Source organism: Balaenoptera ricei, chromosome 3 (assembly GCF_028023285.1).
Source record: "Balaenoptera ricei isolate mBalRic1 chromosome 3, mBalRic1.hap2, whole genome shotgun sequence".
NCBI classification, from domain to species: domain Eukaryota; kingdom Metazoa; phylum Chordata; class Mammalia; order Artiodactyla; family Balaenopteridae; genus Balaenoptera; species Balaenoptera ricei.
The window spans coordinates 83,210,688-83,282,776 of record NC_082641.1 but is presented as its reverse complement, the minus strand read 5'-3'; positions in this window follow the sequence as shown (position 1 = coordinate 83,282,776).

Genomic DNA, 72,089 nt, shown 5'->3' with positions numbered 1-72,089 from the left:
TTCATATGCTTTCATAATGTATTTGACCCAAGAACATGTTTCCACTTATTGAAAGTTCTTTATTTTGGAGAGGATATGGCAGAATATTGTCAGAGTGAAGAGTCTTCAGGATATTTGAGTTATCAGGTTTGGGGAAGAGGATTTGAATCAAGCAGCAATTATGTCCATATTGATCATATTGATTGATTGATTCATTCCTCCGTTAGACAGGTATTGTGCACTTTATGCCAGACAAATAATGGAGATAATGAAATAAACAGTCAATTGCAGCGCCCTGAGCAGTGAAAGCACGGGGTGCTGTGGAGCTCAGGAGGACCCTGAAAGGGCCATTGAATTCTCAGACTATGTGATGCTTGTTTTGGGTCTGGAAGAATGTGGAGGAAGTATTCTGGCAAAGAAAGAGGGAAGGGAAAAAGAACCAATAGCCTGTGGGCAAGATCCAAGAAAGAAAGCATGGTGCATTTGGAGAAAGGAAGTGGTTCCCTGTGAGCAGGGTTTGAGGGTTGACATTAAGGATTTGATGAGTCGAAAAAGGATGGTAGGAGCTAGAGATGGAAAACTTTGTGTGCCATGTTCTAGTTTGGCCTTGATCTGCAGACTTATGAGGAGCTTGGGAGCTACAGAGTTAAGATAGGCATTTTTAGAAAGTCAACCTGACTGCTGTACAGAGAATGAATTGTATGAGATCTAAAATCAAAAGAGAGAGGGCAGTTAAAGCTATTTAAAGAGTCTAGATGAGATACTGGAGGGGAGACCTAAGACAGAGACTCACTACGGTTAGTCTAAATGCCCCTTCCATGTAACCACAAAAGCAGAAGGCCTTTCCATTGTTAATTTTAAATATAAGTCCCATAAGCAGATTTCTTTCCTCCTTCCTTCCTTTCTTTCATTCATGAGTTAAATGTTTATGTGCTCTTGTCATGCATTATTCAAGCTGCGTAGTTATGGTGGGGAATGTAGCAGGTATATTGTCTACCCTTATTTCTGCCAGCCAGGGTTCTAGCAGGAAATGGTGACATACTCCAAATTGCATAATTCAAGAATGGGTTATTAAAGGGAATATTTTTTAAAGTAGTAGAAGATGGTAGCCTGGGGCCAGTAACAGCTGTTAGAACCCTTGACCTGAAGAAACAAGGGAAGGGAGTGGTTTTTCATAATCTGGAAGATGACAGCCTTGTGGAGAGGACCCACCTTGGGAGAAGCTGTGATCTTCAATTGGGGTGGAAGGTACTGCCAATCCAAGGTGACTTTCAAAGAGGGAGCTGGAGAACAGATACCCTGCCTATCCTTTTATCATCCTGCTCTATCCTTCCCTCCAGTATCCTGCTGGGCTTTCAGCTGGCCCAACCAAACAGAAGGGCAAAAGGCATGGGGGTCTATGATGTTTTCTATTTGGGTCCTCTTCATGGAGCAAAAAGGCAGTACAGAATTTTGGAGAATTAAGTGGGACGAGCAAACAAAAGGTATAGAGAACGTCAGGAAACTCCCATGCTTTCCTCTATCTGTGTGTGCATGTGTTTATCTTTTCAAGACTGTATGTGATGTTTCTTTCAACTTGGTCTCACCTTGCTCCGGCAAGGAGAATCCAAAAATAAAAGATTGTATTGCGTGCTTCAGGGAGTGTGAATTGAGCAGGGATGGATTTCAAGACTGCAGCCCACGTGTAATAGTCCATTCTGGACAATGTGAAAGGCCAGAGTCCTCACAGGACCTCCTAGGAACTCCACCTGTGCTGCACAAAAAGCCCACATACCTGCCGTACAGAGGGTTGTCGGAGGTTGGAGTGTGAGTCAGGAAGAGAGAAATGCAAATGTAAAATTTTACCCACTTTCTCTGAACTTCTCATGGGCTCTAGAAAAGCCAGAAAATAGCAGGGCTGAAGAGGTCAAGTGGGAAGTGAAAGAACAGATGTTCCCTTCCATCTGTAGATCCATGGTTCAGGCTTGTATTGGAGGAGGGAAAGCTCTGGGTTGAAATGGAGACGACAGTTTTGACTTAGAATGAAGCTTTTCAGTACCTGAAGGTGAATCTTACTTGCTGAACGTGGATTTTGATCCCTTAAAATGACTCCAAAGTCATGTGATATGCATAAAATGGGAGCAGAGATCAAGCAGAGTGTGTTTAAAGACAGTGTTTGTAGAAAAATAAAGCTACTCCCTGGTCTCTGTAAATCAGTTTTAATAGTATCATAGGATTTTCTGTGTGTTGAATTTGAAGCCACAGTAGCGTTAGTCAATACTACACTTTCTGAGTAATTTTATTTCTCTAACAGTATGGTGGAAAGGTTGAAATCATTTGGATTGAGCAAAATATATACAGTATTCATTGTTCAACCAGAGTAAACTGAGTCACTGAGTCTTGGTCTCCACAACTGCTACTTTTGCTTTCTGGTGCTTAGCTCTTTAACTTCTCGGGAAGTTTTCACTAAGACTGACTCAGCAATAATACAGGCAACACTTCATTCCAGTTTTAAACATCAGCATCTATTGAATAGACATGCGAAAGAGGCAGACCGTTGAGAATCTATGGAGTTGGGAGGAAAAAAAACAAAAGGAAAGCTTCATTCTGAAAAAGGAAGAACAAATGAAGAAGTCAGCAGTGGAAAGGAGTGTGGGTACATCTGGCAAAGAAAGATTAACTAAGTGGTTAATGATGAATTTACTGATAGACTGTAAAGAGGGTTTGAAATGTGGGAGAGTTTAGAAAAGATAATAGAGTTAGACAAAAAGAAGAGTTTTTCATCATGGGGAAGTTTATAATCGACAGAGAGAGAGAGAGAGAGAGAGAGAGAGAGAGAGAGAGAGAGATGGGTGGGCGGACTGAGGGGGAGAGAGAGAGAAACAGGATCAATAGGAACCAAAGTGGAAAAACAAACAAGAAAGGGCAAATCTCATAAATTCTGTATATGTAACTTAAGAGGGTAAAAAATGAAGTTCCATTTTTTTTTTGTGAGTTTGAATTTTGTGCATGGGTCTACATCATCCTGGATAAATTGCTTCATGATCCTAATCAGTCAAAATACTTTCTGTGCTGTTTATGTCATTTTAAGTTTCAAGTTCTTGGTGATTAGGCAGGATGCTTATTTTTCTCTCATGATGTTATCAAACAAGGGCTCCTGTGCCCACAGCACAGAAAGCCAAACTCTGTCAGCAGGTGTTTGCAGCAAAGTAAGGGTTTGTTTGCAGGGGTCAAGCAAGGGAATAAAGTTTTGGATAGAGAGATTAATCATAAACTCGGTAAGGAGATTCGGTTTCAGGGGGCTTGGTTTCAATGATTGAAACTGAAGACTTCCTCCAAAATACAGAGGTGTTCATAGTAAAGAGTTGTAAGCTCCTAGAATAGATCTGCTGAAAACCTTATTTTAAGCCAGAGGAATGTATTACACCAGGCTCTCACTGTAAGCAGGGCTTGAATCCCAGTCACCGCAGTGATGAATGATTCCAGGCACCGTTAGTGTTCCTTTCCCCATTGCATCCTCCACGCAGGAAGCCTGAGCGCTCACGCTACTCTTGATCTTTTCCATTCCCCCTATTCTGATGGTTCAGTCTTTCTCAGCAGGTTTTCCACTTGGCAGGTTAGTAGTTTACAGTTATCCTGTTCCTGGCCTGCTGTCCACAGACCATGTTATGTTGATGGTATCATTGGCTGCATTTTCGGTGTGATGATGCCATAATTTTGATGGTTCCTTTTGATTTCCTAAGGGGATTTTGACTTTTTTTTTTTTAATTTGTTTTTGGAGGGAGACATTATTTATTTCAGTAGTTGGCTTGGGCAAAGCCATAAAACTTATGCTTTTTGGTATGCAAAATACGAAAAGCACTCTGAGCTATTTGAAGAGAAAAATTCATAGGGTATTGGTATTTGTTCATTTAGAGTATGAAGAGAGCAGAGATGGGATTCCCAGACTATACTTTTCTCAGATTATGCTTGCAAAATGTTAATCTTTAATAACGCAGGGTAAAGGACAGGTAATCAGCAATTTCTTCCAACAGTAATTTACATTTGATATATATTCCTGTCCTCTTTACAAGCTTCATGTGGTCCCATAATTTTATATCTCATGCTCACTGGCATCTAATATAAAATGCCAGTATATAAATCAACTGTGAAATTGGCCTAAATTGTGTAATAAATTGTGTCATACTTTAGTGTTTTAGAAAATATTCATTAACCTCTTTGTAACTTTACTAATTAGAATAAAATGGAAACTTTCCTCTCTTCACTTTCAAATATATATGTACACAAATGCATACATAGTAAGTTTGGTTCATTATTTGAGGAATTTACTATTACTGAGTTTGTTTGTTTTTTAATTAATTAATTAATTAATTTTTGGCTGTGTTGGGTCTTCGTTTCTGTGCGAGGGCTTTCTCTAGTTGCGGCAGGCGGGGGCCACTCTTCATTGCGGTGCGCGGGCCTCTCACTATCGCGGCCTCTCTTGTTGCGGAGCACAGGCTCCAGACGCGCAGGCTCAGTAGTTGTGGCTCACGGGCCCAGTTGCTCCACGGCATGTGGGATCTTCCCAGACCAGGGCTCGAACCCGTGTCCCCCGCATTAGCAGGCAGACTCCCAACCACTCCGCCACCAGGGAAGCCCCAGTTACTGAGTTTTTAATACAAAACAATTTAAAAGATTATCCAGAGTTCTGCTTCTGCCTGGGATATAGAAAGTTGGAAAAAGTGTGTCACTCCCAAGCTAAGTACACTAAAAAATTATAACATGTTTTGTACCCACCAGAGAGCTGAAGTCACAGGACAAATAAAGTTACTTGATTTCTAATGAAAAACAAGTCCCTCTGAGGGTATAGGCCACAAGAAGAGTCTCAACTGTGCAGGGTACGGGAGGATGAGACACTGGCACCTTACAAGCATGTAAGAATCCAGTTAAAGTTTGTAACAAGTTCCCAGAGGCTGAGCATGGATTACAGTGAGAGGATAACCCCCATCTCCTGCCACAAACAGAAGGCACCCATTCCCGGGCTCTTCTCCTTGAACCTCCAAGGGGTCCTCACAAGAAAGGTGGTGGGAATGGTGGGAGAACAGGGAAGGCCCCACTGCATGATGGAGTTCGGAGGCGAGGGGTAGTCACACTGGTGGAGGGCTTTAGGGGCGCCACTCCCTTAGGAAATGAAAGCCTTAGTCTCAGAGAAAAGCAGCAAACCCTTTGGCCCCCGGGGCACAAGTGAAGATCCATTTTAGACACAAAACAAGAATGTGTTATCCCTGAGAAAGAAAGAAAAGAAATTGGATTTTATCAAAATTAAACGCATTTGTTCTGAAAAAGACTAACAACAGACTATGGGAAAATATTTTCAATCCATTTATCTGTTAAAGGATTCATAACCAGAATATATAAAGAACTCTTAAAACTCAAAAATAAGAAAATAACACAATTTAAAAAATGGGTAAAAGGTTTGAGCACACACTTCAAAGAAGAAATATGTATGGCAAATATGTACATTAAAAGATGCTAAACATTATAATTACAGAAATTCAAATTAAAACAGCAGTGAGAAACCATTATGCACTTACTTGTATGGCAAAACCCCAACATCTGACAATAATGACTGCTGGCAATGATGCAGAAAAACAAGAATAAGTAATTTTGTTTTTAATTGCTCTAAAAGGTAAGTAAAAACCAAAAAAACAAAAAAGTATCAATGCACTTTGGTTTTATAGTATATGTAAAAGTAATGACAGCAGTAGCACAATAGATGGGATATGGAAATAAGTAGATATAAACATATATATGTTAACATATATGCATATATATATATATATATGTTTTCACTTACATGTGTTCCCTAGCTCTCTCCCCTGAGAATAACTGGATGCAGCTTCACCACAATAGCAACATAGTGCCCTTGATCTCTGGACATTTCTTCAATAAAAGGAACCAGGGTTTCATGAAGAAATGCCAGGGCTGGGATAGGGAATGTACCAGATGAGCCTGGAACTTCTTTTTGGAACATAAAGTAAGGAAGTGTTCCCAAACAATGGGGATATGTTGAAAGTACATAGGAGCCAGCTATGATGGGGTTTCCAAGGGTCAAATCTGGAACCATTTGAAACTTGAATAATATTAGTAATGGATCATGACTCACTGAATAAAATAGGTATCCTTATGTTCTTATTGATATAAGCAAACCAATAAATTCAGTGTTTGATGAGGAATGGTATTTTTATAGAGTCTCAGAATAACTTCCAACAAAACACATATTCATTACAAAGGGGAAAAGGGTGACTTTTTAGTGATGAGTCCTGGCAAACACTACTTTAATCAAGAGATCAAAGTGAACATTATCAGTAATGGGACAAGTTTAAATCCTGAGACTCCTGATAGGATTCATAGTAAAGGACACAGCATCAGTAGTATATAAATACTAATTTCCTTATTTTCAGTTTTCATATTGGATTATGTAGAAGACTGTCTTCATTTGTAAGGAACACACTAAAGTATTTGGGGAAGAGTAGCATCATGTCAACAACTCACACCCATAATCAGTTTTTTGAGGTTTTCTTACAAATTTTCTGTTGAATTTGAGATTGTTTTTTCGAAACGAAATGGTTTTGAGAGTCTTAATTGCAATTTGCATTTCATATCTTGTTATTCTTGCTGTAGTAAAGAGATTGGTGTGTCCTATTAGGCCAATTAAATTCTTAATTTTGGTTAAAGACTTCTCAGAGATCATTTAAGGAGAAAAAAATAGATTTTACACACCAAACTGAGATTCAAGGTAGTAAGTTCCCAGAATTCATAACACACTACATTACATTCATATTACATTCTAGAGTAATTAAAATATTTTATGACAACAGTGAGACTATGGGAAATTGATTAAAAATTTGATTTGAATGTGTTTTTTTCATTTTAAGATTATTACTATAAATGACAAGTTTAGTTTTTGATTGAGGAATATCTTTATTTTTTAGGGTTTACTAAATACCAAAGGTATACCCATCTCCAACTGTTAGTAAAATTTAATCACAGAAGATTTGTGGTGAAATAAGGCAAACAAGATAGAAAGGTTATCTAATCCATTTAGGATCTTAATAGTACTCTTTCCAAGTTATTAAAAAACTGTCGCGTAGAGACTGAAATTACTTTGTTTTCCTAGATTACCTCTCCTATTTCCCTATGATCTTTTCAGAGGTTTCAGAAACTCGTGTGTTACAAGTAGCCTCAGGGATGACACATTTGTACTGCTTTGCCATTAGATAAGGGTACTCACTGAATCTGTGGGAGAAATGCCATATTTTGTCAATTTCTCTTTGAAGGCACCGTTTAAAACGTGGACATAACAGTCTATTAAGTGGTGTCAAGTGCTTAAGCTCTAGAAAATAAGCTATTTGCACCCTGGTTGCCCAGGGTTCATTAGAAGCTGTTTCTTCCAGGACCATGTCTATATATGTGTGCGTGCATGAGAGAAAGAGATGGAGGAGGGGAGAGAGGGAGAGAGTGAGTGGGATACCAAGTCGTTTCTGTTTATGGTGTCCATTGGGAGTTGGTAAGAGTTCTTTTTAAACAGTCTAAGATTCCTGGACTCAGAATTTAAGTGTGTAATATAAGATTGAATTATCAATATCTCAGACCAATTTGGGACCAAGGAACACTTTAAGGTGACATTCAGTTGCAAATATCCAGGCTTAGAGACTTGATTTGCACAGGTGATTCCTTAGGTACTCAACAAGCATGCCCCATAGGTAGTAGCTGAGTCTTTGTGATTGACATGAACAACTTTACACTCAGAGCCACTTTTATTTTACAGTTTAGAAAGTGCCTCACATTGGTGGCATTCAGAGCCATAGAGTATAGTCCCCAGTGGGCAATGAAAGGCGCAGCAGTTTTTGGATTTTGTGTAAAAGCTTTTCTAGAAACCGAGTAACCCTAGGAAGACTTACTTGATTTTTTGAGTAGATGATATACATTCTAACACTTTATCCTAAGTAGTATGTTGAGGTCAGTTAATATTTCAGTATCATACTTAGCAAAACAGCTCATGCCCTCCTACTCATCAAGAAAAAAATCATCTATTTTTCTTTAGGTTTCTCATGATGAAGTCCCATGATCTGAAGTCCACTGATCTCTGTTGATTCCATGATTCAGAACACGATTGAAAACCAGAGTAATGTAGTGTCTTTTTCCCTGAATGCTGGGTCTCCAAAAACTCCTTAAAATTTTGGAGTCCATAGAAATACCGAATGGTAGGACAGAGTTTGATCTCTTTGAACATCTGTGGTAGTAGCCTGAACAGTGGTTTATAAACTTTGGACACATTCACTTTTTCATAGACTTCTGTCAGGGAGAGTCAGGAGTTAATTTTGTAGGTAAGTTGACTACGATGCTGAAGTGCCTCATTCTCAGAGGCCAGGCAGGATCTTAAGCTTTAACATAACTATAGTTACTGTAAATGCAGAGTGTCAAGTGGTCTGGGATGCTTTGAATGGCATGATGTATTGAAATATAACCCAAACCTCTTGCAGCGCCATCAAAATTTTCACCATATCTGCATATCACCTGATATCTACATATCTCATGTTTACTCCATATTTTTTTTTTACAAAATAGACTTTAAAAAATATTTATTTAAAAGGGAGACTTTGTATCACTATTGCACAATGTCCGTCTCTTGCCCCCAAATAGAAAACAACCATAATATAAACTGGTAACAGATGATCTCATGTTTCACAGAGAAAAGAACATTGTCTTTGCTGTCAGTTAGGTCTGGATTAAATCTTTGCATCTTACATGTCTAATTCAAATACCTGATTGGTGATCTTGGGCAGTCTCTTATAACTTCAGTTTTCTAATTTGTAAAATGATATAATTTTACCTAACTTTTAGTGTTCTAAAAAAAATAAGTGTAATGAAATTATAGGACAAAAGCAAATAGCAATACTGGAACAAAGTAGGTAATCAGTAAGCAGCAACTCGTTTCAGTACAAGTTGTTCTGAAACAAGTTGTTTCAGAATAGATGTATTTTTAAGTGGTTTTCTGCAATTTTCTCATCTCCATCGATTGAAATCCTACTTCAAGACCTAAATTTAAAAATTACTTCTTCCTCCAAGATTTCCCTGCTGTAAATAAAAATTTGTTCTAACATCATTTTGAAATCATTTAAAAACATAAACATAAAAAGGAAAAATGGAAAATATAAACTTTTTTGTCTTTTATGTGATTTTTCTCTAGTTTTAAAAGAAGGGATAATTAGTATAAGTATTGGATGAGGTTTTTTTGGTTTGTTTTTTTCAGAGAATACCTGTTTTCATGAAACTGGTTTGTTTTTTAATTAACAGAAGAGAGATGATACATTAAATGTCACGATTTATTTTCAAGTTGTTATAACAATAACACGCACAAATTTCAGAAGAGAATTTTTTAAGAGACTACAGAGCCTAAGGAGGTTATTACTAGAGACCTTAATAATGATAATAAAAAGCTCCCATAAAGAACAAAATTGTGTTTATGCATATTTTTTAGCTTTACTTGAAATGGAGTGCAGAGCACACTAAAATTTGCTAGAGTAATGCGTCTCCCTTTAATGACCAGAGACGTAGTCTGTGTATGTACAGTCGGATACGTGCCTATCAGGACAGCAGAAGGCAATTAAACCTGAAGGATCAGAGTTTAGTGCAAACTAGAATAACGGTAAATGGCTAATAAATGTCTTCATGCATACCAAGTTCTGGCTGGTATCATTAGTGTATTTCAAATAACTTTATATAATTGGTTAGCAGCTGTTTAAGTTACTTTAAAAACTAACCTTGATGTTTCTGATTTTAAAACTTATTTTAAGGAAGAATGCTTCCAGTTTTTATACATCCAAACCTTGACAAATTTAAAAGACAATAGTAGCTGAACACCACTCTTCCAGGCAAGTTAAGTGAAAAATGGGTAGTATGAAATTCATTCTCCTGAACAACTGCGTTAAAGAGCAATAAATACACAGATCTAAATAGATGCACATAACACCCATTCTCACCTGGTAAGATTTTATCTTTAAAGGTAAACAAAAAAGGGAAGATTTTTCTCCCTATGATTACTGCTGGCAATGCTGTGAACTCAGAAGTTGTATCTTTTCCTTTAACACTCTGCATTATTTTTCTATTGCTGCTATAACAAATTAGCACAAACTTAGTGAGTGGCTTAAAGCAGCACTCATTTATTTTCTTAGAGTTCTGTAAGTTAGAAATCCAACATGAGTCTCAATGGGGAAAAATCAAGGCATTGGTAGGACTGCTTTCCTTCTGGAGGCTCTGGTGGAAAATTCCTTGCCTTTTCTGGCTTCTGGAGACCACCTGCTTTCCTTGGCTTGTGGTCCTCTTCTTCCATGTTCAGCTGCTTAATTACATTGGCAAACGTGAATGTGTACAGTAAAGTAGTCACAGTTTCCAGGAACTCTAGCACATGGGCATTTGTTGGTGGGGAAGGGTGAGGCGGGGCAGGGTTTCTGCCTCCCACACACTTTGAACTAACAAGGACACCATGCTTTTGCTTCAGGGATCCCCTGTTGCTACTGATTGCCACTGGTCTTGGCAAAGTAGTGAAAGAGAAATTTTCAGTCTAGTTAATAATGAAGCATTTAGAATGAATTACATATTAAAAAACCCAAAACTTACAAAATGTGAGTAATGAATCCAAAGGCATCCAATCCTTGGGGCTATTTCACATGAGGACAAGAAGGTATGGTGCTGAGATTTGAGCCCAGGCAGCCTTAGCTGTAGAAAGTCTCAACCCTTAACCACCGTTATATGCAGTCTCTTCGTGCAGTGGAGAAAATCTATACCTCAGTAAGTTGACAGGAAGTTTAAATAATAAAATGTATGCAAAAGACCCAGCACAGTGCTTAAACTAAGATCACCCCTCAAGACTGCTAGTTTTCCTACCTCTCCGCATATCAAGGATCCAATAGAATGACAGCAAGATGCTAAAAAAGAAGGTATTTCTTGGGAAGGAGAGAAAACAAGAGGGAGAGAAAAGGGCAGAAAAAAAAGGGAGGTGTCTTTCCTCATTTGGCAGGGGACCATACAGGGTACTGGTTAAGAGCAGAGGCCTTCTGGAGCAAGGCTGCCTGGCTTCAGATGTGAGCACAGCGTGCATCCATATGTGAATACTGGTTTGAAACCTGTATCCAACAATCCTCAAGATGTTAGGGTATATATCTTCCCTAAGTGCACACTTCCTTATGTAAATGACCATAGGTCTCTTTGAGGAAGGACAGGGGAAATTATTATCATACACATTTACCATAGTTTTGTTAGTCTCCTCCTCCCAAGGAACTGGCTACCTCTTTAGTCAATGGGTCTAAGTCTGAAAACTGACTCTGGTGTGGAAACTGGACAAGGTCTTTTATTGGAGTAACTACCTTCAGCCTCCTGACCATCATCTTTGATTTCTTTTCTTGATGCATATAGATTTGTACCCTTGTTGGTTCCCCATATATTTGTGGACATCAGACTCCATTACTTCTTTCCAGGTCCTTTCACTACTTCTGACCTTGCCACTCATTGTAAAATTGAATGCACCTGGCTTCCGAGGATTGAGAGGCACCATCTGGTCTCTATTATTTCAGGGTCCTCTCATCCCTATCATGTAGGTCTGTATCAACCTCTCCAACTCTGAGCCCTAGCCTACGGGAGAAAGTCACGAAACTGCCTGAGTACATATGTGAACTCTCCCTACTCTGCAACTTTCTGAAAATCTTAAATTATTAAAAAATAAAGGTTATTAAAAATGACGAGAACTTCCCTGGTGGTGCAGTGGTTAAGAATCTGCCTCCCAATGCAGGGGACATGGGTTCGATCCCTGGTCCAGGAAGATCCCACATGCTGCGGAGCAACTAAGCCCGTGCACCACAACTACTGAGCCTGTGCTCTAGAGCTCGCAAACCATAACTACTGAAGCCCCCACACCTAGAGCCTGTGCTCCACAACAAGAGAAGCCACTGCGATGAGAAGCCTGCGCACCACAACGAAGAGTAGCCCCCGCTCACTGCAACTAGAGAAAGCCAGCGTGCAGCCATGAAGACCCAACACAGCCAATAAATAAATAAATAAATTTATTTTAAAAAAATGAAATGCTAATCACTATTACAAAATTGTGATAGTTTTATTTACATTGATCTAAATGCCTTCAATAGACCAATATTCTTTAATACACACATTATCTTAAAATTATCTTGCATATAATATAATCTAGTAGAGTTATGTTACTTGCAGCATAATTATAAGAGTATTATTATTATTATTATTATTATTTTTTAAGAGTATTATTAATTAAAGCCATTATAGGCGTTGTGATCCAATACTGAGACACAGTTTAAAATTGTATAACGAATGTCTTCTTTCAACACTGTCAGTGGTTGTATCATTAAGGATCTGCCAAACTAAAAACATCTTGGTAAATTGGATCATACGAAGTCCCCAAGTCACTTTACCTCTTTGATTTTAACTGACTAAAAGGCACTCCAGAACACTACTTAGCTGCCATGGAAGAAAGGCACTGACACTAGCAGTGATGATCAAAATGAAAACTTTCCAACGATACTGCCACGTTAATGTAGACCGAGAAGCAGCAGATTAGCAACTAGGCCAAGAGAAAGCACAATAAGTAGGTCTGATAGTCTCGTCTATGTGTTTTGTTTTTTTTTAAACATCTTTATTGGAGTATAATTGCTTTACAATGGTGTGTTAGTTTCTGCTTTACAACAAAGTGAATCAGTTATACATATACATATGTCCCCATATCTCTTCCCTCTTGCGTCTCCCTCCCTCCCACCCTCCCTATCTCACCCCTCCAGGCGGTCACAAAGCACTGAGCTGATCTCCCTGTGCTATGCGGCTACTTCCCACTAGCTATCTATTTTATGTTTGGTAGTATATCTATGTCCATGCCACTGTCTCACTTTGTCCCAGCTTTCCCTTCCCCCTGCCCGTGTCCTCAAGTCCATTCTCTAGTAGGTCTGCGTCTTTATTCCTGTCTTGCCCTTAGGTTCTTCATGACCATTTTCTTTTTTTTTTTTAGATTCCATAAATATGTGTTAGCATACGGTATTTGTTTTTCTTTCTGACTTACTTCACTCTGTATGACAGACTCTAGGTCCATCCACCTCACTACAAATAACTCAATTTAGTTTCTTTTTATGGCTGAGTAATATGCCATTGTATATATGTGCCACATCTTCTTTATCCATTCATCTGTTGATGGACACTTAGGTTGCTCCCATGTCCTAGCTATTGTAAATAGAGCTGCAATGAACATTTTGGTACATGACTCTTTTTGAATTATGGTTTTCTCAGGGTATATGCCCAGTAGTGGGATTGCTGGGTCGTATGGTAGTTCTATTTTTAGTTTTTTTAATGAACCTCCATACTGTTCTCCATAGTGGCTGTATCAATTTACATTCCCACCAACAGTGGAAGAGGGTTCTCTTTTCTCCACACCCTCTCCAGCATTTATTGTTTGTAGATTTTTTGATGATGGCCATTCTGACCGGTGTGAGATGATATCACATTGAAGTTTTGATTTGCATTTCTCTAATGATTAATGATGTTGAGCATTCTTTCATGTGTTTGTTGGCAATCTGTATATCTTCTTTGGAGAAATGTCTGTTTAGGTCTTCTGCCCACTTTTGGATTGGGTTGGTTGTTTTTTTGATATTGAGCTGCATGAGCTGCTTGTAAATTTTGGAGATTAATCCTTTGCCAGTTGCTTCATTTGCGAATATTTTCTCCCATTCTGAGGGTTGTCATTTGGTTTTGTTTATGGTTTCCTTTGCTGTGCAAAAGGTTTTAAGTTTCATTAGGTCCCATTTGTTTATTTTTGATTTTATTTCCATTTCTCTAGGAGGTGGGTCAAAAAGGATCTTGCTGTGATTTATGTCAAAGAGTGTTCTTCCTATGTTTTCCTCTAAGAGTTTTATAGTGTCTGGTCATACATTTAGGTCTCGAATCCATTTTGAGTTTATTTTTGTGTATGGTGTTAGGGGGTGTTCTAATTTCATTCTTTTACATGTACCTGTCTAGTTTTCCCAGCACCACTTATTGAAGAGACTGTCTTTTCTCCACTGTATATTCTTGCCTCCTTTATCAAAGATATGGTGACTATATGTGTGTGTGGGTTTATCTCTGGGCTTTCTATCCTGTTCCATTGATCTATATTTCTGTTTTTGTGCCAGTACCATACTGTCTTGATTACTGTGGCTTTGTAGTATAGTCTGAAGTCCAGGAGCCTGATTCCTCCAGCTCCGATTTTCTTTCTCAAGATTGCTTTGGCTATTCGGGGTCTTTTGTGTTTCATTACAAATTGTGAAATTTTTTGTTCTAGTTCTGTGAAAAATGCCATTGGTAGTTTGATGGGGACTGCATTGAATCTGTAGATTGCTTTGGGTAGTAGAGTCATTTTCACAATGTTGATTCTTCCGATCCAAGAACATAGTATCTCTCTCCATCTATTTGTATCATCTTTAATTTCTTTCACCAGTGTCTTATAATTTTCTGCATACAGATCTTTTGTCTCCTTAGGTAGGTTTATTCCTAGATATTTTATTCTTTTTGTTGCAGTGGTAAATGGGAGTGTTTTCTTAATTTCACTTTCAGATTTTTCATCATTAGTGTATAGGAATACAAGAGATTTCTGTGCATTAATTTTGTATCCTGCTACTTTACCAATTTCATTGATTAGCTCTACTAGTTTCCTGGTAGCATCTTTAGGATTCTCTATGTATAGTATCATGTGATCTGCAATCAGTGACAGCTTTACTTCTTCTTTTCCGATTTGAATTCCTTTTATTTATTTTTCTTCTTTGATTGCTGTGGCTAAAACTTCCAGAACAGTGTTGAATAATAGTGGTGAGAGTGGGCAGCCTTGTCTTGTTCCTGATCTTAGTGGAAATGGTTTCAGTTTTTCACCATTGAGGATGATGTTGGCTGTGGGTTTGTCATATATGGCCTTTATTATGTTGAGGAAAGTTCCCTCTCTGCCTACTTTCTGGAGGGTTTTTATCATAAATGGTATTGAATTTTGTTGAAAGCTTTCTCTGCATCTATTGAGATGATCATATGGTTTTTCTCCTTCAATTTGTTAATATGGTGTATCACATTGATTGATTTGTGTATATTGAAGAATCCTTGCATTCCTGGGATAAACCCCACTTGATCATGGTGTATGATCCTTTTAATAGAGTTTTTTTTAAAATTATTTGCTTTATTTATTTATTATTATTTTAAAATTTTATTTATTTATTTATTTATCAATTTATGGCTGTGTTGGGTCTTCGTTTCTGTGCGAGGGCTTTCTCTAGTTGCGGCAAGTGGGGGCCACTCTTCATTGCGGTGCGTGGGCCTCTCATTATTGCGGTCTCTCTTGTTACGGAGCACAGGCTCCAGTCGCACAGACTCAGTAATTGTGGCTCACGGGCCTAGTTGCTCCGCGGCATGTGGGATCTTCCCAGACCAGGGCTCGAATCCGTGTCTCCTTCATTGGCAGGCAGATTCTCAACCACTGTGCCACCAGGGAAGCCCGGTGTACGATCCTTTTAATGTGCTGTTGGATTCTGTTTGCTAGTATTTTGTTGAGGATTTTTGCATATGTTCATCAGTGATATTGGCCTCTAGTTTTCTTTCTTTGTGACATCTTTGTCTGGCTTTGGTATCAGGGTGATGGTGGCCTCGTAGAATGAATTTGGGTGTGTTCCTCCCTCTGCTATATTTTGGAAGAGTTTGAGAAGGATAGGTGTTAGCTCTTCTCTAAATGTTTGATAGAATTCGCCTGTGAAGCCATCTGGTCCTGGGCTTTTGTTTGTTGGAAGATTTTTAATCACAGTTTCAATTTCAGTGCTTGTGATTGGTCTGTTCATATTTTCTATTTCTTCCTGGTTCAGTCTCGGAAGGTTGTGCATTTCTGTGAGTTTGTCCCTTTCTTCCAGGTTGTCCATCTTATTGGCATAGAGTTGCGTGTAGTAATCTCTCATAATCCTTTTTATTTCTGCAGTGTCAGTTGTTACTTCCCCTTTTTCATTTCTAATTCTATTGATCTGAGTCTTCTCCCTTTTTTTCTTGATGACTCTGCCTAATGGTTTATCAATTTTGTTTATCTTCTCAAAGAACCAGTTTTTAGTTTTATGGATCTTTGCTATCGTTGCCTTCATTTCTTTTTCATTTATTTCTGATCTGATCTTTATGATTCCTTTCCTTCTGTTAACTTTGGGTTTTTTTGGTTCTTCTTTCTCTAATTGCTTTAGGTGTAACGTTAGGTTGTTTATTTGAGATGTTTCTTGTTTCTTAAGGTTTGATTGTATTGCTATAAACTTCCTTCTTAGAACTGCTTTTACTGCATCCCATAGGTTTTGGGTCATCGTGTTTTCATTATCATTTGTTTCTGGGTATTTTTTGATTTCCACTTTGATTTCTTCAGTGATTTCTTGGTTATTAAGTAGTATATTGTTTAGCCTCCATGTGTTTGTACTTTTTACAGATTTTTTCCTGTAATTGATATCTAGTCTCATAGAGTTTTTTTTGGAAAAGATACTTGATACGATTTCAGTTTTCTTAAATTTACTAAGGCTTGATTTGTGACCCATGATATGATCTATCCTGGAGAATGTTCCATGAGCACTTGAGAAGAATGTGTATTCTGTTGTTTTTGGATGGAATGTCCCATAAATATCAATTAAGTCCATCTTGTTTAATGTATCATTTAAAGCTTGTGTTTCCTTATTTATTTTCATTTTGGATGATCTGTCCATTGGTGAAAGTGGGGTGTTAAAGTCCCCTACTATGCTTGTGTTACTGTTGATTTCCCCTCTTATGGCTGTTAGTATTTGTCTTATGTATTGAGGTGCTCCTATTTTGGGTGCATAAATATTTACAGTTGTTATATCTTCTTCTTGGATTGATCCTTTAATCATTATGTAGTGTCCTTCTTTGTCTCTTGTAATAGTCTTTGTTTTAAAACCTATTTTATCTGATATGAGAATTGCTGCTTCAGCTTTCTTTTGATTTCCATTTGCATGGAATATCTTTTTCCATCCTCTCACTTTCAGTCTGTATGTGTCCCTAGTTCTGAAGTGGGTCTCTTCTAGACAGCATATATACGGGTCTTGTTTTTGTATCCATTCAGCCAGTCTGTCTTTTGGTTGGAGCATTTAATCCATTTACATTTAAGGTAATTATCAATATGTATGTTCCTATTACTATTTTCTTAATTGTTTTGGGTTTGCTATTGTAGATATTTTCCTTCTCTTGTGTTTCCTGCCTAGAGAAGTTCCTTTGCCATTTGTTATAAAGCTGGTTTGGTGGTGCTGAATTCTCTTAGCTTTTGCTTGTCTGTAAAGGTTTTAATTTCTCCATCAAATCTGAATGAGATCCTTGCTGGGTAGAGTAATCTTGGTTGTAGGTTTTTCTCCTTCACCACTTTAAAGATGTCCTGCCACTCCCTTCTGGTTTGCAGAGTTTCTGCTGAAAGATCAGCTGTTAACCTTATGGGGAGTCCCTTGTGTGTTATTTGTTGTTTTTCCCTTGCTGCTTTTAATATGTTTTCTTTGTATTTAATTTTTGATAGTTTGATTAATATGTGTCTTGGTGTGTTTCTCCTTGGATTTATCCTGTATGGGACTCTCTGTGCTTCCTGGACTTGATTAACTATTTCCTTTCCCATATTAGGGAAGTTTTCAACTGTAACCTCTTCACATATTTTCTCAGTCCCTTTCTTTTTCTCTTCTTCTTCTGGGACCCCTATAATTCGAATGTTGGTGTGTTTAATGTTGTCCCAGAGGTCTCTGAGACTGTCGTGTATTCTTTGCATTCTTTTTTCTTTTTTCTGCTCTGCAGCAGTTATTTCCACTCTTTTATCTTCCAGGTTACTTATCCGTTCTTTTGCCTACAGTATTCTGCTATTGATCCCTTCTAGAGAATTTTTAATTTCATTTATTGTGTTGTTCCTCATTGTTTGTTTGCTCTTTAGTTCTTCTAGGTCCTTGTTAAATGTTTGTTGTGTTTTCTCCATTCTATTTCCAAGATTTTGGATCATCTTTAGTGTCATTATTCTTAATTCTTTTTCAGGTAGACTACCTTTTTCCTGTTCATTTGTTAGGTCTGGTTTGTTTTTGCTTTGCTCCTTCATCTGCTGTATGTTTCTCTGTCTTTTAATTTTGCTTAACTTACTGTGTTTGTGGTCTCCTTTTTGCAGGCTGCTGGTTCGTAGTTCCCGTTGTTTTGGTGTCTGTCCCCAGTGGCTAAGGTTGGTTCATTGGGTTGTGTAGGCTTCCTGGTGGAGGTGACTAGTGCCTGTGTTCTGGTGGATGAGGCTGGATCTTGTCTTTCTGGTGAGCAGGTCCACGTCTGGTGGTGTGTTTTGGGGTGTCTGTGGCCTTATTATGATTTTAGGCAGCCTCTCTGCTAATGCATGGGTTTGTGTTCCTGTCTTGCTAGTTGTTTGGCATAGGGTGTCCAGCATTGTAGCTTGCTGGTCGTTGAGTGGAGCTGGGTCTTGGTGTTGAGATGGAGATCTCTGGGAGATTTTCGCCATTTGATATTACGTGGAGCTGGGAGGTCTCTTGTGGACCAGTGTCCTGAACTTGGCTCTCCCACCTCAGAGGTGCAGCCATGACGCCTGGTTGGAGCAACAAGAGCCTGTCATCCACGCGGCTCAGAATAAAGGGAGAAAAAAAGGAAAGAAAGAAAGAAGAAGATAAAATAACATAAAGTAAAGTAAAATAAGTTATTAAAGTTAAAATTATTAAAAAATTTTTTTAAAGTAATAAAAAAAGAAGATAGCAACCAAACCAAAAAACAAATCCACCAATGATAACAAGTGCTAAAAACTATACTAAAAAAAAAAAAAAGGACAGACAGAACCTTAGGACAAATGGTAAAAGCAAAGCTATACAGACAAAATCACACACAGACGCATACACATACACACTCACAAAAAGAGAAAAAGGGAAAAAAATATATCGCTGCTCCCAAAGCCCACCTCCTCAATTTGGGATGATTCGTTGTCTATTCAGGTATTCCACAGATGCAGGGTACATCAAGTTGATTGTGGAGATTTAATCCACTGTTCCTGAGGCTGCTGGGAGAAATTTCCCTTTTTCTTCTTTGTTCGCACAGTTCCTGGGCTTCAGCTTTGGATTTGGACCCCCCTCTGCGTGTAGGTCACCTGAGGGTGTCTGTTCTTCGCTCAGACAGGACAGGGTTAAAGGAGCAGCTGATTCGGGGGCTGTGGATCACTCAGGCCGGGGGGAGGGAGGGGTACGGATGCGGGGCGAGCCTGCGGCGGCAGAGGCCGGCGTGACGTTGCACCAGCCTGAGGCGCGCCGTGCGTTCTCCCGGGGAAGTTGTCCCTGGATCACGGAACCCTGGCAGTGGCAGGCTGCACAGGCTCCCGGGAGGGGCGGTGAGGAGAGTGACCTGTGCTCGCTCACAAGTTTCTTGGTGGCTGCAGCAGCAGCCTTAACGTCTCATGCGCATCTCTGGGGCCCGCGCTGATAGCCGCGGCTTGAGCGCGTCTCTGGAGCTCCTGTAAGTGGCGCTCTGAATCCCCTCTCCTCGCGCACCAGGAAACAAAGAGGCAAGAAAAAGTCTCTTGCCTCTTTGGCACTTCCAGACTTTTTGCCGGACTCCCTCCCGGCCAGCTGTGGCGCACTAGCCCCTTCAGGCTGTGTTCACGCCGCCAACCCCAGTCCTCTCCCTGGGATCCGACCTCCGAAGCCTGGGCCTCAGCTCCCAGTCCCCGCCCGCCCTGGCGGCTGAGCAGACAAGCCTCTCGGGCTGGTGAGTGCTACTCAGCACCGATCCTCCGTGCAGGAATCTCTCCGCTTTGCCCTCCGCACCCCTGTGGCTGCGCTCTCCTCCATGGCTCCGAAGCTCCCCCCTCTGCCACCCGCATTCTTCACCCGCGAAGGGGCTTCCTAGTGTGTGGAAACCTTTCCTCCTTCACAGCTCCCTCCCACTGGTGCAGGTCCCGTCCCTATTCTTTTGTCTGTTTTTTTCTTTTTTCTTTTGCCCTACCCAGGTGCGTGGGGAGTTTCTTGCCTTTTGCAAGGTCTGAGGTCTTCTGCCAGTGTTCAGTAGGTGTTCTGTAGGAGTTGTTCCACATGTAGATGTATTTCTGATGTATTTGTGGGGAGGAAGGTGATCTCCTTGTCTTACTCTTCTGCCATCTTGAAGCTCGTCACTCATCTATGTGTTTGAAATTGTCTAGAAACTAGTAGAGAAAACAGATTGGCAATCGAGTGACTCATATAAAGATTGCAGTTACATCCAATAATCCTTCTAAGTTTATTTCTGTATAAGATATAGGATACTTGTACAGAAAGCAAAAAAAGGGGGGGGCACTGATAATGGGTAAGGTAGAAAACAAATTCAAATTACCATTTATCTGGAGAAGGAAAATGTTACTGGTATACTCTTAAAAGAAAAGTATGGCTACCAGGTGAGCTTCTTCAGTGAAGAAATATGAGAGACTTAGGAGAAGGTGTGCGTCCTTTTGTGACCCTTAAATCACTAAGCAGAGCCTGACGGTGTGACAGAAACAGACTGAAGTTGGTGAGGCAGAGATTTTCTAAATATAAGTTTGTGTGTAAATATGTGTGTGTGTATATATACATATATATATATATAAAATCAAACTTTGCTGTTGCATTTTTACCTGCCCACCATGCTTTCTCTTCTCTGAATAATAGAACCCTGTTTTTCATGGCAAACTCCTTTTTTTTCTGCTTTGATTACAGCTGGCTTCTACTCAGAACTCAAGTGCCCTACTACAGTGATTGACACTTTTAGATCTAGCAGTAAGAATACCTCACATTCTTTATCTAGAAGGATTGATTTAGGGATGGGCTCATGACCTAAACCAGGTGAATCAGAATCACTTTTGGAAACTTTTCTGGAGCTAATTTTCTGGCAACAGAAGGCCATATGGTGGTAGCTGTCTTTGTCACCAAAAGGGAAGAACACACTTAAAAAATGAAGATAATGTGGAGAGAAAAAGTGTTTCTTGACAGATGGAGCAAGAAACACTGCTAACCACATTGTTTGAATGCCTGGGTCCAGTCATGTCTGAAGTCAGTTCATCCCCCTGGAACTCCCAGTTAGCCAGTTTATCCTCTTTGGAAATTTATCTGTTTAATCTGAGTCCTGACTCTACTCAGCTCATGAACCTAATCTCCTACTATGTAATTAAAGTTGTAGCTTTCACTTGTCCTGTATGGTTGCTAATTCTAAAGTTTTAGGCTTTTGGTCACTTTGCTTCCCCAGTGTCTCAGACACTGATTCTCCCTCAAGTTACCCTAAGGGCCATTTGGGAAATCTCTTAAAACTAGCTGATGGAACAGGATATAGCCAAGCTTTGCTTATGACTGGTCGGCTGAATATATGAATGTAAATGAAAATCGAAGGTAGTTGCACTAATGCCCCACTTAGTGGTGACTTTGGTGGAGAGTGGAAATAAAGATGCAAAATCCTCCAAATGGGCAGAGCTTTAAGGATGCGCCTGGCCACCCACTTTGTGTAGAGAGTGTCTCAGGGTAAGAAAACACATGGACTAATGCCAGTGGCAAATGACTACTTCAGTTAGTCAAGGAAAAAGATTTAAAGATCAAGAATGAGAATATCTGGGGTAGAGGCATGTTCATAGATGTAACCAAGTGAGCATGAGGTGTAAAGATCTTTGCATCATGATAATGCCCACCAGAGTTAACTCAGCAGAAGCATTATAACCAAGTAGACTAACTAACTCAGCTGGCTTACATCAACCAGCACCTGTCATTGGCCATCCCACTCCTGGTGTCATAGGCATATGATTGTAGATTGTAGTGGTCGTGGTTACAAAATGGAGATTCTTTATGGACCCGGCACTGTGGGATCTTACTCACCAAGGCTGATCTAAGTACTCCTGCCACTGAATGTCTAACCTGCCGGCAACAGAAACCAAAGCTGATATCTAGTTGTGGAATCCTTATTTAATGGAATATCTCATTGGACTAATGTGCTTCCATACATATTTTGGGAAATGTAACTTTAGTCATAGTCATTACTATTCTTTCCTTAAGTTTCCAGTTTTCCAGTCTTTAACAGTTACTGTGTTTGCCTGGATCCCACAAATATGCTTGGGCAAATTTCTTCTCTTGAGCCCCTGTCCTAATAATCCAGCATCTTCACTCTTTCTTACTATGGATTAAAAGATCCTTTTTTTTTTTTTCACCAACCATGTCATAAGTAGTGTGCTGGAGTTGGCACTAACTTGTTCACTAGAGCCAATTGTTAAATTTCCAGGAATTTTGTGAGCCAGTTAGGACCATTATTAAAAATTAAATGATATAAACTGAAACATAATAACAACGTTAATAAATACTTAAACCACATCAATCATTTTGCTCCATTTTATTATCTGTGCTCTTTGAAGTTATTTACACCTATTATATTTGTATGGTGAAAATACCATGTAATAGTGTGATACTGCTTATCTCCTCCTAACTTCTCATTCAGGGAAGTCATGTTAGTGAGCCAGTTAGCCATGGTGGGAATATTCATTCCATGGAAATTGGCAAATAATACAAATCAGGGCTCCCTCCTTCCCCTTGAAGAGCTGGTTGGTAAACATTTTCTAGAGCATGACTGCATGTAACTCCGCATGAAGCCATCTTCCTTTAAGATGGGGAACTATTTTTGTCCTCTATTAAAGTAAATAAGCAGAATTTTTTGTTGTTATTGAATATAAACAATTTTTAGATGTGAAAAACAATATTGGGATAAGAAAGCATAGAATGAAGGCTTTCAAACACCTTGTTAGGTTGTTAGAATGAGCTATCTCACGGCATGTAAAAATGAAGAATTTAAGGTTTCCCAGAAATAAGTCTAGGCCACTGAATCTCCGTTAATCCTGGCCTCCTTTGTCATATCTTTAGAGTGTTTATTGTTTTTGCAAAAATTTCCCTTGATACACAATTGTTTAATAATACTCGGATTCTTAGCTGATAATAAGATTCTTTTGTATTCATTATTTTTAAAAGACATTTTAGATAGTAGGGCATATGCATGCCTAACTTGATATGCAATCAGGAAAATATAAAATTCAAGCTGGGGGTGCTTTTGATTTTCTGTGCAAGCTGTTAAGTACCTAAAAATATGGAAATGTAGAATAAGCAAAAATTACAAAAGAAAAAGACTCTACAAGATGTTTCCCCTGGGAATTCTTTGGAATTGCCAATGACCTTGGTGCTTGGTTGCCACACCTTCGGCTTTGCTAGAGGTAACATGCTCCTTTATGTTAGAAGTATAAACTGTTATTTTCAAACAAGAAATATTAAAAATAAATTATGGCATTCAGTTTCCATTACCAAGGGCTTACTTTTGCTAGTAGTTGCTTACATTAAATAGCCAGGTTTCTAAAATATACTAATAGGATAATAGCTAGTAAAATAAAACAAAAATGAAAATCAACCAACCAAATAAATAAAAAGTAAAAACAGAATGCTTGATGTCCCAACAAACAATTTGCAGAGGAATTCTGCAAAGTGAAGAGTTGGTGCTGAATCTTGCCATGTTAAATGACTTTGCACAGAAATTATATTGACACAATTTTGATGCGTTTTTCCATTAAGAAACCAATTTCCACATAAGTGGTGAAATCAAGTTCCAACTTGATTTTTACAGTGAGAAGGATTATGCTGTCAAGTCAGATGGATCCATGTGAAGGCAATATTTTGGTTAGACAAATACTAAAAGTTATTTGAGTGCAAGAGAGCAGCACAACAATAATGGCCTAATATAAAGTAAGCATTCAAGAAATGTGTCTCTCTTCTTCCTTAAAATGGAGTTTGCAATGGCTGGCTAAACCTATTCTAGAAAATACTATCCAACAAAATTTGATTTCTTATTGACTTAAAAAATTTCATTTTGATTGTATTGAATACCTGAATGGTATTTATTTCTATATTGGTTTGTGCTCTTCTTGTTAATATTATTTGTCTTTCTCTTCCAATATTGTAAGATTTTATCCTCACAGCCTTTAATTTGGTGTGATTCTTTTCTTATTTGAAGATCACTTTCTGAAATCGTTTATGGCTGATGGGACAGATCTGTATCCTTAGATTGTTTCAACAGACTTGGTTTGCCTCTCTGGCTTGTGACTTCCTGTGGTAATTCCTGGTTTTAGCTCTGGCCTTAGAGACAATACTCAACAAATATCTGCTTTATTTAGAAGAGACTGAATTAGCATCTTGCCCTAGAGAGGGTTGAAAAACTGTTAGGTTTATAAGCCATAGTTTTGGTGAGAATCTGCAGATGAGCTATAGTAATTTATTGAAGTTGAGTTTTTCATTGGCAAAGTAGGTGACTTGGTTATGCTGCTGGAAAGTAGTATAAGTGGATTTTTTTCTTTGAGTTCCTAGTTGATAACAATTCATTACTGTCAGTCTGAGAAGTTCATAGAACTCAGGAGATGTGAACTCAGAGCTCCTTAAAAACATGGGTTTCTAGTTAAAAGTCAGGGTCTTGACAATACATAGAGGCAGAAAGTCACATTAATAAACATGAGTCTTTGTGAGGTGGTCACTATTACCACGATGGCAAAAAAAAAAAAAAAAAAAAAAAAATCCAGTAAGATATTGAGTCCCCAGCTTGGGACAGGGGTCCTTTACACGTTCTCTGGAATCATCTGGAATCCCAGAGGCCCTGGCACACGTACATAAGGAGCTGTATTTATGCTTTTAAATCAGCAGTATGATCTTAGCTTTCGCAGCAGTAGACCAGTGAAGCCAGGAGCCTTAGTCTAATAAATATACCCTGGTGGCAAGCCTGTAGCGTCAGTGTTGGCATTCAGTGCACTGGTTTCAATCTATCTCTGTAATGAAGGGGAATAACATAGCAGAGGAGAGTTGAACAGTTTACCATCTCTAGTGATGGTTATTTGAACTCACCATTCTCCCTCCCTCCCTGCCTTTTTTTTCTTCTTTCCTGCATCTTAAGGCTATATTCTCAGAAATAGTACTGGTTGGGGGCTGGGAAAGAATTGTAAGGAGCTGGAAATTCCAGTTTTATTGATTTGGGCTCAACAAGAAATGTTGTCTTGTTTTTCTCTAGGAGGGGTTTACCTACACTCCTCTAACTCAAAAAAGCCTAGGAAACAGTTACTACAATCTTAAAAGGATCAAAATAAACTTTGTAGACATGAGTAGTTGTAGAAGGAGCTTCAGAGGAAAAAGTATATTATACTTTTTATGCAGTATATATATGCAGTATATTATAGCAAAAGTAGAGGACCAGGGATCAGGCCACTTCATTGTAGGTTCTGCGAATTGACCAGCGGCATGACTTTGAGGACTTGATTTATTCATCCGTACAACGAGGCACGTAGAATACTAAGGTCCTTTGCAGCCAAATATGGTATGATTCCACCATGGTCCTCAATAAAGGATTCAAATCTGAGCTGAACTCTGAGTTCTTAGCAGTGCACTTGCTTTAAAATATATTGTGCTACTTTAAAAAATGAGAAATAGTGTATGCATACCTTACTGTAGCCACTGGGCTTTATATCAACTTGCACTTGATAGTTTTATACCTAAAGGACAACATATATCAAGGGGATGATCCTCTCTGTAACTCTTGACATATTTTACATCATCATACCAATGCATTTTCAGCTGTTTGTGCCAATGCTACCATGGTAGTCAAGGTCTTAAAGTATGCTTGGTTGACTTAAGGGAAAGGCATTTTCTGGGCTTCTTAACACCTTGTATTAAAAAAAAAAAAAAAAATATATATATATATATATATATATATATATATATATATATATATATATATATATGTTATGGGGGGAACTGTGGGTAGATGGCTGAAGCCAATGATAGACCTTTCTACAGATCACAGAAATTGGTACTTAAATTTTGTCTGTATTGGTACAATGAAATGCTTCTGAAGATCACTGTTTTCCAATGGCAGAGGTAAACTAATGCTCCGTATTGCATTTGAGTAACACTGGTTTGTTATAATATAGAGTAGAAAATTACGTAGCCTGGCTGAATATTCTAAACTAAAGGATTTACTGAAGTCTGAATGTTTTCTAAACTTCAGTCTGAATTAAGCACTGTTGATGCCACTAAGTGGCCTGTTACTTCTGTGCTGAAGCTGTTTCTTCCAAAGCAATTGCTTTGCTTTGTAAGTATCCAGTTAGTCAGCTATAGATGTTTCTGGATCATTCAGAAAAAAGAATAATTTATGATCTTGCCAAAGAATTATTTATTGTTCTCTGAGTAACAACATGAAGTTTATTTTCTCTCCAATAAATCCAAAAAGCCAAACATTAAAACGTAACTGTGAAGGCAACAACTTGGACGAATTTCACAAACATGATGCTGAGCAAAAGAAACCAACCCCATACTAACCTGTGGTGATAGATGTAAGAAAGTGGTTTATTTTGGAGGAGATGGAGGGTGGGAGCTGGGGCCATGGGTTGCCTCAAGGCAGGGGGCATTAGGGAACTTTCCAGGGTGATGAGAGTGATTTATATCTTATTTTGTGTGGTGGTTACACAGGTATAATACAACTGTCAAAATTTATTATCCTGAACATTTAGATATGTGCATCTTATTGCATGGAAATGGTACGTCAATATAAAATGATCTAAAAAATATTCTGGATTCCGTACCCCTCCCTCCCCCCGGCCTGAGTGATCCACAGCCCCCGAATCAGCTGCTCCTTTAACCCCGTTCTGTCTGAGCGAAGAACAAATGCCCTCAGGCGACCTACATGCAGAGGTGGGGCCAAATCCAAAGCTGAACCCCAGGAGCTGTGCGAACAAAGAAGAGAAAGGGAAATTTCTCCCAGCAGCCTCAGAAGCAGCGGATTAAATCTCCACAATCAACTTGATGTACCCTGCATCTGTAGAATACCTGAATAGACAACGAATCATCCCAAATTGAGGAGGTGGACTTTGGGAGCAACGATATATATATATATTTTTCCCTTTTTCTCTTTTTGTGAGTGTGTATGTGTATGCTTCTGTGTGTGATTTTGTCTGTATACCTTTGCTTTTACCATTTGTCCTAGGGTTCTCTCTGTCTGTTTTGTTTGTTTGTTTCTTTCTTTAGTACAGCTTCTAGCACTTGTTATCATTGGTGGATTTGTTTTTTGGTTTGGTTGCTCTCTTCTTTCTTTCTTTTTCTTATTACTTAAAAAAATTCTTTTAATTATTTTTTATTTTAATAACTTTATTTTATTTTACTTTATTTTATTTTATCTTCTTCTTTCTTTCTTTTTTTGCTCCCTTTTATTCTGAGCTGTGTGGATGACAGGCTCTTGTTGCTCCAGCCAGGCATCAGGGCTGCACCTCTGAGGTGGGAGAGCCAAGATCAGGACACTGGTCCACAAGAGACCTCCCAGCTCCACGTAATATCAAATGGCAAAAATCTCCCAGAGATCTCCATCTCAACACCAAGACCAGCTCCACTCAACGACCAGAAAGCTACAGTGCTGGACACCCTATGCCAAACAATGAGCAAGACAGGAACACAAACCCATCCATTAGCAGACAGGCTGTCTAAAATCATAATAAGTACACAGACACCCCCAAAACACACCACCAGACGTGGACCTGCTCACCAGAAAGACAAGATCCAGCCTCATCCACCAGAACACAGGCACTAGTCCCATCCACCAGGAAGCCTACACAACCCACTGAACCAACCATAGCCACTGGGGACAGACACCAAAAACAACAGGAACTACGAACCAGCAGCCTGCAAAAAGGAGACCACAAACACAGTAAGTTAAGGAAAATGAGAAGACAGAGACACACAGCAGACAAAGGAGCAAGGCAAAAACCCACCAGACCTGAAGAATGAAGAGGAAACAGGCAGTCTACCTGAAAAAGAATTCAGAATAATGATACTAAAGATCATCCAAAATCTTGGAAATAAAATGGAGAAAATACAAAAAACGTTTAACAAGGACCTAGAAGAACTAAAGAGCAAACAAACAGTGATGAACAACACAATTCTCTAGAAGGGATCAATAGCAGAATAACTGAGGCAGAAGAGCGGATCAGTGACCTGGAAGATAAAATAGTGGAAATAACTACTGCAGAGCAGAATAAAGAAAAAAGAATGAAAAGAATTGAGGACAGTCTCAGAGACCTCTGGGACAACATTAAATGCACCAATATTCGAATTATAGGGGGTCCCAGGAGAAGAAGAGAAAAAGAAAGCGACTGAGAAAATATGTGAAGAGATTATAGTTGAAAACTTCCCTAATATGGGAAAGGAAATAGTTAATCAAGTCCAGGAAGCACAGAGAGTCCCATACAGGATAAATCCAAGGAGAAACACACCAAGACATATTAATCAAACTATCAAAAATTAAATACAAAGAAAAAATATTAAAAGCAGCAAGGGAAAAACAACAAATAACACACAAGGGAATCCCCATAACATTAACAGCTGATCTTTCAGCAGAAACTCTGCAAGCCAGAAGGGAGTGGCAGGACATCTTTAAAGTGATGAAGGAGAAAAACCTACCACCAAGATTACTCTACCCAGCAAGGATCTCATTCAGATTTGACGGAGAAATTAAAACCTTTACAGACAAGCAAAACCTAAGAGAATTCAGCACCACCAAACCAGCTTTATAACAAATGCTAAAGGAACTTCTCTAGGCAGGAAACACAAGAGAAAGAAAAGATCTACAATAACAAACCCAAAACCGTTAAGAAAATGGTAATAGGAACATACATATCAATAATTACCTTAAATGTAAATGGATTAAATACTCCAACCAAAAGACATAGACTGGCTGAATGGATACGAAAACGAGACCCGTATATATGCTGTCTACAAGAGACCCACTTCAGAACTAGGGACACATACAGACTGAAAGTGAGGGGATGGAAAAATATATTCCATGCAAATGGAAATCAAAAGAAAGCTGGAGCAGCAATTCTCATATCAGATAAAATAGACTTTAAAACAAAGACTATTACAAGAGAACAAAGAAGGACACTACATAATGATCAAGGGATCAATCCAAGAAGAAGATATAACAATTGTAAACATTTATGCACCCAACATAGGAACACCACAATACATAAGGCAAATACTAACAGGCATGAAAGGGGAAATCGTCAGTAACACAATCATAGTAGGGGACTTTAACACCCCACTTTCACCAATGGACAGATCATCCAAAATGAAAATAAATAAGGAAACACAAGCTTTAAATGATACATTAAAGAAGATGGACTTAATTGATATTTATAAGACATTCCATCCAAAAACAACAGAATACACATTCTTCTCAAGTGCTCATGGAACATTCTCCAGTATAGATCATATCATGGGTCACAAATCAAGCCTTAGTAAATTTAAGAAAACTGAAATCGTATCAAGTATCTTTTCCAATAAAAAGCTATGAGACTAGATATCAATTATAGGAAAAAATCTGTAAAAAATACAAACACATGGAGGCTAAACAATACACTACTTAATAACCAAGAAATCACTGAAGAAATCAAAGTGGAAATCAAAAAATACCTAGAAACAAATGATAATGAAAACACAACGACCCAAAACCTATGGGATGCAGCAAAAGCAGTTCTAAGAGGGAAGTTTATAGCAATACAATCCTACCTTAAGAAACAAGAAACATCTCAAATAAACAACCTAACGCTACACCTAAAGCAATTAGAGAAAGAAGAACCAAAAAAACCCAAAGTTAGCAGAAGGAAAGGAATCATAAAGATCAGATCAGAAATAAATGAAAAAGAAATGAAGGCAATGATAGCAAAGATCCATAAAACCAAAAGCTGGTTCTTTGAGAAGATAAACAAAATTGATAAACCATTAGGCAGAGTCATCAAGAAAAAAAGGGAGAAGACTCAGATCAATAGAATTAGAAATGAAAAAGGAGAAGTAACTACTGACACTGCAGAAATACAAAGGATCATGAGAGATTACTATATGCAACTCTATGCCAATAAAATGGACAACCTGGAAGAAATGGACAAATTCTTAGAAATGCACAACCTTCCGAGACTGAACCAGGAAGAAATAGAAAATATGAACAGACCAATCACAAGCACTGAAATTGAAACTGTGATTAAAAATCTTCCAACAAACAAAAGCCCAGGACCAGATGGCTTCACTGGCTAATTCTATCAAACATTTAGAGAAGAGCTAACACCTATCCTTCTCAGACTCTTCCAAAAATAGCAGAGGGAGGAACACTCCCCCACTCATTCTATGAGGCCACCATCACCCTGCTACCAAAACCAGAAAAAGATGTTACAAAGAAAGAAAACTAGAGGCCAATATCACTGATGAACATAGATGCAAAAATCCTTAACAAAATACTAGCAAACAGAATCCAACAGCACATTAAAAGGATCATACACCATGATCAAGTGGGGTTTATCCCAGGAATGCAAGGATTCTTTAATATACACAAATCAATCAATGTGATACACCATATTAACAAATTGAAGGAGAAAAACCATATGATCATCTCAATAGATGCAGAGAAAGCTTGCGACAAAATTCAACACCCATTTATGATAAAAACCCTCCAGAAAATAGGCATAGAGGGAACTTTCCTCAACATAATAAAGGCCATATATGACAAACCCACAGCCAACCTCATCCTCAGTGGTGAAAAACTGAAACCATTTCCACTATGATCAGGAACAAGACAAGGTTCCACACTCTCACCACTATTATTCAACATAGTTTTGGAAGTGTTAGCCACAGCAATCAGAGAAGAAAAATAAATAAAAGGAATCCAAATTGGAAAAGAAGAAGTAACGCTGTCACTGTTTTCAGATGACATGATACTATGCATAGAGAATCCTAAAGATGCTGCCAGAAAACTACTAGAGCTAATCAATGAATTTGGTAAAGTAGCAGGATGCAAAATTAATGCACAGAAGTCTCTTGTATTCCTATACACTAATGATGAAAAATCTGAAAGTGAAATTAAGAAAACACTTCCATTTACCATTACAAGAAAAGAATAAAATATCTAGGAATAAACCTACCTAAGGAGATGAAAGACCTGTATGCAGAAAATTATAAGACACTGATGAAAGAAATTAAAGATGATACAAATAGATGGAGAGATATACCATGTTCTTGGATTGGAAGAATCAACATTGTGAAAATGACTCTACTACCCAAAGCAATCTACAGATTCAATGCAATCCCTATCAAACTACCACTGGCATTTTTCACAGAACTAGAACAAAAAATATCACAATTTGTATGGAAACACAAAAGACCCCGAAGAGCCAAAGTAATCTTGAGAAAGAAAAGCGGAGCTGGAGGAATCAGGCTCCTGGACTTCAGACTATACTACAAAGCTATAGTAGTCAAGACAGTATGGTACTGGCACAAAAACAGAAATATAGATCAATGGAAAAGGATAGAAAGCCCAGAGATAAACCCACACACATATGGTCACCTTATCTTTGATAAAGGAGGCAAGCATATACAGTGGAGAAAAGACAGTCTCTTCAATAAGTGGTGCTGGGAAAACTGGACAGCTACATGTAAAAGAATAAAATTAGAACACTCCCTTACACCATACACAAATATAAACTCAAAATGGATTAAAGACCTAACTGTAAGGGCAGACACTATCAAACTCTTAGAGGAAAACATAGGAAGAACACTCTATGACATACATCACAGCAAGATCCTTTTGGAACCACCTCCTAGAGAATTGGAAATAAAAACAAAAATAGACAAATGGGACCTAATGAAACTTAAAAGCTTTTGCACAGCAAAGGAAACCATAAACAAGACAAAAACACAACCCTCAGAATGGGAGAAAATATTTGCACATGAAGCAACTGGCAAAGGATTAATCTCCAAAATTTACAAGCAGCTCATGCAGCTCAATATCAAAAAAACAACCAACCCAATCCAAAAGTGGGCAGAAGACCTAAATAGACATTTCTCCAAAGAAGATATACAGATTGCCAACAAACACATGAAAGAATGCTCAACATCATTAATCATTAGAGAAATGCAAATGAAAAATACAATGCGATATCATCTCACACCGGTCAGTCTGGCCATTATCAAAAAATCTACAGGGGCTTCCCTGGTGGCGCAGTGGTTGAGAATCTGCCTGCCAATGCTGGGGACACGGGTTCGAGCCCTGGTCTGGGAAGATCCCACATGCCACGGAGCAACTGGGCCCGTGAGCCACAATTACTGAGCCTGCGCGTCTGGAGCCTGTGCTCCGCAACAAGAGAGGCCACGATGGTGAGAGGCCCGTGCACCACGATGAAGAGTGGTCCCCACTTGCCACAACTAGAGAAAGCCCTCACACAGAAACGAAGACTCAACACAGTCATAAATAAATAAATAAAAGAACGTGAATTTCTTAAAAAAAAAAAAAAATCTACAAACAGTAAATGCTGGAGAGGGTGTGGAGAAAAGGGAACCCTCTTGCACTGTTGGTGGGAATGTAAATTGATACAGCCACTATGGAGAACAGTATAGAGGTTCCTTAAAAAACTAAAAATAGTACTACCTTATGACCCAGCAATCCCACTATTGGGCATATACCCTGAGAAAACCATAAATCTAAAAGAGTCATGTACCAAAATATTCATTGCCACTCTATTTACAATAGCCAGGACATGGAAGCAACCTACGTGTCCATCAACAGATGAATGGTTAAAGAAGATGTGGCACATATATACAATGGAATATTACTCAGCCATAAAAAGAAACGAAACTGAGTTATTTGTAGTGAGGTGGATGGACCTAGAGTCTGTCATACAGAGTGAAGTAAGTCAGAAAGAGAAAAACAAATACCATATGCTAACACACATGGAATTAAAAAAAAAAAAGTTCCGAAGAACCTAGGGGCAAGATGGGAATAAAGACACAGAACTACTGGAGAAAGGAGTTTTGAGGATACAGGGAAGGGTAAGCTGGGACAAAATGAGAGAGTGGCATGGACATAGATACACTACCAAATGTAAAATAGATAGCTAGTGGGAAGCAGCCGCATAGCACAGGGAGATCAGCTCGGTGCTTTTGACTGCCTGGAGGGGTGGGATATGGAGGGTGGGAGGGAGGGAGGGAGATGCAAGAGGGAAGAGATATGGGAACATATGTATATGTATAACTGATTCACTTTTTTATAAAGCAGAAACTAACACACCATTGTAAAGCAATTATACTCCAATAAAGATGTTAGAAAAAAAAAATTCAACATAACACAAACTCATAGTAAACGGAGAAGAGAATGGAGCCTCCCTAGGTAGTCTCGATTATCAGGAAGTGTTGGAAGCATCCTCTTTAAAATCAGGGATGAGACACTATCATCACTTCTTGTCAACCTTGTGGTGAAGGCGCCACTGATACCACAGGCCTAATGAAGCAAGTCTTCCTTGGTTCTGTGCTGAGCCTACCACTCGGTCGTTTTTGCTAACTCAGTGTCTTCCTGACACCCACAAGTGCTCCTTTCTTGGCATCTTCTCAGTGTGGGATGCGCAATGGAATCACCCAGTCTTTAAAAAAGATTAAATAAATAAATAAATAAAAATAAAAAATATTCTGAAAAATTGATCTTTCTATACAAGAATATATTAAAACTTTGAGTTAAAAAACGAGATGGGGACTGTGCTTTTTAGAATGGCAACTTAAGGAAGGAACTCTTTGGACCTTATTCCCAATGAAACAACCAAAACAGATAATACTTATATAAAACCTTAATCATTTGACGTTTCTAGAAGTTGTTCTAGGGCAACTACTGCCCTGTGTTTATAGATAGTCCAGTGTGATATCCTCAAGTAGGAATTTATACCCAGAAGGACCACAGCATCTACCAGCACTGCAGATTATGGCAGAGACTTCTTTAATGAGAAAAATTATGTACTTTATAAAAACAGACAACCCTTAATAAAATGTCCTCTTAAAACACTTTGTTACTGGATACTTTCTAAACAGAGGGTCTTGGGCTGTTCCAGCTCCAGTGTGGCGCTCCTTGCTTCAACTCCTTTAAGTCCCCTCCCGGTTTCCAGAAGCTCCTGAAGCTCTGATTGTCCTGTAGAAGGAAACTGGACTTTGGGATCAGAATGAACTAAGTTTTAATCTGTGTCTCATCATTTATTATGTGTTTTGATGGGAAACATCTTTAATCTGTCTAAGCTGTATCTGTAAAATGGGAATAATATCTTCCAGGTTTCAATGTGGTAATTCTAATATTTCAAGATTAAGTGTGATAATATATGACAATTTCTTTGTATAGAGAAGTCATTCACTAAAAGACTCTAATTTGAGTTAGCATTGTGGGTCCTGAAAGTGAGATTATACAGAGCCACGAACCATCTACAAATGCAGACAGGCAGGGAACCCCACCTACTGCTAGCATTCTGAGTTGCCCTAGTCAGTGATGGCAGGGAAGTTGCTATGGTAAGTTAAAAGACAAAGCCATTCAGGAGGTTGTCTTCATAAGAGAAATGCATATTACTGCCCAGAATCTTTTGTTCTCCCTGCAAGGTCTTAAAAATGACACCAAAGGGAAATGTCTGTTTCCATTTGTCTCCTTTCTGTCGTTGTTTTGTTTAAAATATGTAATATTTCACCATGATTGACAATATCGTATTTAAATTTTAGTCGTGAAATCCAGAAATCTAAACCCATAATCTTCTATTCAACTGTAAATATTATTTTAGAAATCTTTTATGTTAATGCACTATATACTCTGGGTATTTTTCAGCAGAGTGTAGACAATAGTATAACTTGTCTGGAAAGGAATAAAATAACTGAGAATCATTTGTTGCACCTCATGCTTCCATTAACATAGTGGGGAGTGCCCAGTGACATTTTGAAGTAGTTCAAAAGTATTTTCTGAAGTCATCTGCATCATTAGAAATGTCTTCTTTTTACCAGTTTCTCTGCCTTCATTTTTTTCACTTCTGCTATTTATCATCAGTGTATCTCTCTATCATCATCTGTACATCTATCTCTATCTTGAGATGATACCAGGAGTAGCTAGGGAAGAATTTAGAGGAGTGGAGGCAGGTAGGAGGATGTGTCAACTTTGGCAGTTAAATTTATTACCATAATTGCCTGGGATCCCAGTGAAAATTGTAATCATGAGGAGACTATCTGAAGGCATTTAACTGTGATATTGGTAATGGGCCCTTACCAAAATGGATGGAACTAGATATTTTTGGTGGGCACTAGCAGCTATTTTGGTAACACGGAATCAAACTGGTTGTGTTTATTTTATTTTATATTTATTTATTTATTTTTGGTTGCATTGGGTCTTCGTTGCTGCACGCGGACTTTCTCTAGTTGCATCGAGTGGGGGCTACTCTTCGCTGCGGTACATGAGCTTCTCATTGCCGTGGCTTCTCTTGTTGTGGAGCACGGATTCTAGGTGCGCGGACTTCAACAGTTGCGGCTCACGGGCTCTAGAGCACAGGCTCAGTAGTTGTGGAGCACGGGCTTAGTTGATCTGCGCGGCATGTGGGATCTTCCCGGACCGGGGCTCGAACCTGTGTCCCCTGCATTGGCAGGAGGATTCTTAACCACTGCACCACCAGGGAAGTCCTGGTTGTGTTTATTTTTAAACTGAGTTTTAATCCACGGATAATTTTCATTTGAGAAATACCAATGTGTCCTTTTCAAAGCTGAATATGTGAATCTTTATGGGAATTTTCCTTGAGAGGCAGCCATAAAGGCAGATGATTACTTTGTGGGTGGAAGGAACAGTAAGTAGGAACACACAGAGGTGTACCTTTAGAGGCCATCTGTGAATGAACTACAGAATGAACTATAAAATGTTAACTTAGATATGCTCCCAGCTTCCCCTTTCCTTCCCAGCTCTGTGGCTAGGGGTGCTCTAGAAGTCTCAGGGCTCACATTTAAATCTGTCAACCTAAGTATTTATTGAGCTGCTTGGATGAAGGCATTCATTCCATACTCTGAGGTCTAGAATCACTTATAGTTTTGTGTACAATCACAGGATAGTCCTTGGACTGCTGAGAAAGTAATGCCAGTATATGAACATTAAATGCTTAATTCTATATCTGTTAAAAATCTACTGGATACTCTCCCATGGGACAGAGATGGTAAAGTCAAGGGAAGCAGATTCTTGTCCTACACAGAGCTCTCCTACAGTGGGGAATAAAGGCAATAAATGGGCATTTACCATACAATTAAGGAGCTGGGGTGAGGACAAAACTAGTTTCTGACTCAGTCAGGGAAGTCTTCTTGGAAAAAGTAATGAGAAAGGTATGTCTAAACTAAATTAGAAGGAAGAATAAGAGCCAACTAGGGAAAGAGTAGAGGAGGAAGACGATTTCTTATAAAGGAAAGGACATGTGCAGATCCTTAGAGGAAAAAGCTAAGCAAAATCAAATCATGTTTTAAAGAAGAATAAATGATAGGCTGAGCGGAGCTGTAGGAGGAAAGGGAGAGTGGGCGGGAGATGGTGGTGGAGATGACTGGAGTTAATCAGAGAATCAGAGAACTAGACCATGACGGGCTTATAAGTCTTAGGAAGGTTTTCTAATTTTATCGTGTGGTCAGTGGTGAAGGCTTTTGAAAGATTCAAAGGGGGACTAACCTGATACTGATTTTGCTTTTGGTGAGTCAGTATGTGGCAGTGATGATGAGCAGAAGTGGAGGTTAGAAGATTAATTACAAGATGGTGGCAGTAAGCCAGAATTGCAGTGGATAGGATCTGGACTAAATAACTAATAGGAATAACGGGGAGGAAAGAAAGGTTTTAGAGACACATGCTAAATGAAATCATCAAGACTTTACTATTACTTGGATAGAGGCTATGAATAAGGCAAGGCTAGGTCCAGGTTTCTGATGTGGACCTCTGTATGGAGGAGGACACTCTTCACTGGAACAGGGAGCAAGAAACAAACAATGATGATAGAGTTGAGTGGGAAGGTATAGGTGAAGTATTTCATTTTGTATTTGATACATTTAAATTATTGGCCCTATACATGGAAATATCCAGTATGCAATTGGGTACAGACTTCTAAAGTTTAAGGGAAGATACAGGCTAGCAAACATTTAAAAATCACAAGTTTAGGTGAAGATTGAGGCAGTAATAGTAGATGGGATTGCTTTAGATAGAATGGGTACAATGAGAGGAGATTCTTGTCCAAATTAATTTTCCAGTACTGAATGGTAATGAACTTCAGCTGAAGTTATCCAAACCCAGCCAAAGTTATTCTTTACTTAGATCTGCTACAGCAAGACTTTTATTGGAACCTGAATGATAGTAGTTCATTAGCATATCTTATGGGCAGAGTGAACCTTTGTACCAGAATGATTCAACAAAAGGTGTGTTCCAATATAACAAAATTCACTTTCTATCTGATATTTTATTATCATATTATGTTTTCAAAGAATTGATGTTTAATTTGTGTTATGATTAACATATCTTATGGGCAGAGTGAACCTTTGTACCAGAATGATTCAGCAAAAGGTGTGTCCCAATATAACAAAATTCACTTTCTATCTGATATTTTATTATCTTATTATGTTTTCAAAGAATTGATTTATGACTCATTTCTCTATGTCTAAAGTTCTTAGGATTTATATATGGACTAGAGTTCATGATTTTCTTTGCATTTTCTTAAAACATCAGGTAAACATATGCTGCTGGTGAATGTTTTTCTGTCTTGAGGGAAAAAAAAGTATTACCAAGATTTCTTTCTAGCAATTAAAGGCAACTGATGTCTGTTAGATTACAACTCAGCTCTAACCACAACTGAATCTTCTGCAGGGAATAGAAGTATTCCATCGTATAAGCGGAAGGTTTTATTAGGGCAGCTGAATGTGGCTAGAATATGGACATGTAAGGAAAGTACTAATGACATCACTAACTGATACCCCGTTATCTGCTGGATGAGCTACTTTGTTCAACAGGCTATCTACCCATATTGTTACTTTCTCATGATTCTATTCTCTTATTCCTGTTTTGTCCTTACAAGGAGACCAGTAATATTGGATTAGGGACCACCCTAGTGACTTCATCTTAACTTAAGTACATCTGCAAAGAACCTATTTCCAAATAAGATCACATTCACAGATACTGGAAGTTAGGAGTTCAATATATCTTTTTTGGGAATGCAGTTCAGCCCATAACAATGGTTCTTCACCAAAGGACCATTTTTAATAGTGACATTCACAGTTTCAGAGAAAAGTAAATAGTTTAACTTTCCATAATACAGAAACAGAGAATTCCCTTTTGATAGTCATTGGTTATAATATCATTGTAAATATTTTAAACAATTTAAAAGATTGTAAAATATTATTGCCCTATGGAATTTTCCTGTGTTCTTTCTGCTGATGGATAACTTATAATGATACATTCAATGGGGAAATGGAAAAGAAATAAAATAATTGACATTTTTTCATCTCTGCTTTCCAGAAAGTGTACTTCTACCAGTAGTGTATACAAGTGCCCATTTGGCTACCTTCCCGAGGCACTGAATAAAAGAAAAAACTTTGCTACTCAGAAGAGGGATTCTATCTCATTTTTGTTTTAGGTGACATTTGATTGATTAATTTAATGATTAATAGTGAAGTTGAATATTTGTCATAGTCAATGAAAACAACTTTTTCACTCATCATTTATCTTTTAAATTTTTGAAGATACTTTCTTAGAGCTTTTTCTTTTCTGTAGTAAAATCTATCTTATTTTTTATTTTGTGATGTTCTCCACAATTTAGAAATCCTTTGCCCATATCAAGATAAGTTAAATATGTATTTATGGGTAGGAAAGATATGTGTAGATACAGAACAAATACCAAAGATTTTGAGGAAAGATGCTAAGTCAAAGAAACTTCTTCATTTTTATTCATTCATTCATCAAACCAGCTGATCTATTGAATACTGACTGTACACTAAGTGCTTTGGTGCATTAGCCATGTTTCTACTCCTACAAAGTTCACAGTCTGATGGGGGATAAATATCTAAACAAATATTTCCTACTAATATGTACAGAGTCATATACAAGAAGTAATGAGAGTATCAAAGAGAGAGAACTTAGTATTTCTTGGAGGATGGATAAGGGAAGGCTTCAAAGAAAGTCTGTACCTGAGCTCGATGACAATGATGATTAGAGGTGATTCAGGCAGGAAAGAAAGGAGGGGGATATCCCCCAAAGAGGAAAATGCATGGGCAAAAAGGTGGAAACATTTCAAGTAGATTGTACATTCAGTGATGATAGTGGTCATTTCTGGCTTGGTCATTTTTAAAGAGCTGGTCTTTAGCCTTCTGCCTTATATGAGTGTATTCTTAATATTTTAAAAACAAATCAGTAAGTGGATTCAGGCAAGCATGCAAGAAATAAATGAAAGATGATGAAGGAGAAGAAACAGGTTTGGTGTGGTTGGAGTGTGGGGTGGAATCATGATGGTAGTGTTGCTGGAAACAGTGGAAGAGATGAAGTTGAGCCCTTGCACCTGACATTCATTTCATCAAATAATGGCATATCTGGCCATTTTATTGACACTGTAAAATTATTTAATAAGGCACTAGGGCCATATGCCTGATAATGGCTAAGAAGTTAGAAATATTATTTTTTGTTCTTTAAAGATAATTCCATAATTTTTTCATCTGAAAATTACCTAAACACAAATCCAAGGTTAGTATAGTTTTTAAAAAGTATTGGCAATATTCTTATATTATTTATGCTGAAAAAAGGAAAAAGATATTATTGCCATCAAAATACCACTTAAGTTATTACCTGGTTTCTGTTGTCTGTGAAGTAGATGATATATTCTTTCCAGGTCCTGTCTACTTCAGAGGTAGCCTGATCTGCTATCCTGACATTGTTGCTTTGCAAAGCATTGAGGATTTTTATGACTTCCACTACCTCAAACTGTCAGTGTGATGTAACGTGTTTGGGAATGCCGTGTTGGTGTATTCCAAACGATAGTCACGTAGTTTGGAGGCCAGAGTGTGAAGTTGTCTGAAGTGTATCTTCTAATGTGATTTTTCAAGTAAAACTACCATAATTTATCTTCCTCTTGGCTTCTGTAATCTGAAGTTGAGAAGTTTTATGCTGTGTTCTACTTTTGCAGCTCTAAGAGTAAAGTTGTGAGAAATTTCCTATCTCTGCAAAATGCACTACTGAATAAAATTTGGGATGCTTCATGACAGGAAATGTTCATAATGAGAAAAAATTTCCTGTCTTAAATCCTAGTTAAAAAAAAAAATATTCACAGATATAAACCCTAATGCACACAACATACTATAAATATAGTAACTTTTGCTGAACTTATGTCAGTAAAAGATCCCCAAAACAGTTTGTGAAGCCCCTCAGCTCCCCACAAAATATTTCTGGCTCTTCAGAAGCTGATGTTAATCAAAATCTCTTTGCATTTTCATGCTCATTATTGGAGGTGTTCCACATTTGGGCATGATTTAAAATTCCATAAAAATGTAATGAATCTGGAGCTGACATTAAAATGTTATTAAGATGACAAGTTATGATCAGTGCCTCCTTAGATGGGGTTGGTGAAAGGGGCTTTCCATTTATTAATCCTAGCAGAGGTCTTGCATGGCTGCTCATCAGTCATTTTCCTTTCATTAAGATGTCTTTCAAGATGTAACAGAGCCAAAAAAAAAAAATTTTTGTTCTATAACTCCTTGCCTGAACGTCTCAGTCTTGGGTGGCTGAGAGTGACTCTGCATTTGGCATATGGGTTTGCTCTGCTTGTTTGTCTCCTTTGTGCTCTCCGATTATCCTCCAATGGCATTTCCCCTGATCTTAGTAATTGCCAAACAGTTGAGAGTCATAACGATTCTCATTCTAAGTTCAGGGCTGTGAGGTACGTGCAGGTGTGGAGTTCTGGAAGTCAAGGAGCTCTAGGTGACACCTGGGTTGATTCAATTTTAGCATATACACATGAGATTAATTGGTTATTGGCAAATTGCCGTATATAAATCATAAACATAAGCACTCAGCATACCATGCCAATAGAAATAAATACATAGAGAATAGAAATAGATCCTGTCTTTGGAGTTTTCTTCTTTGTTCTTTTGATATTCACTTGTTTGCCATTTGCTTACACTTACTAATAAGCAAGTAGCAATGGCTTCCAACTGTTTAAGAGCAATATAGAAAAATTAAGAGTTAATAAAATAATTAAAAACTGAGATTGACAACAGTGTCTTCTTCCTTTAAGAAATGGTAAAATACTCCTATTATTTTAGTCATGAGACACCTCAATTCACGTGCCATAATTTGAGTATCAGAACTTTCCTCTTTGAAGAGCTTATGTGACCAGATGCAACAGATTATAGGGGGAAAGATGCAGCTTAGGTTCAGGAATGGATGGAGATAAAGAAAAAAGATATCTTGAGCACTCCAGCCAGTTTGGGAGATGGATGAAGATAGTCACATTAAGCAAAACATATAATTATGTCTTCTCAACTGAATAATAAGATGCATAATAAATAATAGTAAGTAAAAACAAAACACAGCAGGAAACATCTATGGTAGAGTGTACGTGTATGGATGAAAAACAATAAAACTTTTAAATGACAAAACAAAATACATCAAACATATTTGAATGTATTTAAGTGGAAAGACTGTTAGATTCTAATACCAACTGATGTACTTGATACAAAATAGGCAGTCTACCTCAAAAAATTAAACATAGAATTACCATATGACCCAGAAAATCTACTCCTAGGTGTGCACCCAAAAGAATTGAAAAGAGGGACTCGAACAGTTACATGTACACCAATGTTTACTGCAGCAGTAGTCACAGTAGCCAAAAGGTGTGGCTAAACAATGTCGAATATATATAATGAAATTTTATTCATACATAAAACAGAATTAAGTGCTGTTACATGCTACAACATAGATACACTTTGAAAACATTATGCTAAGAGAAATAAGTTAGACACAGAAGGACATATATTGTATGATTCCACTTACATAAAATGTCTAGAATAGACAAACTCATAGAGAAAGTAGATAGATTAGAGGTAACCAGGGGCATCTCCTTGTTGTTCTGCTTGTTCACATAGGCTGGATCATAAGGATCCTGCAAAACTTAAAGTTGTTAGCAGTTATTTTTACTTTACCATTTTTACCTCTGCTTATTTGCAAGGTTTCTAGGCTGAAAGCTTAGAACTTATCTACAACAAGTAGTAGATAACTAACACAGGACCATGGGATGGGAACTCTTTTCAGGGAACTTAATGAGCTATTTGGGCACAAGCAACATTTCTCTTATGTTTAACTCTTAATGTGCAGGACTAAAGTAATAGGATACATGGGCTAAGGAATGAAGGAGGCAGTTTCAATGTGGTGTTAGTTCTGTTCTTCCTCTGTTACAGTATGATGTAGTGATGATTATCATTAGGTGAATGCTGAATTTGAGTTTGTTCTGAGGTGTCTTACAAATCACTGATACTTTAAGTAGTGTTAGATTTTTTCAATGACCATGAATACCCTTTATCCACATAGAATCCAACAAAAGAGCTGTTACCTAAGTGAGATTGGAAGAGGGTAAGCATTACCATTCAAAATAATCATAAACACTTCCAGACTATTTTACTTTTAAGACGATTTTTTTCTTCTTGAAATTTTAAAACCATTTTTAATTGAGGTATAGTTAATATACAATGTTGTGTTAGCTTCAGGTGTACAGCAAGGTGATTCAGTTTTATATATATGTTCTTTTTCAGATTCTTTTAAATTAAAAAGGATACAACCAATAAAAAACTTTCTAATTTGTTTAAGGTCTATAGTCCAAAGCACATCATTTTAAGCAAAGTATTTTGTCAGGAAGTTAGCAAAGATTGGATGAAGAAAGATAAGCACTTATGTTCAACAATAGTTTATCAAAAGATTGTTGTAATCTAAACACCACATTTAGTATCAAAGAAACAGAAATGAAATGATGTGATTAAGTTATTGAAAAATCGGTTGTAAAGGAGATAAAGCATCGCATAAGTGACGAGAGGCTAGATCTGTTTTTTTCAAGGAGAAGTAGAAATTGAAGTTGTTAATGATAGAATTCAGACATTTTTGCCAAGTTTCTGGTTTAAAGTACTTGAGGCAATGATAATTTTATGAAAGTAGCATATATAGTTCAATTTATTTTCTAATTCAATGATTTTTTTCAGTACACTCTATATTGGGTTCTCTTCTGGATACCAGGGAGTTACAGGAGTAACAAAGACAAAGAGTACATGGTCTACCTATGTTTTGCAATTGTTGGTCTTTTATATATGACTGTTCTGTATAGTTTCATTTCATTTAAAATCTTGAAATTGATAATCAAAAGATTAAAATACACTATAACAAAACCTTCCTGTGTCATAATTTTTATTCATCACTTCAGTTTCCTCCTGTATCCAGGTAATTACTTTGACACACTCTGGTTTCCATCACTAGGCAGGAAAACTTACACTTTTATTTCTAAATATCTTGAAAATACTACAGAACATCTTTCTTCAATATCTATTCTTTCAGACCATTCCATACAGGAGAACATCATGTAAGAAAACACGTGTGTAGGATATACCAGATCTTGTGCAGTAACTTCTGCTCTTCATGACTAATCAGAAGTTCCAGGAAATTTTTGACTGCTTTTTTTCCTTTGAAATTGATATGTCCATCAAGTATTATATGAGGAAAATTCTTCTGTTGGCCATACTAAATCATTTTTGGATGAGGAAATGCGAATCCCATTCCTCTATTTCCTAAAGAAACAAAGCAACTATATCAAATAAAAAACGAACTACCATATATCTTCAGTTTTTTACTTAGCCCCAGTTAACTTTCTTGCATAAATAATACATGGGTTAAAATGGGGAGTCCCTCACATATCTCGTTTTATTGATTTAACTACTATACTGCAGGAGCTCATATTTTTTCCCGAATTGTTGATGTCTTTACATCACTAGAAAAGATTGTAAAACAAGATTTACAACAAGAAGCTCTCTTTGTATGCGGCTCATCTAGTTTTTTATGAAGAAAATAAAGACAGAATATTTAAAATTCTGAAGTGTTTTGGATGATTGACTCAGGGATGCGGAGTTCCCTACATATAAGAAGAATTATATAAATGATGACCAACTTCTCATCAGAAATAATGGCAACCCAAAGACAAAAGAACCATTTTTTGGATTAAAGAACTAAATGTGAGACTTGAAACCATAAAACTCTTAGAAGAAAACATAGGCAGTATGCTCCTTGACGTTGGTCTTTGCAATTTTGGTGGGGGGGGGGGGTATGTCTCAGGCATTGGAAATAAGAAGCAAAAGTAAACAAACAGAACTACGTCACACTAAAAGCTTCTGTGCAGTGAAGAAAACTATCAAAAAAACAAAAGTCGCCTGCTGAATGGGAGAAGAAATTTACAAAGTTATATCTGATAAGGGGTTAATATACAAAATATATAAAGAACTCATACAACTCAACATCAAAAAACAAACAACCCAAAATGGGCAGAGAACCTGAATAGACATTTTCCTGGAGAAGACAAACAGATGGCCAATAGGTACATGAAAGGATGCTCAGCATCACTAATCTTTAGGGAAAAGCAAATCAAAACCATGATGAGATATCACCTCACACCTGTCAGAATGGCTGTTACCAAAAAGAAAACAAATAACAAGTGTTGATGAGGATGTGGAGAAAAGTGAACCCTCTTGCACTGTTGCTGGGAATGTAAATTGGTGCAGCCACTATGGAAAACAGTATGGAGATTCTTCAAAAAGTTAAAAATAGAACTACTATTTATATGATCCAGAAATTCTGTTTCTGGGCATTTTTCTGGAGAACACAGAAACACTAATTTGAAAAGATATATGTATCCCTATGTTTACTGAAGCATTATTTACAATAGGCAATATACAGAAGCAACCTAAGTGTCCATTGAAAGATGAATGGATAAAGATGTGATACACACACACACAGACAGTGGAATACTACTCATCCATAAAAATGAAATTTAATCAGAAAAAAAATGAGATTTTTGCCATTTGTGGCAACATGGATAGACCTAGAGGGTATTATATTATGTCAAATAAGTCAGATGGAGAAAGACAAATGCTGTATGACTTCACTTATATGTGGAATCCAGAAAACAAGACAAATGAACAAACCTAGCAAAACTGAAACAGACTCATAGATGCGGAGAACAAATAGGTTGTTGCCAGAGGGGGTTGGGGTGGAGGGATCGGTGAAATGGGTGGGGGTGATTTAGAGGTGCAAACTTCCAGTCACAAAATAAATGAGTCACAGTGATGAAATGTACAGCATGGAGAATGTAGTCAATAATATTGTGATAACTTTGTATGGTGACAGATGGTACCTAGACTTATCATGGTGATCATTTTGTAATGTTTAGAAATATCAAATCACTGCTGTACACCTGGAACTAACACGGTCTTGTATGTCAATTGTACTTCAATAAAAAAAGACAATAGAATCATTTTTAAAATGCTGAAAGAAAACCAAGAAAGCAATGTTAACTTTAAACCCTTTATCCAGCAAAAAAAAATTTTCAAAACAAAAAAGGTAGAATAAAGATATTTTCAGATAAATGAAAACTAAGAGAGTTCAACATATGAAATGCTAATGATTATTTTTCAGACTTATAGAAAATAATACTGTACAGGAAGTCATATCTACAGGTAATAGTAAAGATCAGCCAATATGTAGGTAAGTATAAAATATTCTGGTTTGTGCTTCTCATAATTTGTTTAAAAGTCAAGTGATTACTTAAACCCCAAATAATAACATTTTAAGTTGGGGGTTGTAATATATATAGATATGTAAGTAATGACAAAATAGTGTAAAGGAAAAGTGCAGATAATTGGAATTATACTATTTCAAGGTTATTACATTTGGGGTATGAAGTATGAAATACGTGAGAAGTATGAAGTATGAATTGATGAAGTGGAGACTCTTTAAAAACCTTGATAAGAAAATAAATGTAATACTAAAGAATATTTTATTATTCCCAAAAAAGGAAATGAAAGACACAGAGAGAAGAAATGAATGGAGAATATATAACAAGATGGTAGACATAAACTCAGTTACATCAATGTGTTTGTTAAAAGGCAGAGTTTGTCAGGCTGGATATAAAATAAGACCCAAATATATGTTGTCTACAAGAGATGCTCTTCAAATATAAAAACACAAATAGATTGAAATTAAGAGTAAGTAAAATGTATACCATGTAAACCTTACATCTGAGTAAGCTAGTGTAACTATATTACTACCAGACACAGTACATTTTAAGACACAGTATTACATGCAAGTAAAGTGTGACATTTCATAATGATAAAAGGGACAATTTTTTAGAACACATAACAATTCCAAATTCACTAATAATAGAGCTTCAAAATCTGTAAATCAAGAACGGACAGGGGGAACAGAATAGAAAGTAACTTATACCTCAATAAAGTTTGTTTTTTAAGAGAGCCATATTAGAACCCTGACTGAAAATGCTAATAAAATTTTCCTATGTGGCAGAGTGAACCAAGGGTCTATATTTTTTCAAGTTATTTCTAAGAAGTGTGTAGAAATTATGTACTGTCCATGAGCTCAGACTTTGAGAAAACTCGAACACCATCCATGTGTGGTACTTTGACTTTTCTGTGCGGTCCGCTGTGAAGTTTTAAGGGTTAGCACTGAGGAGGTTGTTATGCTGAGCACTTGCACGTGGAGGTAATAAATGACCTGGAATGAAGATTATCCTGAGTGCTCCCCAGGCATGTTGTCTCATTTGGTAGATTTATTTATGTGTTTTATTACTAAACCCCATTTAGCTCTAACAAAAGTACTTTCAGATGTCTGTATTCTGATACCCATTTTTCATGAGAAATCATAGGGCAGTAAACATGCTGACAGTGGTTTCTGGGCTTGCTGTTAAGAGCTGTGATTCAGAGAAATGATCCACATTTAATTTCAGAGGAAATTAGAAAGAACTTGTTGCATGTAAAATATTTTTAGGATATACTATTGTAACTATGTTCTGCATGAACATGCTCTCACTTAAATTTGGGTGATCTGAATATTGTTTATGGCTTGAAAGTACACATTGTATTTGTTGCTATAAAAATTTCTAAATACTTTTCAAATGTCCTATAAGTACTTCCTACAAAGCTTTTAGTAATCAAGCACTGATTTAAAGGTTAGAAGAGTGTCTATAAATCTGTTACTATGCTTCATTCTGAGCTTCTCTAAAACCATGGCCTCCAGGCACTTAATTTGTTAGTGCAAATCATGGTATTGATGAAAGGCTCTATCCCTCAGTCGCCTTCTTGATTTGAAACAAGTCTATAATCCTGACACATGCTTTATGTCACTACTATTGAATGGAGCAATGGCTTGTAGCCTGTCGAAATTACATTTCTAGTTACTAACAGTTTTCCTTTTCATGGGATTCTCTGGCAGCTCTCTATATAATAGAATTTGTGACAATATCCAAGAAGTGGTGAATTCTAATTGTTATTTCAGTGGCATCATTACTTTTCTCTAGCTGTGCAACTACTGCATCAGAGTCATGTTATTGATAAAGCTGACTCTGCTTTTGAAACCAAAGTGCAAGAGGAATTTAAGAATCTATAGGACTTCTAAACATTGTGGAAAAGTAACTTCTTGCCAAAAGAGTATGTATGTCCAATGTACAGTGTGTATATTTAAATTCACATTTGATTATTTATAGAATGTCTCTCCTTTAGGTTAGTATCATGTAACAGTATGATGTAAGTCACTGGTGGAGAGCTTATCCATAGACTTAAATTACCAAACACAGAAGTAGTACTGGGAGGTAAGACAGATCACTTTTATGGAGTATTCAGTTCAAGGAAATCAACACCCATCCTTTTCTCTTCCTTTTTGGGAAAAGGGAAAATGTACACTATTGATTCTCTTCTCCAAAGTTAAGGGAATGGGTGGGAAAAGAACTGTTCATGAAATTTGTGCATATATGCAAACCAGGGAGGCTGGTCTCTTTCCTCTGCTGCTTATCTGCTTGGTAATTGGATTCCTTAGGGTGGTTCCTTGTGTTTGTCACAGAGTCTAGCTCAATGATGAGACCAATGTAAAGAAGAAAGCAAATCTTCACAGGTATACTCACACAGATATTGTTTCTCCTTTTCCTCCTCCCCACCCTTATGCTAGGGTCTAAGGCCAGTTAAGATGGATGAGGAGATGAGACAGAGAGCACAATGTAACTTTATACCAAGCCAGTAGGGCAACAAGTTTAGCTCATATGAGAGATGTAGAAATCTTTAATCAGGTATGTTGTAAGTTTTAAGAATACTTAGAAATACATCTTAATAACATATTCTTCTGTTTTCATAAGTACCTGAACCTTAGTAGAATTGGACCAAGATATCATAAAGGGAGCTGTCTATCTAGTGGCGAAGGAGGGTTTGCCAACTTAGTTGGCTATGTTATATAGGAAAGAAGGACAAATTCAGGTTTTTTTTTTTTTCTATTAATTAATTAATTTATTATTATTTTTGGCTGTGTTGGGTCTTCGTTTCTATGTGAGGGCTTTCTCTAGTTGCGGCGAGCGGGGGCCACTCTTCATCGCGGTGCGCGGGCCTCTCACTGTTGCGGCCTCTCTTGTTGCGGAGCACAAGCTCCAGACGCACAGGCTCAGTAGTTGTGGCTCACGGGCCTAGTTGCTCCGCGGCATGTGGGATCTTCCCAGACCAGGGCTTGAACCCGTGTCCCCTGCGTTGGCAGGCAGATTCTCAACCACTGCACCACCAGGGAAGCCCCAAAATTCAGGTTTATGTACCAACAAATTGACCCTTGGATGTGATGACCCTTGTCATTCTGGCATGTGTGTGTGTGTGTGTCAAAGACACAACTTCCACTTTCCTCCCTAGAGATGTAAACTTACACCAGAGTGCTTTGCCAGGTGAGTGGAATACAGGTGAAAATGCATTCCTCATCCCTAGCTGAGTGCCTCAGTGCAGTGCACAACCTGCATGATCTGGTGACCTTCCTGTCAGTGGCAGGAACAGCCGCAAGTAATTTGAGCCCAGCTTCCAGACCAGAAGTTTCCATTCATAGTATCCCTGCTTATCCCAAACATCTCTGTACCCAGGACCACCCTGCCGACCCCCACCACGTTGCTTCTAAGTTGCTTTCTTTCTTTCTCAATATATCACCAAAATAAACATAATATTGTTCTTAATTTTTATGTTATATCTCCTTCTTACTGTGTCTTGCAGGCTTTGTGTTTTCTCCCACATTAGCTTTTGCTTTTTAAGGGGGTAATAGCCAGTTTTGATAATAGTACTTAAAATATATTTAAATAGAATTTAACAGTTCCCAAACATGGGAAAATGTGATTTTTGTCATAATAAGATAAAATTGAGGACCTCACAAGTAGGCACGAAAATGTTTTGAACACTGTTTGTGGTTCAGTCATTGAACTCTTTTTCAGAAAATTATGTCCCTTTCATTTTCTATCAACACTTTTCTGTGTGTATCTGTTTCCATGGGACAGATATCCCTGCTGTTTTCAAAGTTGGAGTATCATTCTGTGGGTTTAGAAAACAATATGCTTGAAGGGCATCTACCTTAAAGCAGGGTTAGAAATATGTCACAGATGAGCTTGCTTCCTCATACAAGGCTGGTAATTGCTCTGAAGCAGCAAGTTACTATTTTCTTTCTTAAGTATCTTAGGATCACCCAGGTAGCAGTCAGGAATCAATAGACCCTGGTATGGCAAACAATGTCACACACCCCCAACAGAAAATAATAACTACCTTTATGTTAAAAATCTGTAGCAAAGCTTTTGAACACATCCTTCTCAACTCTGTTATGGTTCCTGCTCAGATATAAATTCTATAAAGACATCACAACTCAGTTTTGCTAAATTTAATTTTGACTTTATAATTTTAAATCAAAGCACCACTGCCTTGATTATAAAATCAATATAAAGCCAAAAGACAAATGTTCAAAACAAATGTAAAATATGCCTGTTTATCATACAGCAGCCATACCTCAACAAAGTAGGAGTGCAATTGAATTCCATCATTTTTTTTTTTTTTTATAAATTTATTTATTTATGGCTGTGTTGGGTCTTTGTTTCTGTGCGAGGGCTTTCTCTAGTTGCGGCAAGCGGGGGCCACTCCTCATCGCGGTGCGCGGGCCTCTCACTGTTGCGGCCTCTCTTGTTGGGGAGCACAGGCTCCAGACGCGCAGGCTCAGCATTTGTGGCTCACGGGCCCAGTTGCTCCGCGGCATGTGGGATCTTCCCAGACCAGGGCTCGAACCCTTGTGCCCTGCATTGGCAGGCAGATTCTCAACCACTGCGCCACCAGGGAAGCCCCATCATTTTTTAAAAAATAATTTTTATTGAATTCCATCATGTTGGGAGACAAGTTAATATTCCATTTTCTTTTCTTGTAATGAGAACTTTTAAGATCTAGTCCCTGAGTAACTTTCAAATACATAATAGAGTATTATTAACTATAGTCACTGTGCTGTGCATTACATCCTCCACTGTGCCCACCTCCCTTCCCCCTGCCTCTGGCAACCACCAATCTGTTACTGTATTTTTTTTTTTTTTTTTTTGTATCTTATGAGTATGTTTAATTTTTTGGTTTTGTTCTCTTTTTGTTTTTTTAAACATCTTTATTGGAGTATAATTGCTTTACAATGGTGTGTTAGTTTCTGTATAACAAAGTGAATCAGCTATGCATATACATATATCCCCATATCTCCTCCCTCTTGCGTCTCTCTTCCATCCTCCCTATCCCACCCCTCTAGGTGGTCACAAAGCACTGAGCTGATGTCCCTGTGCCATGCGGCTGCTTCCCACTAGCTATCTGTTTTACATTTGGTAGTGTATATATGTCCATGCCACTCTCTCACTTCGTCCCAGCTTACCCTTCCCCCTCCCCGTGTCCTCAAGTCCGTTCTCAACGTCTGCGTCTTTATTCCTGTCCTGCCCCTAGGTTCATCAGAACCATTTTTTTTTTTAGAGTCAATATATATGTGTTACTATACAGTATTTGTTTTTCTCTTTCTGACTTACTTCACTCTGTATGACAGACTTTAGGTCCATACACCTCACTACAAATAACTCTATTTTGTTCCTTTTTATGGCTGAGTAATATGCCATTGTATATATGTGCCACATCTTCTTTATCCATTCATCTGTTGATGGACACTTAGGTTGCTTCCATGTCCTGGCTATTGTAAATAGAGCCGCAATGAACATTGTGGTACATGACTCTTTCTGAATTATGGTTTTCTCAGGGTATATGCCCAGTAGTGGGATTGCTGGGTCGTATGGTAGTTCTATTTTTAGTTTTTTAAGGAACCTCCATACTGTTCTCCATAGTGGCTGTATCAATTTACATTCCCACCAACAGTGCAAGAGGGTTCCCTTTCCTCCACACCCTCTCCAGCATTTATTGCTTGTAGACTTTTTATTTTTTAAACTTCATCTCCTCAATAAGGTGCTGCTTTTTTTTTTTAAATTTAATTAATTTATTTATTTTTGGCTGTGTTGGGTCTTCGTTTCTGTGCGAGGGCTTTCTCTAGTTGCGGCAAGCGGGGGCCACTCTTCATCGCGGTGCGCGGGCCTCTCACTCTCGCGGCCTCTCTTGTTGCGGAGCACAGGCTCCAGACGCGCGGGCCCAGCCGCTCCGTGGCATGTGGGATCTTCCCAGACCAGGGCTCGAACCCGTGTCCCCTGCATTGGCAGGCAGACTCTCAACCACTACGCCACCAGGGAAGCCCTAGACTTTTTGATGATGGCCATTCTGACCGGTGTGGGGTGACTGTAGTTTTAATTTGCATTTCTCTAGGATGTGTTTATTTTAAATACACCTTTGAGTCTTGAACAATGCGGCGGGTTAGGGGAACCCCCCCTCCACACCGACAAAAATCTAGGCATAACTTAGAGGTGGCCTTCCATGTATGTGGAAGAACTTCCTCATCCGCGGTTCTGTATCTAGGAATTTGACCAACTGGGGATGGTGTAGGACTGTAGTACTTACTATTGAAATAATCTGTGTTGTAAGTGGATCCACATAGTTCAAACCCACGTTATTCAAACGTCAATTTTATTTTGAAACATAATCTTAATTTGCCTCTCAATGCCGATAAGACTCATATGTTTAATCATTGTTGATTGAATCTTTTATTTCCTACGTGCAATACCATAGGGCAATTCCTCTTTCTTCAAGCTTCCTGTTTCTCCAACCCTTTCCTCCTGTGCCTTCTATTTCATAGAGGTAGTATGGTTTGGGGAAATGGAAACTGTATTAGCATCCTTCTTCTGCTGGGTACCAACACCGTGACTTTAGAAATTGTTTTAACTCTCAAAACCTCACTTCCCTCATCTATAAAATAGTCACTGAATGAAAGAGGCCATCAAATACACACCTTAACCTCCTGTTAACCTTTTCTTACACATTTATCTAGATCCTCTTTATTCAACTGCATCTCCTTCTATCTGATCTTTGAACAATAACTTACTATATTTATTTCTGTCTACTCTTCTGTTGTACTTTCGTTCAATCAATAATTGCATATTTCTACCTTACATTTTTAGTTACTTCAGGGTCCAGTACTTACTCTTAGAATCAAGCATATATATAGTCATTTCAAAACAAAGTAGAACAGTACAAACAAAAATCACACAAAATTATGTTTCCTCTTTGGTTGAACTTTGACTTTTGTGAACTTTCTGTTTTCCTGATGAATGCAGCTTCTGTGTAAATCAAAATAATGGTCAGTGTAAGGGCTTGTTAAATAATTAGTAAAGTAGGTAGATCTTGAGCTGGAACATGAAAAAAGTGATGCACATGGAATAATGTGATAGATAAATGAGAGAACTTCATGCAGAGAAAACTGGATAAACAAATAATAAGCCAAATGTTTATATGAAAAGAAAATGATGTATAGCTGAGTCAACCTAGAAGGCTCTTTAGAATTTAAAATAAAAATGCCAATCACAGTGTTGCCTACTAGAAAAAAGAATACTAAGTTTTTTTGTGTGTGGTGTGCAGTTGACTTAAGGAGTGGTGAGGTTTCTATATGGTAACTTACTGCAAGGTCAAGCTGTTAAAGAGCTACAAATAAAATCACTTTAAAATTAATAAATTTAAAATATGGAAAGAACTTCAATTTTATCCTCAAAGCGTTATTTAAATAAGTGAATGATGAACTAGTTCATAGTATCATTTCATTTTTGTGTGTCAAAAGACTAAGCAATGCAAGGGATAGAATTAATGGAATTAATTTATCCAAGTTTTAAAGAATCAGTTGGCACTATTACAGTTACAGATGATAAAACCTTAACTCAAATTACATTTTTGAAGGAGAATATTTTGGTTCATGAAACTAGGATGTTCAAGGGAGTGAATCTCATTAATTTAAAGCATGATGGGATCTAAGATTTCAAATAAGAGCATCGTTCGAAATTGTGCAACTCTTTCCATTGCTCTGCTTTGTCCTCCTTTGTTGTGCTTCATGATCATGTAGGCTTTTACCATGAATGTAGGTATGATAAAGTCACCCGGAGTCTCATGCATATATTCTACTAGCTAACTGTTTCAACATAAAGACAATGCTTCTTTTCAATAATTCCAGCAAAAGCTCCAAGTTTCACTCTTATCAGGCCAATCTGGCTCCATCCCTTCACTAACCTAATAGTTTTAGCCAAGAAATTAGAAGGTAGTGGTTGGTCAGGTCTGTGTTATGAACCCTGTACTTGATGGGAGTGGGAGAATTGAGGGATGGAGGGATGGTGTATGTCAGCTCTCACCTGTCCCTAACTATATGCAATGAGAATAAAGAGGAGTGAGTACCCTTTCAAAGGAAAACAAAAAAAAAAAATGTGTTATCAGAAATAGGAATTAGTAAACCAAAGTAGAGTAAAACAAAAAAATTAATACAAAAAGCAAAACCAAACCCAAAACAAAACTAACAAAAGCCCCAAACAAAACACAAAAACATTTCTGACTAACACAGAAATATCAGTTTATCCTTTTAACTCATTTTATAGATGATTAAGATTGAGGAAGTTAACCCAGATTTTTAACTAGTGTATAGCCCTGTGGAATTATTGAAGTATTATATTTCATTTCTTGTTGAACTTGGAGTTCTGCAAATTTAAATGTACAGACACACACAAAAGTGAGAAAACTCAGGTTTAAAAATGAGAATATGTGACCTTCCCATATGGGGAAACCTGTTATCACCTAGCTGCCAAGTTGCAGTAGATCTGTGCAAGTGAAGAGAGTGTGCACTGATTTCATCCCCAAGAGAATGGTGAGCTCACTATGGTGACCTCAGATTTGGGCATATAGCACATTCCAGACAGAATTATTATCCCATCCTATTATTTTGGTTTTCAGTTTATATTTTCCAGTGCCTTAAAACATGTTTAGTAATTACCTTAAATAGTATCCTACTTTTTCTTTGTTGGTGCCATTACAGGAAATGATATTTTTGAGAATTGTTCATAAATATCATAAACCTATAGCAGAGTTTCCTGTTTATGTTCTATTTTATTAATAATTTTGGAAAACCGATGACATCATGGTATTCATTGGTCATTCCGAAAGTGATTATATTTCTTATTGCTTAATGGAAGATGAAATTATACCCTAGAAACAAAATTCTCAACTAGAATTTTAAATCACATTGCAGTTGGTTTAAAATATAATGATGTCTCGTGGGTGTAGTGAAATGCAAGGTTATCAGTCTCTGGCTCCTTCTATCTACAGCTCATACATTTTCTTATCAATAACACTACTCCATTCTATTTAATATACAAACTATCTTCTTCTAAAAAAGATTGTGATTGATGATACACTCACTGCCCTTCCTTCCCTGAAAACCCTGGCTGATTATATCGCTCTGGGTTTCAGAACAGTTGCAATTCTGATGTCTGCTTTCCCCCCTCTTACATTTTCATTTTTGTTTGTTTCATAAAACAAAATCTGGGGGGAACTCTCAATGTCTGTTTATTCTGCAAACTTCTGAGCACCTCCCTAGTCTCATTGCTGTTTTTCACAACATCCAGGTCATAATTGGAAGCCCTTAATATATATATACCCTTGCAGTAAGCCCTTACTCTTCTTGCTTTTAATATGTTGGTTCAGGACACCATCAGGAGGTAGTATGCATATTTTATGTGAGTTAACTTTATCTTTTTCATCAGAGTTCACTTCTTTGTACCCTTAAGTTGTGTTGTACAGACTCTAGCAGGATGTTGAAAGAGAGAAATCAACCTTGTTATATTAAAGCATGTGTCCTAAATAGTAACAATCCTGTGCTTTAATTTAACTTATTTATTTCCCCTTTCTCTGAATTTTGCAACCTGAGCTCACCAGGCCTTCCTGGTTGGGGTTTCTGAATGGTAGCTTAATACTTAAAGTTTCAACAACAAGCATGCTGAGCATTTAGTACAACACATGCTGTGGAATTAGGGGAAGCAGGTGCAGTTCCCGTTGTCAAGACTGATGATCTGGAATGCTGCTCAAGACAGGAAGAGCCTAGCAATGTTTTCTCATGCCAACATCTGCCAATATGAAATAAATTTTAGCCATTAGATGCTGCCTATGGATAGATCTTCATGGGCAAGTGCCGTAGATTATCCGAGGCTTCTGGTGACTCTAAAAACTAACGATAGTTAAGGACTTACCAAGTTTAAGGTAGAAAAATACAGATGAGTAATATATAGTTAAGTTGTAACAATATTTCTCTTATGCTAATTCTTCAGACATGGGAATGAAGAATGAGTCTTCTTTCCATTACCATGTATCCTATAATTTATTTACTGCTGTGCTTCCTATTACTACAAATAAATCTTTGCCAGCTCCAAAAGAAGGTGTTGAGTTGGAATAATTTTAAACTATTTTTCTCGAGTAATGGAGTAGCGACTATTTCCTCCAAAGAGGTGCTTTGAGGGACAGTACCAACAGTGACTATTAAAATCATGGATCTCTACATTTAACAGATGGCTGTCTGAGGAATTAGAATTGAGAAATGAGCTTTCAGTCTAGAGGCCTTGCGGCTTTAATGCCCCCAAAGAAGGCATATCATTGGAGAGCATCTAGGGAGGGAAGCTATCTTCAGAGTGCGACATAATCGCTACAGAAATAAAATTCCGAGTGTGATTCTGAAAGCAATACCTCTCCCTCTGAGTGGAAAGAGCTTTTCCAGGAGGAATGACCTGGTTTCAAACAAAACATGCAAAACATTTATAATTGAGATTTGCATAACTTGGTATTAAATAAGCCTGTGATATATATATATATATATATATATATATATATATATATATATATATATATTTTCAACATCTTTTTTGGAGTATAGTTGCTCTACAATGGTGCGTTAGATTCTGCTGTATAACAAAGTGAATCAGCCATACCTATACACATATCCCCATATCCCCTCCCTCATGCGTCTCCCTTCCACCCTCCCTAACCCACCCCTCTAGATGGTCACAAAGCACTGAGCTGATCTCCCTGTGCTATGCTGCCTGCTTCCAACCAGCCATCCATTCTACATTTGGTAGTGTATATATGTCCATGCCACTCTCTCACTTCGTCCCAGCTTACCCTTCCCCCTCCCCGTGTCTTCAAGTCAGTCCATTCTCTACGTCTGCGTCTTTATTCCTGTCCTGCCCCTAGGTTCTTCAGAACCTTTTTTTCCCCCTTTTTTTTAGATTCCATATATATGTGTTAGCATATGGTGTTTGTTTTTCTCTTTCTGACTTACTTCACTCTGTATGACAGACTCTAGGTCCATCCACCTCACAACAAATAACTCAATTTCATTTCTTTTTATGACTGAGTAACATTCCATTGTATATATGTGCCACATCTTTATCCATTCATCTGTTGATGGACACTTAGGTTGCTTCCATGTCCTGGCTATTGTAAATAGTGCTGCAATGAACATTGTGATGCATGTATCTTTTCTAATTATGGTTTTCTCTGGAAATATGCACAGGAGTGGGATTGCTGGATCATATGGTAGCTCTATTTTTAGTTTTTTAATGGACCTCCATACTGTTTTCCATAGTGGTTGTATCAATTTACATTCCCACCAACAGTGCAAGAGGGTTCCCCTTTCCCACACCCTCTCCAGCATTTATTGTTTGTAGACTTTTTGATGATGGCCATTCTGACTAGTGTGAGGTGATACCTCATTGTAGTTTTGATTTGCATTTCTCTAATGATTACTGATGTTGAGCATCCTTTCATGTGTTTGTTGGCAATCTGTATATCTTCTTTGGAGAAATGTCTATTTAGGTCTTCTGCCCATTTTTGGATTGGGTTGTTTGATTTTTTCATATTGAGCTGCATAAGTTGCTTGTAAATTTTGGAGATTAATCCTTTGTCAGTTGCTTCAATTACAAATATTTTCTCCCATTCTGAGGGTGGTCTTTTCATCTTGCTTATGGTTTCCTTTGCTGTGCAAAAGCTTTTAAGTTTCATTAGGTCCCATTTGTTTATTTTTGTTTTTATTTCCGTTTCTCTAGGAGGTGGGTCAAAAATGATCTTGCTGTGATTTATGTCATAGAGTGTTCTTCCTATGTTTTCCTCTAAGAGTTTTATAGTGTCTGGCCTTACATTTAGGTGTTTAATCCATTTTGAGTTTATTTTTGTGTATGGTGTTAGGGAGTGTTCTAATTTCATTCTTTTACATGTAGCTGTCCAGTTTTCCCAGCACCACTTATTGAAGAGGCTGTCTTTTCTCCACTGTATATTCTTGCCTCCTTTATCAAAGATAAGGTGACCATATGTGCGTGGGTTTATTTCTGGGCTTTCTATCCTGTTCCATTGATCTATATTTCTGATTTTGTGCCAGTACCATATTGTCGTGATTACTGTAGCTTTGTAGTATAGTCTGAAGTCTGGGAGCCTGATTCCTCCAGCTCCGTTTTTCTTTCTCAAGATTGCTTTGGCTATTCGGGGTCTTTTGTGTTTCCATACAAATTGTGATATATATTTTTTTTTTTTAAAGAAATTCACGGTCTTTTATTTATTTATTTATTGATTTATGACTGTGTTGGGTCTTTGTTTCTGTGCGAGGGCTTTCTCCAGTTGTGGCAAGTGGGGACCACTCTTCATCGCGGTGCGCAGGCCCCTCACCATCGCGGCCTCTCTTGTTGCGGAGCACGGGCTCCAGACGCGCAGGCTCAGTAATTGTGGCTCACGGGCCCAGTTGCTCCGCGGCATGTGGGATCCTCCCAGACCAGGGCTCGAACCCGCGTCCCCTGCAGTGGCAGGCAGATTCTCAACCACTGCGCCACCAGGGAAGCCCAAATTGTGATATTTTTTGTACTAGTTCTGTGAAAAATGCCATTGGTAGTTTGATAGGGATTGCATTGAATCTGTAGATTGCTTTGGGTAGTAGAGTCATTTTCATAATGTTCATTCTTCCAATCCAAGAACATGGTATATGTCTCCATCTGTTTGCATCATCTTTAATTTCTTTCATCAGTGTCTTATAGTTTTCTGCATACAGGTCTTTTGTCTCCTTAGGTAGGTTTATTCCTAGGTATTTTATTCATTTTGTTGCAATGGTAAATGGGAGTGTTTCCTTAATTTCTCTTTCAGATTTTTCATCATTAGTGTATAGGAAGGCAAGAGATTTCTGGGCATTAATTTTGTATCTTGCTACTTTACCAAATTCATTGATGAGCTCTAGTAGTTTTCTGGTAGCATCTTTAGGGTTCTCCATGCATAGTATCAAGTCATCTGCAAACAGTGACAGTTTTACTTCTTCTTTTCTGATTTGGATTCCTTTTATTTCTTTTTCTTTTCTGATTGCTGTGGCTAAAACTTCCAAAACTATGTTGAATAATAGTGGTGAGAGTGGGCAGCGTTGTCTTCTTCCTGATCTTAGTGGAAATGGTTTCAGTTTTTCACCATTGAGAATGATGTTGGCTGTGGGTTTGTCATATATGGCCTTTATTATGTTGAGGTAAGTTCCCTCTATGCCTGCTTTCTGGAGGGTTTTTATCATAAATCGGTGTTGAATTTTGTTGAAAGCTTTTTCTGCATCTACTGAGATGATTATATGGTTTTTCTCCTTCAATTCGTTAATATGGTTTATCACATTGTTTGATTTGTGTATATTGAGGAATCCTTGCATTCCTGAGATAAACCCCACTTGATCATGATGTATGGTCCTTTTAATGTGCTGTTGGATTCTGTTTGCTAGTATTTTGTTGAGGATTTTTGCATCTATGTTCATTAGTGTTATTGGCCTGTAGTTTTCTTTTTTTGTGACATCTTTGTCTGGTTTTGGTATCAGGCTGATGGTGGCCTCGTAGAATGAGTTTGGGAGTGTTCCTCCCTCTGCTATATTTTGGAAGAGTTTGAGAAGGATAGGTGTTAGCTCTTCTCTGAATGTCTGATAGAATTCGCCAGTGAAGCCATCTGGTACTGGAGTTTTGTTTATTGGAAGATTTTTAATCACAGTCTCAATTTCAGTGCTTGTGATTGATCTGTTTATATTTTCTATTTCTTCCTGGTTCGGTCTTGGAAGGTTGTGCTTTTCTACGAATTTGTCCATTTCTTCCAGGTTGTCCATTTTGTTGGCATATAGTTGCTTGCAGTAGTCTCTCATGATCCTTTGTATTTCTTCATTGTCAGTTGTTACTTCTCCTTTTTCATTTCTAATTCTGTTGATGTGAGTCTTCTCCCTTTTTCTCTTATGAGTCTGGGTAATGGTTTATCAATTTTGTTTATCTTCTCAAAGAACCAGCTTTTAGTTTTACGGATCTTTGCTATTGTTTCCTTCTTTTCTTTTTCATTATTTCTGATATGCTCTTTATGATTTCTTTCCTTCTGCTAACTTTGAGCTTTTTTTTTTGTTCTTCTTTCTCTAATTGCTTTAGGTACAAGGTTAGGTTGTTTATTTGAGATGTTTCCTGTTTCTTAAGGTAGGATTGTATTGCTATAAACTTCCCTCTTAGAACTGCTTTTGCTTCATCCCATAGGTTTTGGGTTATCATGTTTTCATCGTCATTTGTTTCTAGGTTTTTTTTTTTTCTAGGTAGTTTTTGATTTCCTCTTTGATTTCTTCAGTGATCTCTTGGTTATTAAGTAGTGTATTGTTTAGCTTCCATGTGTTTGTATTTTTTACAGATTTTTTCCTGTAATTGATATCTAGTCTCATAGCGTTTTGGTCGGAAATGATACTTGATAAGATTTCAGTTTTCTTAAATTTACCAAGGCTTGATTTGTGACCCAAGTTATGATCTATCCTTGAGAATGTTCCATGAGCACTTGAGAAGAATGTGTATTCTGTTGTTTTTGGATGGAATGTCTTATAAATATCAATTAAGTCCATCTTGTTTAATGTATCATTTAAAGCTTGTGTTTCCTTATTTATTTTCATTTTGGATGATCTGTCCATTGGTGAAAGTGGGGTGTTAAAGTCCCCTAACTATTATTGTGTTACTATCGATTTCCCCTTTTATGGCTGTTAGCATTTGCCTTATGTATTGAGGTGCTCCTATGTTGGGTGCATAAATATTTACAATTGTTATATCTTCTTGGATTGATACCTTGATCACTATGTAGTGTCCTTCTTTTTCTCTTGTAATGTCTTTATTTTAAAGTCTATTTTGTCTGATATGAGAATTGCTACTCCGGCTTTCTTTTGATATCTGTTTGCATGGAATATATTTTTCCATCCCCTCACTTTCAGTCTGTATGTGTCCCTAAGTCTGAAGTGGGTCTCTTGTAGACAGCATCTATATGGGTCTTGTTTTTGTATCCATTCAGCCAGTCTGTGTCTTTTGGTTGGAGCATTTAATCCATTTACTTTTAAGGCAATTTTTGATATGTATGTTCTTATTACCATTTTCTTAATTGTTTTGGGTTTGTTATTGTAGGTTTTTTCCTTCTCTTGTGTTTCCTGCCTAGAGAAGTTCCTTTAGCATTTGTTGTAATGCTGGTTTGGTGGTGTTGAATTTTCTTAGCTTTTGCTTGTTTGTAAAGCTTTTAATTTCTCCGTCGAATATGAATGAGATCCTCGCTGGGTAGAATAACGTTGTTTGTAGGTTTTTCCCTTTCATCACTTTAAATATGTCTTGCTACTCCCTTCTGGCTTGCAGAGTTTCTGCTGAAAGATTAGCTGTTAACCTTATGGGGAGTCCCTTGTAGTTATTTGTTGCTTTTCTGTTGCTGCTTTTAATATTTTTTCTTTGTTTTTAACTTTTGATAGTTTGATTAATATGTGTCTTGGCATGTTTCTCCTTGTATTTATCCTGTATGGGAGTGTCTGTGTTTCCTGGACTTGATTGAGTGTTTCCTTTCCCATGTTAGGGAAATTTTCAACTATAATCTCTTCAAGTATTTTCTCAGTCCCTTTTTCTCTTCTTCTTATGCGACCCCTATAATTTGAATGTTACTGCATTTAATGTTGTCCCAGAAGTCCCTGAGACTGTCCTCTATTGTTTTTTCTTTTTTTCTTTATTCTGCTGTGTGGCAGTTATTTACAACATTTTATCTTCCAGGTCACTTATCCATTCTTCTGCCTCAGTTATTCTGCTATTGATCCCTTCTAGAGAATTTTTAATTTCATTTATTGTGTTGTTCATCATTGTTTGTTTGCTCTTTAGTTATTCTAGGTCCTTGTTAAACGTTTCTTGTATTTTCTCCATTCTGTTTGCAAGATTTTGGATCATCTTTACTATCATTACTCTGAATTCTTTTTCAGGTAAACTGCCTATTTCCTCCTCATTTGTTTGGTCTGGTGGGTTTTTTCCTTGCTCCTTCATCTGCTCTGTATTTCTCTGTCTTCTCATTTTGCTTAACTTACTGTATTTGGGGGTCTCCTTTTCACAGGCTGTAGGTTCTTAGTTCCTGTTGTTTTTGGTGTCTGCCCCCAGTGGGTTAGTTTGGTTCAGTGGGTTGTGTAGGCTTCCTGGTGGAGAGGTCTGGTGCGTGTGTTCTGGTGGATGAGGCTGGATCTTGTCTTTCTGGTGGGCATGACCAAGTCTGGTGGTGTGCTTTGGGGTGTCTGTGAACTTAGTATGATTATGGACAGCCTCTCTGCTAATGGGTAGGGTTGTGTTCTTGTCTTACTAGTTGTGTGGCATGGGGTGTTCAGCACTGGAGCTTGCTGGATGTTGAGTGGAGCTGGGTCTTAGCATTGAGACGGCAATCTCTGGGAGAGCTCTCGCTGATTATTACTAGGGCCCATGAGGTCTCTGGTGGACCAATGTCCTGAATTTGGCTCTCCCACCTCAGAGGCTCAGGCTTGACAGCCGGCTGGAGCACCAAGACCCTGTTAGCCACATGGCTGGAGAAGATGGGCTATGAGTTGGGTGTCAGCTACTGCCCTGTTGTAGCTCTGTTTCAGCTATCTCCAAAGTCACCCAGATACATTGGGTTATTCCACCATTCCTCAGAACTTGCACACGCCAGTCTGGGATTTTTAGATGTCCTCCTGATACTCTTCATTGAAAAACCTTGCATTCATGGTGGTGAGTGATATGCTAATAGTGCTGGTTCTCTTCAGTTCAGAGACTGGGTCAGTCTGAGCCTTCATGAGACCAAGTCAGGAGCAGCTGGCCAATGGTCCCAAAGTGATAACATGTCAGATTCCAAGAAGGCTTTCTGCAGTGCCCGAGCAGTAGTCCCAAGCAGCCACTCCGCTCAGCTGCAGCACTCTGACTGGGGAACTCAGTGGGACCCTCAAACGAGGATTTCTGCCGGCCCTAGAGCCTGACTTGCCCACCCAGGCAAGGAGCTGAGGAGAGCATCTCCTGGCCCCGTCTTACCAGAGGAGCAGACACCTGGAAGCTGCATTCTGTGATATTTGCCTTGGCCATTAGAAACAGTCATACTAGGTACAGCCTTGAGGTAATCTTTACCAGGGAACTAGACTTATTTTCCTATTATAATTGTCTGAGAATTCAGTGATAAAGAAGAAAGCAAGTGTTGTTTTCTTCCAGGGTTAAGTCATCACCACACTAGGCTGATACAGATAGTTCTGTGGGATTTTCTTTAATTCATCCAAGGACTGTGTGTGTGTGTGTCTAATAATAATATCAATGGATAGACTGAATAAAGAATGTAAATGGCTAAAAACTACGATAAAAGGGGAAAGATCTATTTTTCATAAACTAAATTAAAAATGAAATGGAAATAATAAAATGAGAGAAGATTTAAGTTGGAGAGTCCTACATTCTATTTTCATTTTAAATTCAAAACACACTGGGCAGTCACTTATATAACTTTTCCCCAAAAGCTTTGTGAAGACATAACTTGAAATGTTAAGACTTTAGTCTTAACTGCAAATAATCTATCCTATATTGCAGAGTAAAATTACTATGCAAGTCATCTTCTTACCCTCTTCTTACCATGTATTCCCCAGGCAGTGGAGCTGGAAAGTGATCTTAAGGATCCTACATGTCATTTCCTAAGTATTCATTTAAAGATAATTAGATGCTTACATTCATAAAACTATGTTGTATGCATGATGTCAGATGAGATTGTCATAATCCTGCCAGTTAATTTTTTAAAATGGGGTGGAGGGGAAGAGCAAGCAAAGGGGACTAAGAAGCCTTTTTAGAACAACTTGCAAAGGTCAAGGGCTGTCTTAGATGTGATGCTGAGATTCCCTACAGTGAACAAAACAGAGAAGAATAACAAATCTAAAAAGAATAGGGCCAATTTAGAGACTGGTTTAAAATCGTTCTGTTTTTTTGTGAAGCTATAATTGAGCCTAATTCTTGATATCAGTTGGAGAGCACCCCACTACATGACATCAGAATTCTTGTAGTTACATTTAAAAAGTATTTGGAGCATTTTTAAAGAAAAATAAGAACTTTTTTTGCAACCAGTAATAGAAAAGTCTTGGCTAGGAACTATTGCAATAAATAGAACACATTAACAGCAAGTCAGAGTTGGTTGAAACATTATTTAGGGTCTGTTCTAGAATTGCCTTGAGACAAAAATCTCATTTAATGGAAAAAAAATTGGAAGCCCTGCAGCGTGGCAAGCATATCTCTCTGAGCCAAAAAAAGGCAGTCAAGCCAAAAATGATGGCTTAGTGTACAAAAATTTCAAATAATGCAGTGTTTTTTTTTACTTAGGAGATAAACTTGAAAATTTAGTTGAATGTCCAAGGTTAGTCCAGATATTTTTCTAGGAATTGGATGAGAGTATAAATATTAAGAATACTGCTGATTTATCTCTTTGTAACCTTGTTAATAATGTCTGTGAATACATGTTAATTTTCAAAGTATTTGATGATACAACAGTTAATGTAGACATACCTGGAAAAATAAATTTGTGTGTGTGTGAGTATTGATTGGGAAGAGAAATGCACACTGGCAGGTGGCTGGTTCATCTGAAGGTCACTGTGCCCCCTCAGTGCATCTGTTAGCACCAAATATTTACCAACACTTTCAAAGAGTTTCATCTTGACTTTTATTGAATTCTCATGAATAGTAAAATTCTGAATTAAATTTAAAAATTTTGTTTGAATACACAGTTTTTAAAAGTCTTTAATGAGATATGCTTTTGTAAGCTTGCTTTATTAAACAGATATATTCTTAGTTTGAGTAATTGCTGTTCAGAATTTTATGAACTGAATTAAAAATGGCTTGTTTAAAATTTTTTCACATAGGTAAAAATGATGCTATAACAAACTGTAAATCTTGATGTGGTGAATGAGGGCAGTCATCCTTTTAATGATAAAGAATGACCCAGGAAGTACTTCAATTATCATATGTATTTTCAAGGCTGGACACACTCAAGGGTCAACTACAATGCAAGACTGAATGTTTCAGTATCTCATGACAAGATTGCTTTAGAGAAAACAAAGTCTAAGGGTTATGTAAAAAGAGTGAGGATTTATGTATATTTCCTTTGAGAAATTTAGGTCATTTTTATTATGAAAATCACAGCATTCATGATTTAAAAAAATTAAAGATTTAATATCAGGCACCTATTTCATGAAAAATTCCTTGAAATATATACAAGACTGACAGGTGAATCAACAACATTTCAGTCTTCTACAAAATACAAAACAACTTGATCGCTCAACACGAAGAAACACAATTCAAAATTTCCTCAAAAATAGCATTCTGCTCTGAAATAGTCCTTACATGCAGGTAAGTATTTAATGATTCACATATGCAGATACATTTGCCCTTTATATGCATGCTATTTGTGAGCCTGTTTCTGGAAACACCACGACACCAAGGAAAGATACAATACTGGGCCAAGCTGGTATGTTTGTTGCTCTTTGATTTAGTACAGATTTTTAGAAATTGAGACTAATCATTCTCTCAGAGAGAGAGTGATAATAAACATTATATTATCACTAATAGGGATGCATTTTGGAGTCTAATGCAAAATCCCTTTGAATTTTTTTTTTTTTTTTAAACCAGCAGAGCTGGCACTTGTCTCTCTTTTTTTAAAAATTTATTTATTATTTATTTATTATTTTTATTTTTGGCTGTGTTGGGTCTTCGTTTCTGTGCTAGGGCTTTCTCTAGTTGCAGCAAGCAGGGGCCACTCTTCAGGGATCTACACATGCAAGACATTTGTAAGAGCAGGAGACTAGTTGGGAAGTCTTTTTTGTTGCTGACCTACTGCTCCACTAAATTAAGTCACTGTTTGTCTCATCTCAGCTTAATACAATAGTTATATTGGCCATTCATTGCTTTTATTATAAAATCAGCTTCTAAAAAAAGATTTACCTTTGTCAAGGTAGATTTTTAAAAAAGTTATAGATTGTTATAGATTGTTATATATATAGATTGTTATATATATAGATTGTTCGGCTTCCATGTGAGGTCAGGGAAATGACAAGCATCGTTTTTTGTTTGTTTCTGAACTATGATTAAGATCATGATGCCTCAGTTTTCAAGGAAATATATTGGGTTTACTAAGTGAGATTCTGTTAGAGCCTGATTCTTTTTTTTTTTTTTTAACTTTGGGTTTTTATTTATTTATTTATTCATTTATTTATTCATGGCTGTGTTGGGTCTTCGTTTCTGTGCGAGGGCTTTCTCTAGTTGCGGCAAGTGGGGGCCACTCTTCATCGCGGTGCGCGGGCCTCTCATTATCGCGGCCTCTCTTGTTGTGGAGCACAGGCTCCAGATGCGCAAGCTCAGTAATTGTGGCTCACGGGCCTAGTTGCTCCGCGGCATGTGGGATCTTCCCAGACCAGGGCTCGAACCTGTGTCCCCTGCATTGGCAGGCAGGTTCTCAACCACTGCGCCACCAGGGAAGCCCGACCCTGATTCTTTTGCAGTGAAATTCTTTTGGATTACTATGAGAATCCAACATGCCTTTCCCTCCCCTTCCCTCACACAACATACACATAATGCGTAAATACAAGGTTTATTTCATCTGAATCTGATCTCTCACAACCCTGTTCGAATCCCTGAAGACTGGAATGAGGACATGATGTTAACCCTTAGCCAAAGCTGAATGGAGTATTCTAACTAGTGATTGAGGTATTTCTGCGTTAGGGTACAGAATGCACCAGGGAGCAATCTATCAATATATACCAGGGAGCAGTTTGTCAGCATTTTTTATAGAAAATGTGAAGATCGATGGATTACATTTGGTTTCTGTTTGGAGTCTTAGTTTCTATTATTGAAACTGGTCATGCAAACTAGTTTTGTCTACCTGACGAGAGGTATAAAATTCTTCTCCTTGGATGACACTTATATTTTACTGAGATCAGTGTATCTCACTCATATCTTGGTGGTTCATGCTATGAAGATGAAGCACTTCCTGTGAGTTTGAGGAGGGACTTTGAAAGCCATGCCTAGAAGTACCAGACTTCTCAAATGTTTTCCTGTGGTTTCTTTCTCTTTTATTGTATCTTTAAACTTTAACATTTAACTTTTGGCAAGAATGTGGAGAAAAGGGAACTCTTGTGCACTGTTGATGGGAATGTAAATTGGTACAGCCACTATGAAGGTTCCTCAAAAAACTAAAAGTAGAACTACCATATGATCCAATAATTCTGCTTCTGGGTATATATCTGAAGAAAGTGAAGTCACTGTCTTAAATAGGTATCTGCATTCCCATGTTCACTGCAGCACTATTTACAGTAGTCAAGATGGGGAAGCAACCTAAATGTCCATCAACAGATGAATGGATAAAGAAAATGTGGAATATATACACAATGGAATATTATTCAGCCATAAAAATAAGAAAATTCTGCCATTTGTGACACTATGAATGGACCTTGAGGGCATCATGCGAAATGAAATAAGTTATACAGAGAAAGACAAATACTGTATATTTCTATATGTAGAATCTAAAAAAAAGTCAAACTCAGAAACAGAGAGTAGATTGCTGGTTTCTGGGGGCAGGGAGGTAAGAAAAATTGGGAGATGTTGATCAAAGGGTACAGACTTTCAGTTATGAGATGAGTAAGTTCTGGAGATGTAATGTCCAGCATGGTGACAATAGTTAATGTTGTATCGTATATTTCAAAGATGCTAGGAGAGTAGACCTTAAGTGTTCTTATCACAGACGAAAAACTGTAGTTATGTGAGGTGATGGATGTGTAAACTAACCCTATTGTGCTAATTACTTCGCAATATACACATCTATCAAATAGTCACCTTGTACATCTTAAACTTACACAATGTTGTATGTAAATTATAGCTCAACAAAGCTAGGGGAAAAAAGTTTTACAGAGTTTTTTAAGTCCTTTAAATAATCCAAATTGGCATAATTAACACAACTAGAATGATGTATATAGATAAACATATATACACACATATATACATATTCACAAATAAATGTACATATGTCTATTTATTATATAATTGATGATTGCTTGTTATAAGCCAGACTTTGAATTAGACACTGACTAAAGAAATGAGCCAGCACAAAGACAGACAAAATGTGATTCTACCCTGAGCTATTCATAGTTTTTTTTTAAAGATTTTAAAGTAAACCAATATTTACAATATTAGTTAATTAGTATTCTAATGATTCAATCCAAAAGAAGTGTCCACACACATTGAAATAGGGATATGAAGAAAAATAAAAATGATTTGCTCATGTAATAGATGAATATAATAAAATAATTTTTATAACATTATTTGTCAAAAGGTTGAGCCGAGGTGGTTTTTATTCTGTGTTCTTTCCTCAACAGTTTGCAGTTCTAAATCCAACCACTTGCATAATCTTTATTTTATTTTTTTTTAAATAGACGGAGTTCTTTTTATTTATCTTATTTTTTTGAATGTTCTTTTATTTTTGAATACAGCAGGTTCTTATTAGTTATCTATTTTATACATTTTAGTGTATATATGTCAATCCCAGTCTCCCAATTCATCCCCCCTCCACTTTCCCCCTTTGGCCACCCGCATAATCTTAATTGCACATTAGGTTTCAACAATTTCCTTCTGTGTTGGTGATACTCAAAGCCACTTCTTCCAGCTTGACCTCTCTGGAAAGCTCCATACGGATTTTTTTTCAGATGATGTTGGGCACTGATCTAAGCTGCTTTGGTCACAAACAACTGTTTGCCCTGAATGAGAGCCCCAACAACCCTCTGTCAGGTCACAGGGAAAGTTTCCGCCCCACATAGAGAGATTCTTAGTAGACAAGCACAAAGTAGTTCATCTGATCTGTTGTCCACACTCGTAGTTGTAGTTTTCTGCCATTTTAGATGATCTGACCACTCCTTGCAGAGAAAAGGTCCCTAGAGGCAGATGTAACTACACTTTAGAGCAGTGCTTTCAACCTATTTATGGTGAGAGACCATTCTATTTTTCTCATTTCTAACTAATCCCAGACTAATGTTTTGGTAAGATACAGCAGTGTATGCACAGTGTGATACATAATAGTGATTTTAACAATGAAAATACTTTTATTAAAACATATACTGTGTTAATTCAAGGATTTACTTTTACCACTGAAAACACATTTCTAAAATTTATTGTTTAAATTACCAAACTAACCAATCAAGGAAGGGAGGAGGGCTGAAACCGTTGTAGCAGCCTCTAGAATAGCCCTTTCTGTTGAAAAATATCTGAGCATCCTTGGAGAGTGAATTCTCAGTCATTGGTAAATGACTACCCTAGGTTGGTAGCTAAAACATCACAGTAACTGAAATGAACTGTTCTAAAGTAAATTATAGTCACCATCATCTATGGTCTATTATCTCAAACACAGTGAGTCAAACTCGACTGAGTCATCATACCCTGTAAACCTTGTCCACCTTCTCTACTCCCTGTGTGGAACTCTAAGCTCAGATGTAACGCTAACTCTCTTGTTTCTTTGCTGACTGCCCTTGACATGTTTATTCCATTGACAGCAGACAGAATGAAGTGAAAATAAAGGGAGCTGACCGTAGCTTCTAAGTACATAATTGATCCTCATACTGCTCTAAAAATACTCCTTGGTTGAGTCCTTGGTACCTAGATGAAGGTCTCTAGCTCAAAAATAAAAACAAAAACCCACATACGTTCTAAGTTGGTTGATGTGGGATTTTTATTTTTGTTTTAATTTTTATTGGAGTATAGTTGCTTTACAATATTGTGTTGTTTTTGTTTTTGTTTCCCTAACCCTGGGTGAAGTCAATTGGTTCTTGTTTTTTTGAATTTTGGAATTTTATTTCATTAATTTTTTTATACAGCAGGTCGTTATTAGTAATCAATTTTATACACATCAGTGTATACATGTCAATCCCAATTGCCCAATTAATCACACCACCACCACCACCACCCCCAGCCACTTTCCCCCCTTGGTATCCATACGTTTGTTCTCTACATCTGTGTCTCAATTTCTGCCCTGCAAACCGGTTCATCTGTACCATTTTTCTAGGTTCCACATATATGCGTTAATATACGATATTTGTTTTTCACTTTCTGACTTACTTCACTCTGTATGAGAGCCTCTAGATCCATCCACGTCTCTACAAATGACCCAATTTCGTTCCTTTTTATGGCTGAGTAATATTCCATTGTATATATGTACCACATCTTCTTTATCCATTTGTCTCTCGATGGGCATTTAGGTTGCTTCCATGACCTGGCTATTGTAAATAGTGCTGCAATGAACATTGGGGTGCAAGTGTATCTTTGAATTATGGTTTTCTCTGGGTATATGCCCAGTAGTGGGATTGCTGGATCATATGGTAACTCTATTTTTAGCTTTTTAAGGAACCTCCATACTGTTCTCCATAGTGGCTGTATCAATTTACATTCCCACCAACAGTGCAAGAGGGTTCCCTTTTCTCCACACCCTCTCCAGCATTTGTTGTTTGTAGATTTTCTGATGATGCCCATTCTAACTGGTGTGAGGTGATACCTCATTGTAGTTTTGATTTGCATTTCTCTAATAATTAGTGTTGTTGAGCAGCTTTTCATGTGCCTCTTGGCCATCTGTATGTCTTCTTTGGAGAAATGTCTGCTTAGGTCTTCTTCCCATTTTTGGACTGGGTTGTTTGTTTTTTTAATATTGAGCTTCATGAGCGCTTTATATATTTTGGAGATTAATCCTTTGTCCATTGATTCGTTTGCAAATATTTTCTCCCATTCTGAGGGTTGTCTTTTCGTCTTGTTTATGGTCTCCTTTGCTCTGCAAAAGCTTTGAAGTTTCATTAGGTCCCATTTGTTTATTTTTGTTTTTATTTCCATTACTCTAGGAGGTGGATCAAAAAAGATCTTGCTGTGATTTATGTCAAAGAGTGTTCTTCCTATGTTTTCCTCTAAGAGTTTTATAGTGTCCAGTCTTACATTTAGGTCTCGAATCCATTTTGAGTTTATTTTTGTGTATGGTGTTAGGGAGTATTCTAATTTCATTCTTTTACATGTAGCTGTCCAGTTTTCCCAACACCACTTATTGAAGAGACTGTCTTTTCTCCATTGTGTATCCTTGCCCCCTTTGTCATAGATTAGTTGACCATAGGTGCGTGGGTTTATCTCTGGGCTGTCTATCTTGTACCATTGATCTATGTTTCTGTTTTTGTGCCAGTACCATATTGTCTTGATTACTGAAGCTTTGTAGTATAGTCTGAAGTCAGGGAGTCTGATTCCTCCAGCTCCATTTTTTCCCCTCAAGACTGCTTTGGCTATTCGTGGTCTTTTGTGTCTCCATACAAATTTTAAGATTGTTTGTTCTAGTTCTGTAATAAATGCCACTAGTTATTTGATAGGGATTGCATTGAATCTGTACATTGCTTTGGGTAGTATAGTCATTTTCACAATATTGATTCTTCCAATCCAAGAACATGGTATATCTCTCCATCTGTTTGTATCATCTTTAATTTCTTTCATCAGTGTCTTATAGTTTTCTGCATCCAGGTCTTTTGTCTCCCTAGGTAGGTTTATTCCTAGGTATTTTATTATTTTTGTTGCAATAGTAAATGGGAGTGTTTCCTTAGTTTCTCTTTCAGATTTTTCGTCATTAGTGTATAGGAATGCAAGAGATTTCTGTGCATTAATTTTGTGTCCTGCAACTTTACAGAATTCATTGTTTAGCTCTAGTAGTTTTCTGGTGGCATCTTTAGGATTCTCTATGTATAGTATCATGTCATCTGCAAACAGTGACAGTTTTACTTCTTCTTTTCCAATTTGTATTCCTTTTATTTCTTTTTCTTCTCTGATTGCCGTGGCTAGGACTTCCAAAACTATGTTGAATAATAGTGGTGAGAGTGGACGTCCTTTTCTTGTTCCTGATCCTAGAGGAAATGCTTTCAGTTTTTCACCATTGAGAATGATGTTTGCTGTGGGTTTGTCATATATTGGCCTTTATTATGTTGAGGTAGGTTCCCTGCATGCCCACTTTCTGGAGAGTTTTTATCATAAATGGGTGTTGAATTTTGTCAAAAGCTTTCTCTGCATTTATTGAGATGATCATATGGTTTTTATTCTTCAGTTTGTTAATATGGTTTATAACATTGATTGATTTATGTATATTGAAGAATCCTTGCTTTCCTGGGAGAAATCCCACTTGATCGTGGTGTATGATCCTTTTAATGTGTTGTTGGATTCTGTTTGCTCGTATTTTGTTGAGGATTTTTGCATCTATATTCATCAGTGATATTGGTCTGTAATTTTCTTTTTTTGTAGTATCTTTGTCTGGTTTTGGTATCAGGGTGATGGTGGCCTCATAGAA